At 37.5% G+C, this 64243-nt stretch overlaps 1 long non-coding RNA gene and 1 pseudogene across 1 annotated transcript; both read right to left on the bottom strand.

Moving 5' to 3' along the window:
- Positions 1 to 22895: 22895 nt before the first annotated feature.
- LOC147525462 (uncharacterized) lies at positions 22896 to 23676 on the bottom strand. The gene is made up of 2 exons (XR_015198172.1): positions 23630 to 23676; positions 22896 to 23541 (listed from the first exon to the last, which is right to left on the bottom strand). It is a non-coding gene; the product is annotated as an uncharacterized LOC147525462 (long non-coding RNA).
- Positions 23677 to 30257: 6581 nt separating this feature from the next.
- Positions 30258 to 48648, bottom strand: LOC147525461 (mitogen-activated protein kinase homolog NTF3-like; annotated as a pseudogene).
- Positions 48649 to 64243: the final 15595 nt, after the last annotated feature.

Below are 64243 nucleotides of genomic sequence, written 5' to 3'. Positions count from 1 at the left end.
CTAAAACTTTCTTATGAGCCTATGTTTATCAAAGTTTCTACTCTCAATTCTATCGAAATAAAGTGGAGTAACAAATTCGTTCCACTCCTAGTTCTCTAGCATGGAATGTTTTATAGTCTAATTTGTCGGTTTTAAGTCTAATGAGAGCTTTACAAAAGGTGTTATACTACGATACCTATATGAAATTGATTATGTTGAATTTAACTACGAATGCTATGGAAATATGATTGTTTTTTAATCTAGATAAAGGATTAGAGGGGAATTGAATCCACCTCGAATCCAACTTAATAACCTAGCATAGATTCTTGTATCGCGATTCTTATGTTCTTACAGCAAGAAATTCGAGTTCTAATCCCTAGTGTTCATGGCATTTCTACCGAATACTAACTAGCATGTGAGGTCGTCCACCCATTCTCATGGCAAATCACGACCTTCTAGAGTAGAATAGATTCTACAATGCTTTTACACTATACCACTAAGTTTTCATCAAGGCTTCATCAACCCCTCTAATAGAGGTTTTAGCCTTGAGTCATCAAACCATCATTTTCCATTGAATTATAACTACTCATCATATTAAAATTCTAACTTAACTAAATTAACTAACAATGTTTCAATCTACTTAAACTACGAAATGATAATCAACAAGAATTAAAACTAGATCTATAAATTGAGATGACAAAAATCGAAATTGACAAAATAACTATTTTATTTATCTAATCAATCAAGAAAAATGATTCAAAGACTTAATCTAAAACAAGAATTGAAAATGGAACTAAAACTTAATTAATCTACTGAAAACTAGATCTAGAATTATCTATATTTTTTAGGTCTAACTAGCTACCATTAACAAAGAGCTAAGCTTTTGTTTTTATATGTCCAGATCCAAAAATCGTGCATGGGCTTGGAGCCATGTTTTGGGCTAGAGAATCAGGCCCAAAACCCAATTCTTTCAGTCCAAAAAGGCTTCTTCAGTTGCAGTTGGCTTCAATAGACTTTTCGTCTACTTCTGCTCCTCTGATTGGATCAAGGCTTAGACCATTGGAAAGCTCTTTCTGAGCCGGTCGTTTTGACATAAGGTAGGCCCCATTTCGAGGTCTGAGTCCAAAGATACGGCCTTTAGAAGTTCTGCTAACTTGTGTGCTGTTTCAGCCCGCGTCGACTTTTCAGCTTTTGACCGGGCTTTAGAAAGGCTTTGTCTTCTTGAATCTTGACCTTTAATCACGGAACTCCTTAGTAACCGACCTTAGCTCCTTTATCTCACTAAAGTCGCACATTTCTGCACATAATGGACTTTGAAACCTGAAATACATAAAAACACGTGTCGGTGTTAACTTTTAATTATTACTCACATAATTGCTCTAAAAGTATGCCATTACGAGGGTTAAAACTACATTTTGGGCTCTTATCAAACCACCCCAAACAGCATTTTGCTTGTCCTCAAGCAAAGATGAGAAATTAGAATAAGTGACCAAAAATGGAGTTCTAACTACTCTCGTTTATTTGAGTCGCGATTGCATTGACCATATGCAACAAGGCTTTAAACCACTAGGAATTCCCTAGTGGGACGAGTTATAACCTCGTGAGAGTTTTCGATGAAGGTACTCACAAACTTCAACTATATTACAACGACTAAGAAATAAAACTATTGTTTCCTCATTTATGTCCCAACTATCTATATATCTCACTAGCAAATGAATAAGAATAACCAAGTCAAAAACCTAAGCTAATGTATGCATAATAATCAATCATTTATGATACGAATATAAATACTATGAGTAATACTATGAAATGCCTAGCAGGTTCGTTTCTGAAAACTCGGAATAACGTCCTTAAGTAGGTCCTCACATAAATGTCAAGACGAAAACCACTATGATTTTTCCGCTCAAGTTTTATTTACTCCGGTGTGCGGTGGGCACACTTTACCTTAATCTCTCAATGACAACAAAGGAAGCCGAGTCGATCAAACACATCGCCACTTACTATCACACTAACCTATTCCTAATTGAGCTAGAGGTCTTTATTAGGTGTTGCGGGGATTAGGAGATGGTTTAAGAAGGAAAGAAATGGATATTCAAAAGGACAAGTCTGAGATAGTAGAGTCTTCATATTATGTAACTTAGAGAAAACCTTGTTATTTACTTTTGCTTCTACACTTTGTTTCCATCCTTAGCCATTTTTTTTTCTTTTTCTTTGGCTTTTAACTCCTTTTATTCTATTTTTTGGAGTTTTATTTTATTTCTATTTTTATTTTTCTTTTCTTTGGATGGAAACTTCTTTTCTTATTTTCTCAAGCAATTAACTAACTTTTGTTTACACATGTTTTCTCTTCTTCTTTCTTCCTCATTCTATTCTCAGACTTATTCTAGATTGGGTAGGTTGATTTTATTTTTATTTTGTTTTGTTTTTGTAACAGGGTAAAGGATTTGTGGGTTATGAAATGCTAAAGAAAGGCTCAGAAGGGCGACTAGCGGAAAATAATTCATAGGTTTGAATTTCTGGCTATATCGATCCAAAGAGGGCCTAAATTCTCGCTTAGGATATGGCATTGTGATCAAGCAAGTGGACGTGTGATTTCTCTATCCGGATTTTACTTCTCCCTTGTGTCATTTCTCAAATGTTTCGCTCATATAAGGCTTTAGGCTATATTCTCACAGGATTTGTAGAATAAGTACTCTAGCCTAGCTTTGAAACTTCATTGCTAACAATCATAGATACTCATGTAATATATTTATAGATAGATGCAAAGATTATTACCTACATATTAACCTAAGTTTCTAACAATTATTCTGATGCAAAAGCTACATTGAGACTTCTAGATTGTTAAGAGCATAGAGAAAGAAAACAATACCAATATTCCTAAGTGTATAACATAAACTTATTTATTTATGTTTTGAAATTTTTAACTTGAAAACAAATGCATATTATACATTTCTATATCCTAACGGATGCCTTAATTACACGTGTTTCTATGCCCCCAAACAAGAAACATGCTTTGTCCTCAAAACATTTAAATAAAGAGGGTAGAAAAATACCATGGAAACGCGTGAAATTCTGGGACATCGCAAAACAAGGTTAGAACATACTAATATAGGAAATAAAAATCGACGTATGACTCTATAAGAGTTCCACCCATTATGGGGTTAGCAATTAAATTTGCTTGGGACATAAGCGGACAATAACAAAACTAAAACTTACCTTATCTCGCTTTAAGCATCCTCCTCCTCCTTAAAGAGATGAGGTTCCTTCAAGATCCTACCCGATCCATTATAACTTGCCATGCTTTGCCGCCATTTATCATCTACTAATGCTAACTTTGTTAAGTGTTATTATAATACGATGGGATGTGCAGGCGACCAAATGAGGTCGCACTGCCATCCGGCCAAGTCATTATTAGCAATGAGCGAACCACCCCCATGACTTCAACCCTTTTCCAATCTATGAATTTTTCATAGAATACAGGTAAACAACTACGCATGATGCGGCTTACTAAAACAGGCATAAGAAGATACTTACGCCTTATGCTTTGGGCTCTCTTAAGACTAGCGACTAAAACTCGGGGAATGTCATATCGGTGACGTCCCTCAGCTAAAGCGAGGAAAATGTCACCTGCGGTATTGTTTGCAGAAATGAAGCGCCATTCCCCAAAATATTCATCGGGATGAATAACATGGTGGTGCCTCACGTTTAGGAAAAAGGCTACCAAGGGCAATGCTATATAAGCCCACGGTCCATTACTCGAAATCGCCTCCCCATAATACTCATGGAAATATGTATAATCATAAAGGTATGCATTACCGGTCATATATGCCCATGTGTGAGCAGGATCGGTATTGGTAATCCACGAAACTAAAAGCGACCACATTTTTATTGAATTGATGTGTCGTGTCATCGACTACTGACGGAGAATTCTTGTTCTCCATCCCGATTACAATAGAATTTAGCGTGGTCGTAGAAATAAGCGAAGCTGTGGTGAATATGAATCGTCATCACTTACCCGGTAGATGGCGCCATCCTAACTGCGAGGATCCTTGGCCGGAACTAATGTCCATAGGTCACCGGTGCCCAACACATCTTGAAAGACTGTTCGGGTATGACAATAGGAGATGTCATCTCAACTACTCTTTGAGCAGTTCAAAAAAAAAAGTCACGGAATGATCCTCGAAAATTTGAATTTTCCGCGTTCCCGCGAAGGTAGAGGCGCGGGTGCGCTCGCTTAGAGTCGGCGGCTCGTGGTTTTTGCAATAACAGTGTTTGAAGCGAAGGAATTAGATCCAGCAAAGGCGTCTAATAAGTCGCTCGAGTAAACTTTCTCGAAAGTGTAATGCGAGGCAGTGGCTTCGTAAGAATCTTTGAAACGAAGTTTGGAGGAAAAAGAAGGAAAAACTTGGAGTGAAAGGTGAGGGATGATGGTGGGGTGTAGTGTGGTTTGTTAGTGTAGAATGAAGGGGGTTTAAATAGGTTCGTGCTTCTAAAAGCGAATCGGCAAGTTGCCAAATTGTTTTAAAGGCAATTTCGGAAATAGAAAGATTCCAAACCCGAAAGCGGAAACAACCCATCTTCTTGATTTTCTAAAATCCTAGTATCTTTTATCTTTGGATTTAGAATAGTAACTTCTAAACTCTCCTAGATTTCATGCTACCACCACACAAATCATAGATATGCCGATATCGGCCAAATTCTCAACCTTTCCTCCAAAGACAACTTTACGAGATGATCATATAACGAATTATGCTCGGTATAAATATTACCACCCCCAAACAAAGTCGGGAAGGTGGGATTAATGATAAAATAAAAGCGATTACTTTCGAAATTAACCAATTATATTAAAAATAAAATTTAAATCCAAACAACATAAAACAAACACATTAATATTTAAATTTAACTACTTAATTAAAATCCAACTAATAAAACAATCAAAACCATGAAATAACAACGAACACAACTGATGGTGAACACCTAGTTATGTGATGAAGATGGACCCTGAGATGGAGATTGGCTTGAACCATTTGTTCTTCGGCGATGGCGCTCATTACTGGGACTCGAATTTGAAACAGAGTCCTCCACGGGTGGCATGCGTCGTAGTATCTCTATTCGAACAAAGTATTGTTCTTCCATCTCAGTCCACCGACACTGCATCTTGGGCTTGTTGATCTTTGGTGGATAGTCTCCATGTTAGACAAGATATTGTCCACGAACCCCCTCGAGCATTTCAAATCTCATCTGAAGGTTCGTTTGCTTCTTTCGAACTACAATCTGTCTATCTCGGATATCTTCACAAATACCATAAGCTAACGCTAAGGCAGTTTGCAACACTTGCATGCGTTCTAAATTAGAACTACATTTATATAATGCATCGTCATCGGACATGTCATATCCTCCCTTTCATCCTCCATTTCAACCATTTTTTTTGACAACGGCCAAGAGTCTTGGATGCCGATAAGAGCCCAAAACTGTAGTTTTAACCCCCTTAATAATCATCTTTGTTAGACCAATTATGTGAATAATAAGTAAGAGTTAACGATGACGCGTTTTATGCATTTCGGGTTTCAAAGTCCATTATGTGCGAGAAATGTACCACTTTTAGCGAGATAAAGGAGCAAAAGTCAGCAGAACTTCCGAAAGCCGTATCTTTGGACTCAGACCTCGGAATTGGGCATACCTTATGTCAAAACGACCGGCTCGGAAAGAGCTTTGCAATGGTCCAAGCCTTGACCCAATCAGAGGAGCAGAAGTGGACGAAAAGTCTGTGGAAGTCAACTGCAGCTGAAGAGGCCTTTTTGGACTGAAAGAATTGGGTTTTGGGCCTGATTCTCTGGCCCAACCCATGGCTCCAAGCCCATGCACGAATTTTGGATCTGGATGTATAAAAACAAAAGCTTAAGTCTTTGTTAATGGTAGATAGATAATGGTAGCCAGTAGTTAGAAAATAATAGTTAGCTTAGAATAGAAAGTAGCCATTAAAATAGCTTCTAGATCTAGTTTTATTTAATTGTTTTTGATTAAGTATAGTTTCAATATCTAATTCATTTCATTAGATTAAACCTTGAATCTTGTTCTTCATTTGATTAGATCAATAAAGTAGTATTCTTTATCCATTTCGATTTTGTCAATTCCAATTCTAGATCTAATTTCAATTTATGTCCTTAGTTCAATTTAGTCATTAAATTAGATTTCATTATTGGTTAATTAAATAAATTTCAATGCTTTATATTATGTTTAGTTTTAATATAAATGGAAATGATTTGGAATGATTCAAGGCTAAACCTCCATTAGAGGGGTTGTGAAGCCTTGATGAAAGCTTGATTCGATTATCGTAAATTAAATCGTATTTTCTATTCCACTCTAGAAATGATTAGTTCACCATGAGAATGGGTTTAATTGTTCACATGCTAGTTATGAATTGGTAGAAATGCCATGTATAATTAGGGATTAGGAATAACCAATTGTTCTCTGAAGCGATTGATTCGATTCTGACGATTCGTCGTTAGTGGATTAAGTTGAGTTAAGGTGGAATCAATCCCCTCTAACTCCTTCCTTATCATAGAATCAGCGTAGCATTCCCTTAGTATTCGATAACCGACTAGTTGCATCTTGTGGGTAGTTGCATCGTAGTATAATTTCCGCCCGTAAAAAACTCATAGACTTAAAAGCGACTAGTTAGATTAGAAAACATCCATGCTAGAGCACTAGGAGTGGAGCGAACTCTATCTACTCCCCTATATCTCAATTGGTTGAGAGTAGAATAAATCTTTGATAAACTAGAGAGCATCAAGTAAAAGTTTAGTTTACTTACGTTGAGAATTCATCGTTCATTTACGTAGGTAGACTATTCATTTTCACGTTTATCAAATGGGCATTTGCCGTCTTAGTTGCACTTTATCATTGTTTTCATAATAGAATTAGTAATTTTTAAGTCCCATTTCACCCACCCACCCTTGTTTGATTCATCTGTGGTAGTTGCCGTTTCAGTTTTGGAAAAATTCGAGAGCGCCGAAGGCCAGCAAAGAAAGCGCGACAGCGCTATCTTCTTGGACTTCGTTTACACGAAGCCTTGGCGCGAAAGCGCGAAGCGCTATCGACTGGACTTTCGCTATCTTCTGGAGCTTCGACTTTGCCTTGGCCGACAGCAGCAAGCCAAGAAGCTGGCGCCAGCGCGCCTTCTCTGAATTTCGGGATTTCCCAGCGGTTTGATTTGAACCCGAGTTGTCAAGTTTTTCAGTGTTCTATTCTCTTATATACAGCGAACACGCGTAAACAAGGCGCTATTCATAAAGCGAAGCAAGGGCCTAATCGGTATTCCTTTCTTCCACACCTCGCATCTCTCTGTTAGAGGTTTATACTAGTATATCAGAATTGTTTGGAGTGTTGCATGTGTAGTTAAGCTCGACTTAGTCTTGCATGAGATTAAGGTGCAGTCGTACAAAAACACCAAGCGTAAATACACAACAACATCAACAATCAAGTCTATCTAGTATACCACACACTACACCTCTAGCTACTATTCCACACACACCACGATATAATGGGGAAAGAAAGAGACTCCTCTCGGACTTCTACAAAGCCTTGGCGATAGCCCCAAATCTTGCATCGTTCTAGCAAACCCGGTGAGGATTTGAGAATCCCTCAAATATTTTTAATTTGTTACCCGTTTTTCATGGTTTAGACCATGAAAAACCTTACCGGCTATCGTAGGATTGAACAAGTCCTAACAACATTCCACCATCCTACGGTTGGTTGAACAAATTAAATTAAGGGTATTCCCTTTCACCTTAGCCGATAAAGGCGTCTTGGTTAAGCTGCCCAAAGCGCCTAATTACGTGGACTTCGTGGGCTAAACTTGTTCATTTGTTTATGGAACATTTTACCCCCCTAAAACGGATGAGATGCTTTCTAAGATTCATTTCTTTCGACAAAATCCTCATGAAACATTTTTGAGGCTTGGAATCGTTTCACCGATCGCTTATAGAGTGTCCACATCATAACTTAGCGAAAGACCGTTAGTTCGTGCCTTTTCAAAGGACTTCAACATCACCATAAAGAAGTCCTTGACATAATGAAGCGGGGTAGTTTCTTAAACAAAGGAGCCTCGGAGGCTTATAAATTTTTAGAGGACCAAACTAAAGCGTAATAATAATTGGGGGTAGTGGCGATTACTCCGCTCCGCTAGTTCTTCTTCCCGCGATTAAAAGGCTACCCGGTATGTTTGAGGTTAAATCGGATCACGAGCTTAAAACTCTAATTGAATCCCTCACTAAAAAGGTAGATGCCATATACGTACAACAAAAGCCAATCCCGTTATGAATGTAAATTCAAATCCATGTAGTTTGTTGGAGTCACGACCATCGAGAATCCCGACATCCTATAGCCTATGAACGGGCTTGTTCCATTAATAGTGAACCTAGCCCCTTGGAGACAAAATCCCAACTTCGGTTGGAGAAATAACCAAAGCGTCACACCTCGAGGGTACAATCATCAATATGTTAGGCCAGCGAAGCTTTAACCAAGCCCCACCAAGACAAGGGGCGAGGGGTCGGGGTAATTTTAATAATTATAACAACCAAGTGCAACCTCGACAAGGTCAAGCACAAGGTCAAGGTAATTATAATAATTATAATGCTAATAGAGGTATCGTTAGGTAAATAATAACTATCAAAATCCACGATAAATAATTCACGGAAATAGTTCGGTAACACCACCCGTGACCACTACACCCACATGGTAGGATCGTCTTGACACCTTTATACAAGTGAGCCAAAACTTTTCCAAACCATGGCTCAATCCAACCACCGGCTTCTACAATCCGTAACTAATTTAACCCAACGGTTGGCTCAAGATAAAGCCCAAACCAAAGGTGTGTTTCGAGTGCGCCAATACCTAATCCTAAAACAACAAACCTGACCTTTGAGGTAGCGGATAATACTAGTAATGAATTTGAAAATGTAGGTGAGATAAATGCCATCACCACTCTCCCGTTACGGCAGAGTGGTTGATAACAAAAGTAACTATGCCTATAGTTACCCCACCGATACCCTACACCTGCTATATTACTAGATCTTGAAATAGAAACTGAAGAGCCTACCAGCTGTAGGGGTCCCGGTTACAACACAACCTAAAGAAACTAAAAGCCACGGTTAAACATCCGGGTGATACCATTGCTAAATATAGGCGAAACCACCGTTTCCACAAAAATTAGCCATGTTAACTAAGGATACAAATTATGAGGAGATTAGGGATGTTTTTAAGAATCTAACTATAAACCTTCCCTTCCTCGAAGCTATTAAAAGCTACCACATCATGCTAAGTTTCTTAGGAATTGTGTACTACTAGGCGTAAGACCAATATACCAAAAGGCTTTTTTAACGGAACAATTCCCAACCTTATCTGAACATAATGGAATTGTTAAGTACAAGGACCACAGTAGATCCTCTTTGTACAATGCACCTTAGGAGATTCCTATCGACGACGGCGTTATTAGACACGGGGGCTAGTGTTAACTTACTCCCATTTTATTTGTATAGACAAATAGGTCTAGACAAAATGCAACCCACTAAAATGACGTTGCAATTAGCTGATCGGTCTATTAAGTATCCTAAGGGTGTAGTCGAAAATGTGTTGGTAAAAGTTCGGGATTTCTACTATCCGGCTGATTTTGTAGTCCTCGATCTGAGGAAAGTAAAAGCGAACTGTCTGTCCGATCATTTTAAGGCGTCCTTTCTTGGCGCTTTGCCAATCGCTCATTAATTGCCGTGATGGTTCAATGTCCATGTCTTTTGGCCATCTTCTTTGTTGAAGTCAATGTTTTTAAAACAAGGACCGCGATTACCCGATCGATCTATGGATGGAGAGGTTAGCATGATCGAGAGCTTTGCTTTCGACATTATTTCAACAACCCGTTCCACGATAGTCATATGCCCAAAATTCTTTCCTTTGGAAAGTCGGACTCAACATTTTCATTCCTACACTAGTCGATACACATGTTATTGATGAGGATGGGATAGATGACTTTCTCAAAGGCGTAGAGGACTACCATAGTAATGTGGATATGACCAATCTAGATGAGGAATTTGATGAGTTTCTTGAGTAGGTGACAATTCACCCTATCAAGAACTAACTAGCACAACATCCACCTCGATTCCCCTCCTTCCACCCTTTCAAAGGAACCCGAGTTTACTTTTCGATCTGTTGTTTCTTACGTGCTCTATAATTTTTTAAATCCTCTAACAAAGCGGATACTTGAGGAAGGACAAACTTTGTGACACCTTCATTTTCAAAATTGAGGCGGTCCCTACACACATGAATGAATGAGTTCAGTGCTAAAACCAAATCCTCATATTGTACAGGCTGTCTTTCTAGAACTTATCCATACCTACCATATTCTCCACAACCATTCACTTTTCCACACTTATTTACTAGAACACCCACTCATTCAAAATGAAAAAGAAGGTGCATGATAGGTTACACAATAGGGTTACCCAACCCGTTTGGATTCCACTAGGCTGAGAAAGTAGGAAATCTTGGTGTTTCATTGTATTTGGATATGTTTGCTGTGATATTTATTTATGGAATGATCCACAACTATTTAGGTTGTTGATATATGATCAACTGCATGTTCATACATATGTTTTAGATAAAGTCTTGAGTATCGACTATAAGCGACTCAAATTCTGTGTTGGTGCATTTCCTTTCATTCCAATATATTGGTGAGTGCACCATTAAGGTAACCGGGCCCTCCCTATGGGTGTGTGGCTGTAAGTACGGATCTAAGTCCCGGTTCACATAGTTCCGTTTTTCCACTCTTGCATGTTTTTTCTCGGATTTTTTTGAGTCATGTTTCTCTATGGTGTGAATTATGTCTTTATTGCTTATTGTTTTTCCTTCTAAAACTAAAATAAAAAAAATAAAATAAACATAGTAATCTATGAAGTCTCGGGAATCGACTTTAAAAGACCATTTTGCTAAAAACAAATTTTCTAAAATTCGTTGTAAAAATTGTTTGGGGGTGGGGTGTTAAATGTTCGTACTAAATGTTTTATGTCCCACTAGAGTTGCTTAGGCGTTTTATTGTATTACGATTCGGATTGACATGATCTATTAATTTAGAGTTCATTCGTTAAGCATAACTTACGTCATGCACGCGCTTCGAGGCGTTTTCCACTATCTCATATGTCATCGAAGTCGGAATAGAGTGTTTTATGGATCATTGGATAGGAAATTCTCTCCTGATCATTTCCATATCTCATTCGCAAATATCGGACCCGATAGCGAAGCGGGAATTTTGATTTGAAATTAGCGAAAAAAAAAAAAAAAAATCGAAAATTTTGATTTTTGGGCTTGGGCCTGACTTCGTGCCCACCAGCCCATGGAAGCTGGCCTTTCGGCTCTTACATTCTCCACGACCAGTTCATCGTTTCATCTTCCATGCGCGCCATTACCAAGCTCCAAACCTAAAAAGAAAATCAAAATAAAAAGAAAATACAAACAACCCGCGCCAAAAATCAAATCCAAACCTCAAATCGACTTCAAAACACTAACCATCACAACCACCACCGATTTCTATTATCAAGACCACGAAATTTAAAATTTTTTTTTGGTGCTGCCCCACCGCCACCACCACCTTTTCTTTAGGGTCGGTCAAGTTAAACCACCACTACCACACCTCTACAAACCCCAAACCGTAATCAAACTCTAAATGGCTCAACGCCAGATTATTATCGGGCATGATTTTCACGCCGACCATTTCGCGCCGTTTTACGGTGTGAAATGGCTAGTAAGACTGGAATAGTCTCGGTACTTTCGACCGAAGACTTCTACCATGAAGACTTGGTGGGGCGGTTCTACAACACCGGGGAGTTGGAGGGAGTCGGATTTTGTTTTGGTGAAGAAGAAGAGGAGGAGTTGACTCACTGAGTTGTTGGCTGAGATTCTAGGCATTCGCCTAGAATCAATCTGAATGCCGTTTTCTGGGGAGCCCGGTTTGTGAGGGTTGAGCCGTTGATGGGCGTTCTTGTCATCAATGGGAGCTACAATCAAACTCCCATTGTAATGCGCCCGCGGGCTTCTCGAGGAGGACCGGTAGCTCTGACCCGGTGGATTGGTCGGAATATCTAAGCAAGGACAAGGTCGGTGACATCGGTCGACCTGCCTCCGTCTATGGATACTCGAGGGGCGGAATCACGATTTACGTATCACGGAGTTTTCTTGAACTTTATGTCGGGAGGAGGTCGGACGGTCGTTGGCACCTCTTCGTGCTTATCACTAAGATCATGTTGAAGATGAAGGCAACTCCGGCCGAGGAGGATTTACATTACCGCGGGAACCAGCGTATCTATAGGGAGTGTGTCCAACAAGTCACGGAAATTGCCCGGAGGATAGGAACGGTGAGGAGGAGGAGGCCGGAGGTAGATGAGGATGAGTCGGAGGAGGATGAGGAGGATGGCACCTGCTTTGATACGGATGCCTTCGGAGGTGTTGGTCGATCTTTGGCGCATGGCTATGCTTACATAGGGGCATCGTTCACTCAACTCTACGTGCAGACCTCGGACTCGGCGGGCCACCATTCACCACAACCGAGCTCGCGCCGGAAGGGAGGATGAGAGATGGGAAGCGGCCGAGGGCTGAGATGGAAGCCAGCGTCGGGTTTAGAGTAGAGATGCTATGCGCTTCCCACCTCATACGGACTCGCCTCACGAGGGACACGGACTACTAGGCATGGCGTCGTCGGCGAAGGGGCGGCTTCTTTGGACCTTACGGAGCTCGGGAGCCACCACCGAGATACGTGCCCTCCGCCACCGATGGCGAGGTGTTTAGAAGGATGGCGATGATAGTGGTAGTTATTTATGTTTTAGTAGTTGTTGTTTTATTTACTTTTGTTGTCTTTATTGTAATGTAATTTTTATTTGAGTAATTTGAATTTTGTAGTAATACTCGAATGAAATTATAATACAAGGGGTTATTTTCAGTTTGTGTGCTTGTTTCATATTAATCCCACCTTCAAACTTGTTTGGGGGTGGTTTGATCATTCCGCTTTATTTTTATAAAAAACCCTAGTGTTAGAATTTCTTGCGGAGTAAGGTGAAAATATGGCATTATAGGCATATCTATGATTGAGAATCATTGTAGGATGAAATCTAGATTAAATAGGTACATTCGGTCATAATATCCAAATAAGAATCTTGGGTTTGAATTAGAATCCGGGATATGAGTTGTTCCGTTTTTCGAGTTTGGAATTTTAGGATTTCGGAAGCTGCCGAAATTAGTTTTGGCAACTTTCCGATCCATTCTAGCAACTTTAAGCCTATTTAAACTTGATACAATCTATCCTCACAACTCACATTACACCTAAACTCCATCACTCACCCTTCAAACCAGCGATTCCCCGTTTCGACTTCATTTGAAAAGTGCGCAGCTTCGAATGGCGCCAGCGCCCTAGTTAGTGGCCTTTCAGCGCCCTAAAATTCTGTCGAGAAAAATTTGGTGATTGGCGCCAGCGCCCTAGTCCAAATACAAAGCGACCAGCTAAGTTCTTGGAATTCAAAAAACACAAAGCGCCTAAGTTAAGTGGCGCCAGCGCCACGACTTCTACGGACCAGAAATTTTCCGGTTTTGGCGTGTAGTATCGAATCATTTAGCTATTCCAAAGCGTAATTTTGAGATGACATCTCAATATTGATACGGAGCAGTCTTTCGAAGATTTGTTCCAAAGCACTACTTACGGTGCTTGGTTTTGTGAGTGATCACATATGTTGGTAGGAACCTCTTATGGTAAGACCGGGCTGAACTTTATTCTCGGCACTTGCATCTTATTTTTTATAATAACTGCATTTTCTTTGAGAGACCGGATGGAGAACAAGTGTTCTCCATCAACATTAACGATGAACGATGGAGATTACCGGGTTCTTGCTAGCCTTTGTTCTTGGACTTGCTATATGCATTTGAGATACAAGACCCATGGTGCTATTAGATTCGATAATATGCATGTCTACACCTATGAGTCTTTGCGCGAGGCTTATGGGGCAGGCATTTTCGTATTGAGGACCAAGGGGACTATAGCGTTGCCCTTGGTAGCTTTGTCCATGAACATAGGAACTGTTATGTTTTGGATAATGCTAAACATTTTAGGGGAATGGCGTTTTTCTTACGTGAATGGCGCCACTTGCAAATTTTTCCTTGCTTTAGCCAATGGGCGCCCGTTCTATGACCTTCAGGACTTTGATGTCTAGTTTAGCCGCGAGCCTATACTATGAGGCATAAGTACCTTCTTATGCCTGTTCTAATTTCCGTATTATGCTATGTTTCTTTCTTTTTTGTACCGTTTCCGCGGATTGGATTAAGGTAGACGCGGTCGCGACCCGCGATAGTATTATCGATCTTTCCGTGCAATGACTTGGCATGGGTGGCGGATACAACCTCACCGAGGTTGCACCCTACACCCCATCGGACCAAGTGGCACTTAATAGGTTAGCAACCATAGATGATAAATGGCGTGAAGCGGCAAATTATCATAGCATGGCAGGCCGAAGGAACCTCACTTCTTTATAGAAGTAGAGGATGGCGAAGATGCCCGAATAACAGCGGGAGTGGAGGTAAGTTTTAGTTTTGTTAGTGTAATGCGCTTATGTCCCAAGCAATTTAATTATGTTAACCCCATAATGGGTGGAACTCTTATAGAGTTGTGTCAGTTTTTATTTCCTATATTAGTACGTTCTAACATTGTTTTGCGGATGTTTACGAATTTCCATGGCGCTTGATGGTATTTTTCCTACCCTCTTTATTTACAATGCTTTGAGGGACAAAGCATGCTTCTTGTTTGGGGGCATAGAATCACGTGTAATTAAGACATCTGTTAGGATATAGATATATATAATATGCATTTGTTTTCGAGTTAAAATTTCAAAAATTTAAAAATATAAATAAATAAGTTTATGCTATACACTTAGGAATATTGGTATTGTTTTTCTTTCTCCATGCTCTTAACAATCTAGAAGTCTCACATAGTTGTTGCATCGAGAATAATTGTTAGAAACTTAGGTTAATCGTAGGTAATAATCTTTGCATCTATCTATAAATATATTATGTGAGTATCTATGATTGTTAGCGATAAGTTTGAAATCTAGGCTAGAGTACTTATTCACAAATCCTGTGAGAATATAGCCTAAAGCCTTATATGAAGCCGAAACATTTGAGAAATGACACAAGGGAGAAGTAAAATCGGATAGAGAAATCACCGTCCACTTGCTTGATCACTAAACCATATCCTAAGTGAGAATTTAGGCGCTCTTTGGATCGATATAGCCAGAAATTCAAACCTATGAATTATTTTCCGCTAGTCACCACTCACGAGCCTTTTCTTTAGCCTTCCATACACCACAATTCCTTTTACCCTGTTACAAAAACAAAAACAAAATAAAAAAAAAGAATAAATCAACCTACCCGATTTAGAATAAGTCCGAGAATAGAATGAGTGAAGAAAAAGAAGAGAAAAAACGTGTAAACAAAATTGTTACTTGCTTGAGGAAAATAAAAAAAGAAGTTTCCATCAAAGAAAAGAAAAATAGAAATAAAAAAAAAAAAAAAAAAACTCCAAAAAAAAAAGAAAAAAAAGTCAAAAGCCAAAGAAAAAGAAAAAAAAAAATGGCTAAGGATGGAAACAAAGTATAGAAGAAAAGAAAATAACAAGGTTTTCTCTAAGTTACATATCTGAAGACTCTATTATCTCGGACTTGTCCTTTTGAATATCCATTTCCTTCCTTCTTAAACCATCTCCTAATCCCTGTAACACCTAATAAAGACCTCTCAGCTCGATTAGGAATAGGTTAGTGTGATAGTAAATTGGCGGATGTGTTTGATTGACCCGGCTTCCTTGTTGTCATTGAGATTGTAAGGTAAAGTGTGCCCACTTGTACCTTTGGAGTAAAGCTTGAAACTTGAGTGCAAAATCAGTGTTGTTTCTTGACTATTATTGTGAGAACTACTTAAGGGCGCTATATTAGAGTTCTCGAGAAACAAACTGCTAAACATTTGATAGTACTACTCATTGTATATATGTTTATTGTAGATGATTGATTATTATGCATATATTAACTTAGGGTTTTATTTGGTTATTCTTATATAATTGCTAGAGATGTATAGATAGTTGAGCATGAATAAAGGAAACAATAGTTTTATTTTCTTAGTCGTTGTAGTATAGATGAAGTTTGTGAGTACCTTCACTTTGGAAAACTCTCGCGAGGGGCTATAACTTCGTCCACTAGGAATTCCTAGTGGTTTAAAGGCCTGTTGCATATGGTCAATGCAATGTCGCACTTTCAGTAAAGCGAGATTAGGTAGAACTCCATTTTGGTCACTTATTCTAATTTCTCATCTTTGCTTGAGGACAAGCAAAATCTTTGTTTGGGGTGGTTTGATAAGAGCCCAAAACTGTAGTTTTAACCCTTAATAATAATCATCTTGTTAGACCAATTATGTGAATAATAAGTAAGAGTTAACACCGATTCTGGCGTTTTTTATGCATTTCGGGTTTCAAAGTCCATTATGTGCGAGAAATGTACCACTTTAGCGAGATAAAGGAGCAAAAGTCGTGAGAACTTCGAAAGCCGTATCTTTGGACTCAGACCTGAATTGGGCATACCTTATGTCAAAACGACCGGCTCGGAAAAGAGCTTTGCAATGGTCCAAGCCTTGACCCAATCAGAGGAGCAGAAGTGGACGAAAAGTCTGTGGAAGTCAACTGCAGCTGAAGAGGCCTTTTGAATTTGAAAAAGAATTGGGTTTTGGGCACGATTCTGCCCAACCCATGGCTCCAAGCCCATGCACGAATTTTGGATCTGGATGTATAAAAACAAAAGCTTAAGTCTTTGTTAATGGTAGATAGATAATGGTAGCCGATGGTTAGAAAATAATAGTTAGCTTAGAATAGAAAGTAGCCATTAAAATAGCTTCTAGATCTAGTTTTATTTAATTGTTTTGATTAAGTATAGTTTCAATATCTAATTCATTTCATTAGATTAAACCTTGAATCTTGTTCTTCATTTGATTAGATCAATAAAGTAGTATTCTTTATCCATTTCGATTTTGTCAATTCCAATTCTAGATCTAATTTCAATTTATGTCCTTAGTTGATTTAGTCATTAAATTAGATTTCATTATTGGTTAATTAAATAAATTTCAATGCTTTATATTATGTTTTAGTTTTAATATAAATGGAAAGTTGGAAGACAAGTCTATCGCGATTACCATAAGATAAAACCATGAAGCGAACAAATGTTTTGCGATTCTTTGAGGGAGATTGATGGGTTGATGAAAGGAAAGCTTAGAATTTGAGCCGATGCTAAGCACGAAGTCTTTGCAACAATAAAAAGAAGAACCACTAGGGGTTATAAATATATGATTCTGAAGGTATAATACCTCGTAAAAAAGAAGATTGTAAGGGATAAAATAAAGGAGAATATCGAGCATCGAAAAAGTCCTCGAAGTGCGATGTTGAACTAATACCATTAAACCCTATCTTTGGTATTGGCAAGCATACACAGGGCAATCATGTTAGGTGCGACAATCTATCGAGTTAATGTTACCCATGAAAATGCTTTATTGATCATCTTGAGAATATCGAGTGCGATAATGCGAGAAAATTTTTAGTGGATTATGGGGGGCTCGATAAACATTTTGTTTTGGAAGCTTTACGGTATCGGTCTAGATGAAACTCATCTAAAAGCACTCTAGTTCAACTTGTATGGTTTTAATGGAAGCTCCACAAAATGGCGGGAGAAATTAAACTTACAAGTGAGATTTCCGGACCACAAATGGTGATGACCAAGTTCATGGTCATTAAACATCATTACGATTATAATGTAATACTAGGCTGAGAAAGTGGATTCACGATATGCGTCGCGAGTTCAAGTACTTTGATCAATCTAAAGCATAGGAGTGTAATTTTGTCACCTTGAAGGGGATGATGAAAGAAAAAAATGCAAGATCTTTGGGAAGTCGGTGAAAGCTCCAAATAGCAATTAAGAGAAACTTTTATTTGCTGGCGATACCGATATGAAGAATATGTAAGAAGCGGTTAAAAAAGTTCATAAAGAGTTAAAAGAAAAGATGAAGAAATGTTTGTGAGCTAGACAATAGAAGAAGTGGAAAAAATTAACATGTCGACAAAGGGGAGGAAGTATATCACACATTCATTGGTATCGAGATGGATGTGCACATATAAGAGAAGAGTGATTGTTTTCCTACAAGAGAATAAATATGTGTTTGCTTTGTCGATGTCGGATCTCATAGGTATTGATTGACATATGTTCGCCAAGTTAAATATGGAAGAAAATGTGAATCATATTCATCAAAAACATCGAAGGATAAGACCGATGTATGAGGGAAGCAGTTCAAAGATGAAATTAAGAAGATGCAAGATAATGGGATTATCAAGGAAGTGGAGCATTGAGAATGGGTTGCTAACATTGTGGTGGTACCAAAAAGAATGAGAAAGTCACGAGTCTATGTGGATTTTACCGATGTCAATAAAAAATGCCCCAAGGACCATTATCGATGGCAAGGCCCGATGAGTTGGTGGATCAAAGCTTGGTGGTTTCGATTTGCTAAGCTTTTGTGATGGATATTCGGGTATTTCCAAATCCTAATGGCCATCATAAATCAACTAAAAATAGTGTTAAGTGATGAATGGAGGTATATACTGTTTTCTTTGGATGCCTTTTGGGTTGAAAAATCACGGGAGCAACTTATCCAAATGTTGGTGAAAAGATGTTTAAAAAGTTGATAAAAGGATGGATGAATTTTTACATCGATGATATGGTTGTAAAGTCCAAAACATATAACCATATAAAAGGATCTCGATACCATTTTTTAGAATATTGAAAGAGTTTAAAATGAAACTAAATCCAGAGAAATATGCGTACATTTGGGTAAGTTCTAGAAAAAATTCTTGTGGTATATAGTTACCAAAAGTCGTATCGATGCTAATCCAAAATGGGATCACGGACAACTTGACGACAAATCTTTATCACCAACAACAAGGAAGCGGATACAATGGTTAACTAGATGAATCAGCACCGAGGTTCATCTCAAGAACATCAGATTGATGTAAGCCACTTTTTAAGTTGTTTAAAAAGAATATCAAATTATGTTAGATTTGAAACATGTGAGGAAGCATTTGTTGGTGAAAAAATTTTACAAAGAGATCTTGACATTAACTAAACCAGATTAAGGTGAGAGTTTACTCCTATATGTGGCGGTATTGGATTTTGCTATAAGCTCGGTGTTGGTAAAGGTGGAAAATGGAGTTGAAATACCCGATTATATTTTCAAAGCAAAAGCGATGCTTGATGTTGAAACGCGATATTGACACTTGAAAAATATGTTTTAGCTTCTCTATTCTAAACTTAAAGGTTGAAACCATATTTTCAGTCCCATTAGGTGGCCGTTATGACAAATCTCCCATTAAAGTAGACACTAGCAAAAACTACGAAGTCCGCGAAGGATGGTGAAATGGTGCGTGTTAATTAATGGGGTATCACATATCAAACCCGAGTCTCGGGAGAAAAGTCAAGTGCTAGCGATTTTATGGAAGATTTTCCATGTGAGGAGGCAAATTAGACGCGGAAGAAGAAGAATTTTCAAAATTACAAGAGCATCGCGATATCATTGATGAAGATGATCTATGGGATGGACCAAGTAGGTGACAACTTTTTGTCGATGGATCACAGGAAATAAGGGTTGCGGTATCGGAGTAGTATTGGTAACTCCGGATAATCAAAGACTCTAAACAACATTCACTTTGGTTTTCCATGCTTGAACAATGAAACAGAATATGAGGCACTCATAGCAAAATTTGGAAATAGCTAAATCTCTCAAGGTGAAAGAGTTATTCGTTTTAGTGATTCCAAGCTTGTGGTTGATCAAATCAATGAAGGGTATCTTTTGCAAAATATGACAACATGATGGATTATTTAAGTTTCATAAGGTTAAAGCTCAAAGACTTTAATAAGATAAAGCTTGACATCTCAACATAGGACAAAACGATATGTTGATGCTCCGGCATGTGGCGACAATGTTAGAAAATATCGAAGGGCGCATTATTGCACACAGGGGGTTCAAACAAAAGCCAAACATCAAAATCGAGGAAGCGAGAAGTTATGAAGATTGATACGTTGGGGGGCGTCATATGGATGGAAGCATTCATATCGTTTCTATCCGGACACAATTACGAGGATAAAATGAAGCAATAAGAGTTAAGTCGAGAGCACAAAGATATGTCCTACTCGATAATGACCTCTATCAAAAATCTAGGAGGTCTACATCTGAAGTGTGTGTCTTCCCAAGGCGCACAACTAATCATTGAGAACACTCCATGAAGGAGAATATGGAAATCATTTAGTTGGAAGGTCATTGGCAAACTAAATAGCAAGGCAAGGATATTTTTTTGGCCTCAAATCTTGAAGAGATTGTCTTCGATATGCTAAAAAGATCGTTCAATGTCAAATACATGGGAAAGTTATATATGTTCAACAAAAAGAATTGTATTAGCGATCGAATCCGTGGCCATTCGCACTATGGGGAATGGATATTATTGTTAGTTCTCTAGTCCCTGGAAGAGGCAAAAGAAGGTTTATGCTAGTAGTAACAGATTACTTCACCAAATGGGTGGAAGCTATAACACTACAGCATGTTAAAGAAAGCAAGATGTGATAAATTTTCTTTTTCGAGAGAGTTATCTGCCGATATGGTTTACCACATGCAATAATATCATATAATGGCCCATAATTTGAAGGAGGAAAGTGAAAGCTTTCTGGAATAATCATACATAATAAAGCATTTTACATCCGCACCATATTATGCTTCAAGAAAATGGGCAAGGTAGAAGCAACAAACAAAACAATCATGGATAATATTAAAAAGAACATGGAAGATAAGTCTATGGGTCGATGAAATTTGAATAGTGTTCTATATGCTTATAGAACGACGCCCGAAACTGCTCTTGGAGAATCTCCTTTCACTTTAGCATATGGTATGGAAGCGGTGACACCGGTGAGAATGGTTGTAGCTACCTCGTAACTACTCTCATGGTGAGGGGCCAAAATGAGGAAGTCATGGTAGCTGAAATACTCAAGCAAGACCAAGCTTGACACATATCATTAGCAACCGGAAAAGCTTTCAACGAGGATAGTACACCGAAACAATGATTTCATGAAGGTGATTTGGTCTTGAAGATGGTAACTCAAGCAACAAAAGAAAAGGGGAAGAAAAGCTAGCAATAAGTTGGGAAGGTCACTATATCATTCATTAAGTAGGAATAAATGGAGCTTACTACTTGAAAACTTCTTGAAGGAGAAATTTTACCAAAGCCCTGTAAGTAATTTGAAATTATTTTATCAATAAAGAATATATTGAATATCATAATGTACTTTGATTTCTTCATTCAATAAAAAAGATTTCAAGTGTCCAATTACAATATTCGTGCCAATATCGAAATATCCGGTATCTTTAGAATTTTCTCGTCTGAGATAAAAGACAAAAAATCCTGGTATTTGTAACATTGAGACTCGATACCATGTCAAAGGCAAAAAATCCTGGTATATGTAGCATCGAGACTTGATACCAGGTCAAAGGCAAAAAAACTCCAGGTATCTGTAGCGCCGAGGCTCGATACTAGGTCAAAGGCAAAAAATCTTGGTATATGTAGGACTGAGACTCGATACCAAGTCAAAGACAAAAAACTCTTGGTATCTGTAGCGCCGAGGCTCGATGCCAGGTCAAAGACACAAATCCTGGTATCTGTAGCATCGAGACTCGATACCATGTAAAAACAAATCCTGGTATTTGTAGCGCCGAGGCTCAATAGCAGGTACAAGGAAAAAGTCTTGGTATTTGTAGCGTCGAGGATTGATACCAGGTAAAATAAATAAATAAACCTAGTATCTATAGCACCGAGGCTCGATACCAGTTACAAGGCAAAAATCCTGGTATATGTAGCGACGAGGCTCCATACTAGGTAAAAGATAAAATCCTGGTATCTGAAGTGTCGAGGCTCGATACCAGGTCCATATCCACATCCATTACGAAGAAATATCAAAGGTATGAATGTTAAGGTATGATTCATAGTGTAATTAAGCACCACTTGATACTTTTTTTTTTTTTTTGTTGGGGTAGCATCGAAATAAAAATTTCTCTTCAATAAAATAAAATATTTTTAAGTACCAATTGATACTATTTTGTTTGTTATGGTAGTATAAAATCAAAAATTTCTCTTCAATAAGATAAAATATTTTAAGTACCAATTGACACTATATTTTTGTTGGCGTGAGTATCAAAATAAAAATTTCTCTTCAATAAGATAAATTATTTTAAAGTACCAATTGATACTATTTTTTCTGTTGGGGTAGTATCGAAAAAAAAAATCTCTTCAATAAGATAAAATATTTTAAGTACCAATTGATACTATTTGTTTGTTATGGTAGTATCGAAATAAAAATTTCTCTTCAATAAGATAAAATATTTAAAGTACCAATTTATATTATTTTTTAAATGGGGTAGTATCAAAATAAAAAATTTCTCTTCAATAAGATAAAATATGCTAAGTACCAATTGATACTATTTGTATGTTATGGTAGTATCGAAATCAAAAATTGTTTTCAATAAGATACAATATGCTAAGTACCAATTGATACTATTTGTTGGTAGTATTGAAATTAAAATTTATTTTTTCCATAGATTCAAATATTCTAAGTACCAATTGTTACTTTTTTTTTCTATTGGGATAGTATCAGAATCAAAACTTTCTCTTCAATAAGCCAACATATTCTAAGTACTAATTGAGAATATTTGTCTAGTAGAGTAGTATCGAACTCGGCAAAATAAGTTCTAAAAAGCTAAACAGCAAAAGGATGTCGGCATAAATTCATACTTCAGAAGTGAATAACAAATTGTTTAAGAATAACATGACAACTGTACCAATATTACATCTTTTCAACAAAAACTTAATCTTTAGATTGGTGTTCAAGTACTTCATCGACATTTTGAAGATCAAATTCAGCTTGGATTACATCTTGATCCACTACCATGGTCGAAGGAGCAGCCGATTAAGGGATAACGGTATTGGTAGGAGGTGCGACTTCAGTAACCTCATCATCATTGTCGTCATCCCTGGCTTAAGAACCAGCAGCGTCACCACCATCATTAAGGTTATACTTGTCGATAAGCTCTTGAGGAAGATATGGTTTAAAGCTTTTCATTACTGACAGGCAATACTCCATGTCGGCATTTGCTTGGGCCTGATCCGTATCGGCATCGGCTTTCATCTTCGCTTTCTCCATTTCATAATCATCCTCCATGTTCCTCAAAGCTGTTTCTTTTTCTTTAATTCTCTCTTCTCTCTCTTTTTTCTTGTGTGCCAATTCTTCAGTCAAAGCTGTTTAGGAGAGCTGCAATTTTTCTCTATTTAATTAGCTCTTTCTTCAAATCCTCATTCTCCCGGCGGAAGTGACCAGATAGAGCCATATCGGTCTCAAACTGGGTAACCGCAGCAACTTTCATCTGACACCAATAAACCAATTATATGAGTAGACAAATTTCACAAGGAATGATGACTAATACCAAAGAAAAAAAAGATACGACAACACACCTTTTCAAAATAGTCGCACATAATATTAAAGCGATCATGAGCAGAAAAGTTTGCTAATGGCAGATCTATCCTTAGGGAGAATGGTATTGGTAACAATGGTGGAACCGAGACAAGGTATTGGCTTTTCAGCAAAGAAAGAGGCAGATATGGGGAGTCTGTGGGTTTTGTCAAAGAAAAATTTCGGCTCAAATAATTCCTCCGATGCAGTTTGTGGGTGAGAAGAGGAGGCTGCCATAGTTTTCGATGTTGTCATTATTGAGTTATGTGGAGCTGGGGCAGTGGTCTCACCCTCGGTTTCAGATGGCATCTTTCTTTTTCTTCGGACCAACTCGGCCTCGACATGAGTTTCTTTGTCCTGGGCTGGAGCTTTTTGAAGACTCACCTCCAGTTGGCCCTTTGGTAGCCAAGAAACCTTGTAAACTAGAGTTTTTCCCAAATCTAGAAAACATATATATGTATATAATAAGGAGTGGTGATCAAATACATCTTGCAAAAGGGCATAGTTATAGAAATCAGAAACCTATTGTTTAATATTAGGGGAAAAGGTCTTCCGTCATTACTAAATCATTATTTACATAACCAAAATAACATTGTGGAACATAACGAGGTAGTTCCAAAGAAAAAGAATTTTGAAAATGCGGGAAGAACAAGGTTGTAGGGAACCTTGGGCAATGGTTGGTGGTCTATGGTCTCGACAGCCTCGGGTTGAGCCATATTAAGAACACTACTTTTAAGAACATATATAAAGGTGGAAGATAATTCTTAATATCTTCCAATACAACAGAGTTGGATTTCCATAGACATCAACTCCAGTTCTTTCGCCACGGCTATTGCGGTACCATTGAAGCTCAAGAACTCTATTTGAATTCCCGCGAATCTTAGCCGCCAGGCCGAGGTCGATCTGAACTAACCACAAAACAACGTAAAAATTGTAATCGGTGAAGAACCCGATATGACATATCAAAAATAAGGATTTGATAAGTTAACATACTTGGAAGGTTGAAGACTCGCGGTGTCGTGGTGGCGTTGCCGGTATCGGAGACTCCCGTTGGTTTAATCGATGATGGGATGAGAGGCCATTGCCTATCACTATCTTGATTTTCTCTTATAATGCCTACTATTCCTTCCGTGTTTTGTTTTTGGGACCCTTCACTTTTTCATGGTACCCTCAACAAAGTATAGTGGTTAAGGATATCGAACATCCTAATCCTTTGGGTTCTATGCATATCGGGGAAAGATGAGCATTATAATAATTGCATATATACATTAACCTCCAAAAGTTGCCCATGTCTAGATGGTTCAAAGTTTTTGCGGTTGAGATCCGTCAAGGGAAATCTTAAACCTACTACAAGTTGGCCAACAGTGATAATGATTGGTCCAACAACACCACTTTGACATCTTGTGCCCCTCCTACACCCAAAGATAATGTCGGGTTCAACGTTGTTCGGTATCGATAAGCGGCCAGCGTATAAGGCTAGGGTTTGGTCTCTTGGGGAAGTAGGGATTAAGACCACCATGCCACTAGCTAGTATCTTCAATAATGTCACGCTTAGACTCAGAGCTCAGGATGTCGAAAGGATGGCAAGGCAAGCCCTCCACAATATGGTTAAGTTCCCAGGTTTGTTCATTTTAAACGCACCTTTCTGATGTCAATGCTGAAGAGGAGGTATGGGCTCTTACATTAGACTCGATATATCTTCACTAGATATTTTGAATTCACTAGAAACAATAAATTTAGAATTATCATGATATTTCCTATCAGTATTGGTACAACTATCACTATATTCAATACGATCATATAATATGTTTTTTTTTTTTTAAAAAATCTCTGTTATGGCTCACCCTAACCTGCATTAAGTTCTTAAATATATCATTTCACTCATGTCCTCCTTAACAATTGATTGAAGAGTAGAACATAGAGGTGGTACAAAACATTTACATTCATGACTAGTTGGAAGACTAGCCAAGTAGTCTCCGCCTCTATTTTCTTTCTATAAATTAAGCATGAGAATAAGATACTAAGAAAAATCTTTTAGCTATGTCCCGATCAATTGTTGCCTTGATGTTAAAGCAATTACTATAGCTCTCTCTTTATCCATTTAGAATCGGATAGCTCCTGTGGAATCCGAAACATGCACTTTCTTTTTCTTTGTAACAAGTAACAACCTTCAAGTCCAATCAAAATAGCCTTGAGCTCTTAAAATATGGTTGATTTAGTCCCACTAGCACAAAATTATAGGCAAGTAGAACCTCTCGTCGTGGGTTTTAAAGACCACCTATTCTTCAACCATCAACAGATACAAAACCATCATTGTTCAACTTTACTATATCATTATCCGGTTTTGTCCATATGCATTAGATTGGATGCTTAGTTTTGAAGTTGACTAGCACACCCTTGGGTTCATAATGCTTCGGCTTCTACATAATCTTGTATTTCCTTGATCTGGCCTTGTAAGTAAAGTTTCATGTCCTCTTGCAGTTTATCTCTAACAACTCCCCAAGGCTTTGAGATGTTTATAAATCGTCGAAAATTCCTCTCAAATCCAAATATATGAGACAATAGCACATATGTAAACTTTAAGGATTTCTAACACAGTAGTTGATAAGTGCTCAAAAAGTGCTATTTAACCCTCGATTATACCTCTTGTTTAGCCATCTTAGTGGACTAAAAGTGTTTGTAAGTTATGTTTTATGATTCTACAGGTGAAAGAGAGAGTTTTGTGGAATATTAGAAAAAAAGGGGTAAAACGGAGCAATTCGGAGCATTAAGGATCACATGGGAAGCCCGTGGACAATCATGAATAAGGCCAAGGAATTGGAGCTATTAAAGATGCGACTTGGACCTATTTTAAAGCCTATTTGGAAGCCCAAGGCCAAAAATTCTTTGCTTGGACCAAAACCCGCAAAAGATGATAGAAGGATAGAGCAGAAGAGACAAAATAGGCTTACGCGTCTGGGACGCATGGATCGAGGGTCCAGACGCATTGATCGTGTCTGAGATGCATGAATAGTGTGTCCAGACGCATGGATCATTTCTTGTAGCCAATTTCTTTTCAGTTTTGGAGGCTAAGTTGGACTATGAAAAAGTATATATTTGTATTAGGAAACAAATGACGGTTTGGAATGCTTCTAGAGCTCATTGTAACCTCTATAAATAGAGGACCTAAGTGCCTCATGTAATTTGCCAATTCACTTATATTCTTGTCTCCAGAACTTGAGGTAGAGAGAGATTAATAATAAAAGATCGGTTTTAACTAGTTGAGTCTTAATAAATTAGTCCTTCTAGTCTTATGTTCTTCGACTCTTCTTTTCTCGTTCTTAGGTGTTCTTCTTTCTTTATGGAAGGCTAATCTTCTCCTTCAAGAGGAAATGAAGCCAGTTAAGGTTTAATGATTCTTCGGTTTATGGTGCTCTTCAATCAGGTTAGTTCTTTATGTTTTTAGTTATTAGTTCCATTGCCCACACCAGGGGATGGAAGTATAGAATAGGGTTTATGTTTTGCAATATTAATATTATGCTAGTGTTCTTTACTTTTCTTCTAGTAATATAGTTCTTTAGAGTTAGGGAAGTATTCTTTGTGTTGCCTTAGAAGGGGTAGCTCAGGGAGTGGCTGCCTAGGGGAAGTATTCTTTGTGTTTGCCTTAAGTGGTGATTCATTGAATGGCCGCCCTATTAGGAAGTACTCCTTGATGTTGCTCTCAGTAATACATTGAATGGCTGCCCGAGCTAACATAAAAGGAAAGATGATATTAATAGTATAAACATAGGAACAACCTTAAGTAGAGTTAATTGTTAACGATGTTTCGTCCAAGAGGGCATCGGCACTCGCTCGATTACCTAATTGTAGTCTGCTTGTTAGGAAGTACTCCTTGATGTTGCTCTCGGTAATACATTGAATGGCTACCTGAGCTAACATAAAAGGAAAGATGATATTAATAGTATAAACATAGGAACAACCTTAAGTAGAGTTAATTGTTAACGATGTTTTAGATAAAGAGAGGCATCGGCACTTCATTTCGATTACCTAATTGTAGTCGCTTGTAAGAACAACCATGAAGCGAGGAAGGTCATAGATTAAAAGTATTGGTGGATTCTAATATATTGAATTTCCTCTCTTATAAATTCTCAATAGTTTAGTTAATTTAGTTTAGTTTAGCATTAGAATCTAAAATCTCTACAGTCATAGTTTTTAATCCCTTTAAACCCCTTTCGGTCTGTCCTTTACATAACATACACTTAAAAGTGGAACGATATCCTACTCATCCTTTACTTATTGAGGGATAATTAGGTTTTGATACGCTTCTGTTTTGTTCAACAACCATACACCATCTACATACACAAAAGAGGCAAGGTCAAATTACGCCATTTTAAGTTGTTTATGTTTAACATTTTCTTTCAATATTAGAATCTTGGATCTTGAGGTAATTTTAGCTGCATCATCCATCCTTTTAAGAAAGAAAGAAGCTTGAAGGACATCTCGAAGACAAGATCTACCATCCAGGTTAGTCGAATCATCATTTTTTATTTTTCTTAGTATAGTTGCATCGTTAGTTTAGTTTTATTGCTTTCTTAGTATAGTTGCATCATAGTTTAGTTTTATTGGTTTCTAGTATAATTGCATTTAGGACCTTTTCAACAATTGAAGTTGTAAGCCAACACGTGAAACATCAAACTCTAGTGTTTCTTGTTGCGAATCTTGACAAGCGGACTATCATCGTGGGCAGTGGTACTTAAGCAATCCAAGTGATTCACCATAACCCTAGAAGAGATAGCTTTAGACAACGGGCGAGATACTAGCTGCAAAGCCCAACCCAGTTGAAGGAAAGTAGTTTTACATTTTAGTATAACTTAGAATAATTGCATACTATTCAAGCATTGTAGGATAGTTTTTCGTCATTTTCATAGCATTTTCTGGTGTATGCCCCGTCGTCCATATCATCGTCCAGTAAGAACACAACAGTGGACAAGGTTTAACAACTGACTCACAAGAATACTAAACGAGATTGATACAATGGCCGCACGCAATGATGGAGGTGTTTTGGACACCAATAATCCTGAAGCTATCCTACCCATGCAAGCACAACAGAGGAAGAAGCTGAGTGATATCTATTCACCAATCATTGGAGACCCACCAAGCAGTATTATTTTTCCAAAGACAAAAGCTAACCAGTTTGAACTTATAGCATCAATAATCTCTATGCTTCCAAAGTTCAATGGTTCGCATTAATGTTCAACTTTATGTTCACATGAACAAATTTCTATCGATCCCTCGAACTTTCAAGAAACAAAATATCGGCGATGAGAGTATCAAGTTAATTCTTTTCCCTCTCACTTTCGAATGAAAAGCATCGAATGGTTAAGCGCACAACCGATCAATTCAATCAACCCAATTTGGGAGAAGTTGAGAACAAAGTTTATGAACAAGTTCTACCCAAAAAGACAGATGCCATGCGACAAGCCATCAACAATTTCAAAGGGAAGGTGGTGAAGAATATCATCAAAGCTGGGAGAAATTCAATAATCTGCTAGTCTCATGTCCATATCATAGTTATGATAAAGAATAACACCGCTCATTTTTTCTTTCGAGGACTTTCTACTATGAACAAGCGGATGATCTGATCAATGCATCAAGGTAAGTTTACATCATTGGATAGAGGAAGCCTACAACTTTCTCGAGAATTTAGTGAAGACACTTTCAACAATGGAGTACTAGTAGCGAGGGCGTAGCTAGAGTGGAGGGTGCGGAAAGCAATTTGGCAACCAAATTCAAAAGATCCAAATCAGCGATGATATCAATTATGGCAAAGCCTATCAGCCGGGACTTGAAACTCTGAACAAGAAGTTTGATCAGTTCTCTATGAATCCTCCAAAAGCAAACAATTTTCAAGCTAAACCTTAGCCAACCAAGCCTTGTTATGCCATTTGTGAGCTATGTTCTGATGAAGGCCACACCACTGAAGAGTGTTTGTACTATCTGGATACTAATGCAGAGGCATGTAGTATCAACTCTTTAGGAAGAAATAACCAATTCAATCAGCGACAAAATTATTGGAAGCCACAAAATACAAATCAGAGGAATTTCCCTCCAAGATTCCAAAATCAGTCAAATCAGTACTAGAATAACCAGTATCAATTCCAAAACCGCCAACAACCATACAGAAATTAACAGTCATACCATAACCAGCAATACCAAGCCAACACAAACAGAGAGTTAGTACCAGATCTTATGAGTGGATATATTGCCCCTATACCTCGGTCGAGCAAAGCGGTTATCCCGCGGAAGAAGCTATCACCACCATTGTCAATGGTGAAACATACAAATCAAAGAACCCAAAAGTTGGAGAGTAACTTTAGTGTCATTCAAGGCGGATAGGACAAATCGCTGCCACCTTTGATCGAAAGATCGAAAAAGGAGCATTACCAAACCCGGAGCCAAATCCGAAAGGAAGAGGTGTCCTGCAGGTGGATAACCTGGAGATTACTCATGCCCAAGTTAATGTTGTCACCACTCTGAGGTCAGGCAAGAAAGTTGATAACAAGATTGTCTATGAACCAGGAAAAGATTCTGCGGAGCCTGAGGTAACTTATGTTCCCATCATCCCACCCAGTTCTAACATTCTAGATATATCTAGTGTTGTACCACCCACTGAAGTAACTGTTGAGAGAGAAGCTGAAGGAACTATTGTGGAAGTAAGTAAGAAGAAGCCATCACGAGTAACTCCACCTGTCACTCCACTATCTGTTACCAAGCCAATCGAAGCCGAAAGAAGAGAACCGATATTGAAGAATCCATGACACCATTTCCTTCGAAACTAGTGAATACCAGGAATGATGACCAGTATAAGGAGATTTGTGATGTATTTCAAAATTTGGGTGCCAGTGTGAATATTCTACCATATTTCATCTACGAGAAGTTGGGCTTGAAGGATCTAAAACCGACTAATGTTACTTTACAGTTTGCAGATAGATCAGTAAAGATACCTAAAGGAATCATTGAAGACGTTATAGTCAAGATCGAAGATCTCTATTATCCATTTGATTTCATAGTACTCGACACAACACCTACATCTGGTAGGCAGATACCAATCATTCTAGGTAGACCATTCTTGGCCACTGCAAATGCACTCATCAACTGTCAAAATGGTAATATGACGTTATCCTTTGGTAATATGAGAGTCGAAACCAATATTTTCCATCGTTCAAAGAACCACGGGAGGTGTGTGTTTTGACGCAGGTATGCATGATTGAAGCGTTAGCACAAGATTATCGACTCATTCATATCCTGCTGACGAGTTGTTGAAAGCTCAGACAGACTTAGACTATGAGGAACTTAGTGTCGAGGAAATCAATGCAATTTTGGATTCATCACCTATCACAGATGACAGCAAGTTCAAAGAAAAGTTTGAATCGCCTATGTCTGATGGACCATCTAACGAGCTTAAGAAGGAGCCGCCTAATCTAGAATTGAAACCTTTGCCATCTACACTCAAGTATGTTTTCTTGGGAGATTTGGGAACCTACCCGGTAGTCATTGCATCGATTTGGTGAGGGCGAGGAATCGGGTTAGTAGCACTTTTAAAGGAACAAAAGTCATCTATAAGTTGGACAATTGATGATATCAAGGGGATCAACCCTATGATAGTTCAACATAGGATTCATTTGGAAGAGGATTCCAAGACTTCTAAGCAAGAGGTCGTCAAACTCTTTGACGCCGGCATTATCTACCCTATTTCTAATAGTCAATGGGTTAGTCCAGTTCAAGTTGTGCCAAAGAAGTTTGGAACCACAGTAATCGAGAATGAGAACAATGAGTTGATTCCAACCAGGATTCAGACTGGATGGAGAGTTTGCATCGATTACAGGAAGTTGAATAGCGCATCGAGGAAAGATCATTTTCCATTGCCTTTCATCGATCAGATGTTAGAAAGATTTGCTGGACAAGCTTACTACTGCTTTCTTGATGGTTACTCAGGATATTTTCAGATCCAAATTCACCCTGAGGACCAAGAGAAGACCACATTCACATGTCCTTTTGAGGATTGTCTGCACCATCTCTCCTTAGTCCTTAAACGCTGTTGCAATACCAACTTAGTTCTGAACTGAGAAAAGTGTCACTTCATGGCAAAGGAAGGGATAGTGCTGGGTCACCAAGTTTCAAAGGAAGGAATTCTAGTAGATCGAGCGAAAATGTCTATAGGAAGTAAGCATGTTGTCGAAAGATTAGTTTTGAGATGGAAACCTAAGTATTCCCCACCTGTTAGTTTATGGGATTTACTCCCTGTTGACCTTCAAAGGAAGATTATTTCTATGGCTCGTGTAGGGTTCGGTAAAAGTCCATTTGCACATAAGAGGAGAGTCGCATGTAAGCTAAGTTCTTTAAAGAATTGTCATTTTGAAACTTGTCTGGGTTCTGACCATTAAAGAGAAAATTGTTGGTACAAGGTATACTTTTGTCAATCACATCTTTGAGAGATCGAAGAATTCCTACAAAGTGGAACCTAGTGGGTGGGAATACTAGTCTTGAGGATCTGACTATAAAGGAATCAAAAGTCTTGAGAATCTGACTTTAAAAGACTCACATTACGTCTTGGGGATCTGACATAAAAAGACCTAAAAATTTGTTTCTTGAACTAATTCTGATATTCGGCATCAATGGTAATATCCTATTTTTTCTCATCCATTTCATTGACTTCTTTATACATTCACTACTAAAAGAAGGGCTTTTTACTTTTTAAGTGACACAAGAAGTCACTTGTGTCACTTTTGAAACTAATTCTAAAGTGACCTATAAGCCCCCGACACATATAGTTCTACCAAAAGTGACACAAAAGCCTTATTAAATGTGTCACTTTTTGTTAATAAAAGTGACACTTAAGAATAGCCTCTTGTGTCACTTTTAAGAAAGAGTGTCACAGTGCTTGTCAAAAGTGACACATTAAGTATACTAGTTATGTCAGTTTTGGACCAGAGTGAGACATAAGTACGTCAAAAGTGACACATTAAGTATACTTGTTGTGTCACTTTTAGACCAAAGTGAGACATAACTACGTCAAAAGTGACACATTAAGTATACTAGTTGTGTCACTTTTGGACCAGAGTGAGACATAAGTACGTCAAAAGTGACACATTAAGTGTACTAGTTGTGTCACTTGTGGACCAGAGTGAGACACAAGTAAGTCAAAAGAAACACAAAAGTCCTTTACTTTTTGTGTTACTTTTGGGAATCAACTCCATGTAACTCGTATGAAAAAGAAAGTGACACATAAGAGTGGTCAGTTGAGTCACTTTTAACAGATATTATGTCGCTTTTCCCAAAAGCGACACTAATGTACATTTGTTTGTTTTTTTTAAAAAAAAAAATTCATTTTTATTCGATCATATACATTCATTTATCAACCTGCATCCTGTACGTCATAACCAAAATCTCATTAACCTGTTTTATGACATAAACAACATCCACATTATCAAAACATCACAACCAAAATCACATTAACCTGCTTTATGATGGAAACATCCACTCGGGAAAAAAAAGACAACATTCAAAGTAATTAACTTTTATTGATTTCATCGATCAAACCAAGTATTTATCATCTAGTTTGACTCCCCAACAAAATAAGTCATTCCAATACAAAAAATCACAATAAAACAAACAAAAGAAAATTACATGGTTGAACGCTATCCTAGCTATATCTTAACTTGTTGTGCGACTTCCAACACCAAAAACCTAGTTGCCATCTATTCATCGTTAATCGAACCATGCATCTGCAAGATCGAATTCCTCATTCCACTATGACTATACAAAATTAAAGAGCAAAGTGAATCAAGAAAAGTATGGTATATTGCACAAGTAAGAAAAAATCTATAAGAGCGATTATACATTAACAAGAGAGTCCAATTAGTAAGTAAGTGCGGTTCTATCATATCTTATCCGTTAGCAAAGGATGTTACCCATGACCTTAGTGAAATGTATTAGAAGAAAGATATATACACGAGAAAGTCAAAACAGATACACACTTTTTAGATACCACCTCATGTTCAATAAATTTGTCTGATCAAACAAGAACAAAACAAAAAGACCTTTCTAGTTCTAAACTTTGTTTTCCTACATCGTACCACCTGATTCTTAAATCAAAGTTCAAATTTTCCAATCAAACCACCAACTCAAACTTCACGTAAAGTTAAGAGGAAAAATAAAAAAAAAAGAGGCTTTTTACCGATGAGCTAAATGAAAAAGCGAGGACCAAGGTTAATTGATCCGAGTCTCTGGAAGATTGAAGAAAGTTAGTAATTAGTGAATACAACTTTAATAAGCTCAAACCAACTCTGCCTATATTAGTGTAGAATAGATTACCCTAGAGCCAAATAACCAAAAGTTCCTACAACTCTTGTTGCAGAAGCTTCTCCTTCACATCTGGTTTTTCCAACAAATTTATAAAGCCCCAAAATCAGTGACCTACATACAAATAGAAGGGTCAATAAAACTTAATGAAATAATCATTAAAGTTAAACAAGAAACTGTTATTGTTGTGTCAAACCTTTCCCCTGAAGGCGCTATCAATTAAGATATTGCTTGTTTTGATGTCTCGATGGACATAATGAATTTTGGTGTGCTCATGAATGCATTCCGGACCACATGCAGGTGTCAAGTGCAATTTGAACCCTCACAATCCACGAAAAGGGATGTATTGCCTAAACATCCAACAGTCACAAAATCAAGTAATGTAAATCGTGGCGGCTAACATACATGAATCGGACATATGTTCGACTTTCCCCAAACCGATAAACCCCGGTTATATTTTAAAAACATTCAGATTTTTAAAAGTTCTGACTGGTACCGAAGAAGTGCATAATATCTGAGAACCATATGTCTCATGTCCAAGAAGATTTGAATCAGCTGAAACTATCGGTCGAAAAAATAATTTTCGTCATAGGTGAACCACAACGGGGCTTCTCCATGTCAAAGACTTGATCCCCATACCTACAAGAAAATAAAGGCGTATATATAGTTGAGTAACCGAACCTTGATGAAATAAAAGGAAAAGAAGAAAGAATATATCACTTATTACATAAATAATCCACATGAATTTATCGAAGTACAAAGAAAACACTTCCTACACAACAATGGCAAGAATCTGAATCCCCGGCATGTCAAGCATTTACACAAGAATGAGCGAAGTGTTAACACGGTGACATTGTGAAAGAGATAAAAGTACTATTCAAGTGTGTGGACATCAGGACATGTGACTAACAGATATATAACATCCCTGATCGTATCCTCTCCCAAGTCCTCATCTATGTCAAGATCAATTGGAACTTGTGCAGGTGGATCGGAGTTTGGGTTAAATAAAGAGGGCATGAAAGGGTGTTGGAGTGCTGCAGTGACACTAATTCGCTTTGAAGGATCAAAGATGAGCATTCTCTGCAACAAGTAAATTGCTAATGGACTGGCACTCGGATATAGACGGGAAAGTGGGGCCCTAGGGGAATATGGAAGTGATTTAATGTACTTCCTGGCTTTCGGATTGTCAATGAACTCAAGATCAGACTCGCTTTGGCTCCCAAGAACGTTAATGATCAGTTTGAGCTGATTGAGGCACTCAGTACCAGAGAAGATGGGTTTCTGATAAAACATAAAATGAATAGTTTACCTACGAAATGAACGATGAACTCAAAACGTAAGTAAACTAAAACTTTCTTATGAGCCTATGTTTATCAAAGTTTCTACTCTCAATTCTATCGAAATAAAGTGGAGTAACAAATTCGTTCCACTCCTAGTTCTCTAGCATGGAATGTTTTATAGTCTAATTTGTCGGTTTTAAGTCTAATGAGAGCTTTACGAAGGGTGTTATACTACGATACCTATATGAAATTGATTATGTTGAATTTAACTACGAATGCTATGCAAAAATGATTGTTTTTGAATCTAGATAAAGGATTAGAGGGGAATTGAATCCACCTCGAATCCAACTTAATAACCTAGCATAGATTCTTGTATCTCGATTCTTATGTTCTTACAGCAAGAAATTCGAGTTCTAATCCCTAGTGTTCATGGCATTTCTACCGAATACTAACTAGCATGTGAGGTCGTCCACCCATTCTCATGACGAATCACGACCTTCTAGAGTAGAATAGATTCTACAATGCTTTTACACTATACCACTAAGTTTTCATCAAGGCTTCATCAACCCCTCTAATGGAGGTTTTAGCCTTGAGTCATCAAACCATCATTTCCCATTGAATTATAACTACTCATCATATTAAAATTCTAACTTAACTAAATTAACTAACAATGTTTCAATCTACTTAAACTACGAAATGATAATCAACAAGAATTAAAACTAGATCTATAAATTGAGATGACAAAAATCGAAATTGACAAAATAACTATTTTATTTATCTAATCAATCAAGAACAATGATTCAAAGACTTAATCTAAAACAAGAATTGAAAATGGAACTAAAACTTAATTAATCTACTGAAAACTAGATCTAGAATTATCTATATTTTTTAGGTCTAACTAGCTACCATTAACAAAGAGCTAAGCTTTTGTTTTATATGTCCAGATCCAAAATCGTGCATGGGCTTGGAGCCATGTTTTGGGCCAGAGAATCAGGCCCAAAACCCAATTCTTTCAGTCCAAAAAGGCTTCTTCAGTTGCAGTTGGCTTCAATAGACTTTTCATCCGCTTCTGCTCCTCTGATTGGATCAAGGCTTAGACCATTGGAAAGCTCTTTTCTGAGCGGTCGTTTTGACATAAGGTAGGCCCCATTTCGAGGTCTGAGTCCAAAGATACTGGACGCCTTGAAGTTCTGGCGACTTGTGTCTTTGTTTTGCCGCGTCGACTTTTCAGCTTTTGGCCGGGCTTTAGAAAGGCTTTGTCTTCTTGAATCTTGACCTTTAATCACGGAACTCCTTAGTAACCGACCTTAGCTCCTTTATCTCACTAAAAGTGGCACATTTGCACATAATGGACTTTGAAACACGAAATGCATAAAAACACGTGTCGGTGTTAACTTTTAATTATTACTCACATAATTGCTCTAAAAGTATGCATTACGAGGGGTTAAAACTACAGATTTTGGGCTCTTATCAAACCACCCCCCAAACAGCATTTTCCTTGTCCTCAAGCAAAGATGAGAAATTAGAATAAGTGACCAAAAATGGAGTTCTAACTACTCTCGTTTTTGACGAGTCGCGATTGCATTGACCATATATGACAAGGGCCTTAAACCACTAGGAATTCCCAGTGGGCCGAGTTAGCCCTCGTGAGAGTTTTCGAGTGAAGGTACTCACAAACTTCAACTATATTACAACGACTAAGAAATAAAACTATTGTTTCCTCATTTATGTCCCAACTATCTATATATCTCACTAGCAAATGAATAAGAATAACCAAGTCAAAACCTAAGCTAATGTATGCATAATAATCAATCATTTATGATACGAATATAAATACTATGAGTAATACTATGAAATGCCTAGCGAGGTTAAGTTTATGAAAACTTCGGAATAAGCGTCCTTAAGTAGGTCCTCACATAAATGTCAAGATGAAAACCACTATGATTTTTCCGCTCAAGTTTAAGCTACTCCGGTGTGCGATTGGGCACACTTTACCTTAATCTCAATGACAACAAAGGAAGTTCGAGTCGATCAAACACATCTGCCACTTACTATCACACTAACCTATTCCTAATTGAGCTAGAGGTCTTTATTAGGTGTTGGGATTAGGAGATGGTTTAAGAAGGAAAAGAAATGGATATTCAAAAAGGACAAGTCCGAGATAGTAGAGTCTTCATATTATGTAACTTAGAGAAAACCTTGTTATTTACTTTTGCTTCTACACTTTGTTTCCATCCTTAGCCATATTTTTTTTTCTTTTTTTCTTTGGCTTTTAACTCCTTTTATTCTATTTTTTTCGAGTTTTATTTTATTTCTATTTTTATTTTTCTTTTCTTTGGATGGAAACTTCTTTTCTTTATTTTCTGAAGCAATTAACTAACTTTTGTTTACACATGTTTTTCTCTTCTTCTTTCTTCCTCATTCTATTCTCAGACTTATTCTAGATTGGGTAGGTTGATTTTATTTTTATTTTGTTTTGTTTTTGTAACAGGGTAAAGGATTTGTGGGTTATGAAATGCTAAAGAAAGGCTCAGAAGGGCGACTAGCGGAAAATAATTCATAGGTTTGAATTTCTGGCTATATCGATCCAAAGAAGGCCTAAATTTTTTTAGGATATGGCATAGTGATCAAGCAAGTGGGCGTGTGATTTCTCTATCCGATTTTACTTCTCCCTTGTGTCATTTCTCAAATGTTTCGCTCATATAAGGCTTTAAGCTATATTCTCACAGGATTTGTAGAATAAGTACTCTAGCCTAGCTTTGAAACTTATCGCTAACAATCATAGATACTCATGTAATATATTTATAGATAGATGCAAAGATTATTACCTACATATTAACCTAAGTTTCTAACAATTATTCCGATGCAAAAGCTCATTGAGACTTCTAGATTGTTAAGAGCATATGAGAAAGAAAACAATACCAATATTCCTAAGTGTATAGCATAAACTTATTTATTTATGTTTTTGAAATTTTTAACTTGAAAACAAATGCATATTATACATTTCTATATCCTAACAGATCCCTTAATTACCGTGTTTCTATGCCCCCCAAACAAGAAACATGCTTTGTCCTCAAAGCATTTAAATAAAGAGGGTAGAAAAATACCATGGAAACGCGTGAAATTGCGGGACATCTGCAAAAACAAGGTTAGAACATACTAATATAGGAAATAAAAAATCGACGCTAACTCTATAAGAGTTCCACCCATTATGGGGTTAACAGAATTAAATTTGCTTGGGACATAAGCGGAGACAATAACAAAACTAAAACTTACCTTATCTCCCCGCTTTTAAGCATCCTCCTCCTCCTTAAAGAGATGAGGTTCCTTAGCATCCTACCAGTCCATTATAACTTGCCAAGCTTGCCGCCATTTATCATCTACTAATGCTAACTTTGTTAAGTGTTATTATATACGATGGGATGTACAGGCGACCAAATGAGCTGCACCTGCCATCCCGGCCAAGTCATTATTCGCATGAATGGCGAACCACCCAATTAGTGGGTCTCATGACTTCAACCCTTTTCCAATCTATGAATTTTTCACGAATCTGAGGGTAAACAACTCACATGATGCGGCTTACTAAAACAGGCATAAGAAGATACTTACGCCTTATGCTTTGGGCTCTCTTAAGACTAGCGACTAAAACTTCGGGGAATGTCATATCGGTGGCGTCCCCAAAGCGAGGAAAATGTCACACTGCGGTATTGTTTGCGAGAAATGAAGCGCCATTCCCCAAAATATTCATCGGGATGAATAACATGGTGGTGCCTACGTTTAGGAAAAGGCTACCAAGGGCAATGCTATATCGCCCCTGGTCCATTACTCGAAATCGCCTCCCCATAATACTCATGGAAATATGTATAATCATAAAGGTATGCATTACGGTCATATATGCCCATGTGTGAGCGGATCGGTATTGGTAATCCTCAAACTAAAGCGACCACATTTTTATTGAATTGATGTGTCGTGTCATCGACTCTGACGGAGAATTCTTGTTCTCCATCCCGATTACAATAGAATTTAGCATTGGTCGTAGAAATAAGCGATAGCTGTGGTGAATATGAATCGTCATCACTTACCGGTAGATGGCGCCATCCTAATCGAGGATCCCGTGCCGGAACTAATGTCCATAGGTCGGTGCCCAACACATCTTCGAAAGACTGTTCAGGTATGACTATAGGAGATGTCATCTCAACTACTCTTTGAACAGTTCCAAAAAAAATTCTGGAATGATCCTCTGAAAATTTGAATTTTCCGCGTTCACAGAAGGCGGTAGTGCTTCGCTTAGAAGCGTGGTCGGCTCGTGGGTTTTGCAATAACAGTGTTTGAAGCGAATGCGCCGGGCAGGGCGTGGGTCGCTCTAAGTAAACTTTCGGAAGTATCTGGCGCAGTGCGCTCGACGAAAGCCTTGGCAGCGCTTGTAAGAATCTTTGAAAACGAAGTTTGGAGGAAAAAGAAGGAAAAACTTGGAGTGAAAGGTGAGGGATGATGGTGGGGTGTAGTGTGGTTTGTTAGTGTAGAATGAAGGGGGTTTAAATAGGTTCTGTGCTTCTAAAACTAATCGGCAAGTTGCCAAATTGTTTAAAGGCAATTTCGAGGAAATAGAAAGATTCCAAACCCAAAACGGAAACAACCCATCTTCTTGATTTTCTAAAATCCTAGTATCTTTTATCTTTGGATTTAGAATAGTAACTTCTAAACTCTCCTAGATTTCATGCTACCACCACACAAATCATAGATATGCGATATCGGCCAAATTCTCAACCTTTCCTCCAAGACAACTTTACATGAGATGATCATATAGCTAATTATGCTCGGTATAAATATTACCACCCCAAACAAATTCGGGAAGGTGGGATTAATGATAAAAATAAGCAAGCTTCGAAATTAACCAATTATATTAAAAATAAAATTTACATCCAAACAACATAAAACAAACACATTAATATTTAAATTTAACTACTTAATTAAAATCCAACTAATAAAACAATCAAAACCATGAAATAACAACGAACACAACTGATGGTGAACACCTAGTTATGTGATGAAGATGGACCCTGAGATGGAGATTGGCTTGAACCATCTGTTCTTCGGCGATGACGCTCATGCCTGTCGGACTCGGTGAAACAGAGTCCTCCACGGGTGGCATGCGTCGTAGTATCTCTATTCGGAACAAGCTATTTGTTCTTCCATCTCTTCCGACATCGTGATAATCTTGGGCTTGTTGATCTTTGGTGGATAGTCTCCATGTTAGACAAGATATTGTCCTGAACCCCCTCGAGCATTTCAAATCTCGTCTGAAGGTTCGTTTGCTTCTTTCGAACTACAATCTGTCTATCTCGGATATCTTCACAAATACCATAAACGCAACGCAAGGCAGTTTGCAACACTTGCATGCGTTCTAAATTAGAACTACATTTATATAATGCATCGTCATCCAGACATGTCATATCCTCCCTTTCATCCTCCGACTCAACCATTTTTTCTTCAGACAACGGCCAAGTCTCTTGGATGCAATCCAGATAGATACTTGCATTAGAATGCAATTTGATCTTAATAGGAGCAGATCTTTGCGATGACTCTAAAGGAGAGCATGATCTTAGTGATCAATACGGGAAGAAGCGCCAAGCTCTTCCCCACTCCTCGAATCACATTAAACATTAAATCGAGGATGCAGAAATTATACTTATTTGTTTGCAAAATCCAGAGAACGCAGGACATTGCGGGCCGATATCAGCGACTTTGTCTTTCCGAGGAGGGCGTTCCTACCAATCCACCGAGCTCTGACCCGATTAATTGGTTCTCGGGGTGATTGGGGGCCTTGAATGAGATGTCGGATTGTATTCACCTTCCACGACAGTATCCTTCATCAAAGCAGGAACTCCAGTATACTGGGATTCCTGAATTGTCCTTACCAGGTTGCTTTCAAGTGTAATTCCTAACAGTTCAGCCAACAACTGTCTCGTTACTTCCCTCCTCGTTCCTACTACCTTTATGAAAATCTTATCCCCTTCCAATTCTCACTTCTTATAAAACTGTTCTACCAAATCATAGTGATAGAACTCCTCAGTCGAGTACCACAGTCCGTTCCAATGCCTCCTAATCATCTCCGCATCGTAAAATGGCCTAAGAAATTTGTCGGAAGCAAACCGTGCTCGGCAAAATTCTTCGTCAGCGCCATTGAAGTTCTGAGACAACTAATGGTTTTGTAGACCGTGGGGAGGCGAAGTTTGAAGAAAAACTACTAAAAACAACGGTGGTGGCGGTGGTTACTTGAATTGGTGGCTGTTTTTCAGAGTTAGGTTGGTGGTGGTAATGGTTTGGAGAAGATTTTAGTTGGATTTGAATTTCTTGGCGTGGGTGTAGTTAGGTTTCCTTTTCTCTATTTTTTTTTTTTTTTTTTTTATTTTTTTTTTTTTTTTATTTTGGTGTTTAAGGTTTGTTTTAAACCTTGGTAACCGGCGGGTTGAAAAGGAAAGAAGTGTGCGTTTTGGGAAGGAAGGAGAGGACGCGAGGGCGTCGTCCCGTTTTGGGCCCAAGCCCAATTTGAATTCGAATTTTTTCGGAGTTTTCGCGCAATTTCAAATTGAATTTGCCGCTTCGTTACTGGCCCGATTTTGGCGAATGAGTTATGGAAATGATCAGTAGAGAATTTCCAATCCAATGATCCATAAAACACTCAATTTCAGCCATGGGTGACATATAAGAAGGTGGAAAAATGCCTCGAAGTGCGTGTGTGACGTAAGTTATGCGAACGAAGGAAATCTAAGTTTTAGATTACGTCAACCCAATTGAACTATAAGTAATGGGCCTAAGCAACACAAATGGAAAGTTCGAGCAATCCAGATGGAAAGACCGATTGCCCACCCCCAAACAAATTTTTAAACACAAAATTTGTTCTAACGTGGGTCGTTTAAAGTCAGATTCCCAAGACTTGTTGGATTGCTATTTCTATGATTAAGAATTTTTATTATTATTATTATTATTATTATATATATATATATATATATATATATTAGTTTATTATAAGAAAAACGAAAACAATAAATACATAATTCACCCCATAGAGGAACATGACTCAAAAACCGAGAAAACATGCAAAAGTGGAAAACGTGAATTATGTTAACTGTGGACTTAGGATCCGGTACTTACAGCCACACACTCCATAGGGAGGGCCCGGTTACCTGAATGGTGCACTTACCACTATATGGAAGTGAAAGGAAGTACACCAATGACAAAGGTCAATCCTCATAGACAGGGTCCTGTAAAAGGACTTCCTCTACATCACCCGGATTAAACGTGTCTCTTCATTCTTAGATAATAGAGAAGATATAATTACCGGATGACTACCATCCGGATCAAGTTGAATATATTTTAATTCTAGGGGAAGAGGTTTAAGCACTGGGGTGGAAGGAAAATCAATAGATGTTTCGTCGGGGTCTTCATTTTGCATAATGAATACTTGCTTAGGTAGCAAGTCTTCATACTCAATATGTGGAGCAACCGAAGGGTCTACAATTGGTGTGGACTCAAGGATGGTGTTGACTTCCTCTAAGTAGGAGTCATTTACAAAATCTGAAGTTCCAAAAGAAAGGAATTTGTACATATTGTTTTCAAGAAACGTGTTGTTAAAATAATCTTGAGCTAAGCTCTCGATCATGCTAACCTCCCTATCTATAGACGAATCTGGTAATTGTTTCATCATTTTAAAAATATTTACCTCAACTGTAAGATGGCCAAAAGATAAGGACATCTTACCATGTAACAATTTATAAGTCGTTGGCGGTTGCTAAGAAGGGGCGCCCTAAGATGATTGGTACAGAGTCGTTAGCGACTTCTGTATCGAGGATAACAAAATCAGCAGGATAGTAGAAATCATGAACCTTAACAAGCACGTTTTCCACTACACCCTTAGGATACTTAATTGACACATCCGCTAATTGCAAGCGTTATTTTTGTAGGTTGCATTTCGTAGACCTATTTGTTTATACAAATAATATGGGAGTAAGTTAACACTCGCCCCCGTGTCTAATAACGCCGATGCGTCGTGTGGGAATCTCCTAAGGTGCATTTTACTGATGGGGCGACCGGGGTCCTTGTACTTAACAATTCCATTATTTTCGGATAAAGTTGGGAATTGTTGGTTAGAAAAGCGTCTTTAGGTATGTTGGTCTTACACCTAGTAGTGTACAACTCTTTAAGAAACTTAGCGTGATTAGGTAGCTTTTAATAGCCGAGAAAAGGAAGGTTTATCGTTAGATTTTTAAAAACGTTCCTAATCTCCTCAAAGTTGGTATCCCCGGTTAGCATGGCTAATTTTTTTGAGGCGGTGGTTTAAGCTCTATATTTAGCGTATGGCTCGACTTGATGTGTAACCTTGACTTTCTGTTTCTTAGGTTGTGGTTTAACCGGTACCTCTCGGTGGTAGGCTCTTGAGTTTCTATTTGATTATCTAGTTCGATATCCGGTGTAGGGAGTACTGATGGGGTAACTATAGGCATAGTTACTTTGTTATCAACCACTCTTCCAGAACGGAGGGTGGTGATGGCATTTAGATCACCTACGATTGTAGTTTCCGTGCTAGTATTACCGTTTACCTCAAAGGCTGTGTTTGCTGTTTTAGGGTTTGGTATAGCTTGTCCTGGAAACACGCCTTTTTGTTGGGCTTTCTCTTAGGCTAACTGTTGTATGCCCTGGTTTATGGATTGTAAGATCTGTTGGTTTGATTGAGTCATTGATTGGAAAAGTTGTTGGATAACCTGTATAAAGGCGTCTATACGATCCGGATGTGATTGTGTAGTAGTCACAGGTGGTGCGACTACTGGAACTATCTCACGTTGATTATTTATGGGTGGGTTGTGATAGTTACTATTGTTAACCGGAACGATACCTCTATTGGTATTATAACTATTATAATTACCCTGACCTTGTACTAAACCTTGTCGTGGTTGCGCTTGGTTGTTATAATTATTATAATTTCCACGACTTTTCCCTGTCCTTGCCTAGGTGGAGCTTGATTATAGTTGTTCGCTTGCCTAACATTTTGGTTATTAACCCTTGGAGGTGAAACTTGTTGGTTGTTTCGCCAACTAAAGTTGGGATGTTGTCTCCATGGGGCATTAGGAATAGGATAGCTATTAATGGAGCAAACATTGTCTTGCTCTAATTGTTGTTGTTCATAGGCGAGAGGACAATAGGATTCAGGGTGCTCATGACTCAAACAGACATTACATGGGTTGGAGTTAACATTCATGACGGGGATAGGCTTTTGTTGCACAGAAATAGCCTCAACCTTTTTAGTTAGAGATTCGATTAAATTTTTTAGTTCTAGATCGGGTTTCATCTCAAACATACCGGCGGCCTTAACTGTTGAAGAAGAACTAACAGCGCGGGGGATATCATCACTACCCCCCCAATTGTTATTACGTTTAGTTTGATCTTCTAAAAATTTGTAAGCCTCCGAGGCTCCTTTACTTAGGAAACTACCCCCATTCATTATGTCAAGGACTTCTTTATGGTGATGTTGAAGTCCTTTGAAAAAGGCGATACTAACGTGTCTTTTGCTAGGTTATGGTGTGGACACTCTATAAGCGGTCGGTGAAACGATTCCAAGCCTCGAAAATGATTCATGAGGATTTTGTCGGAAAAAATGAATCTTGGAAAGCATCTCATCCATCTTTAGGGGTGGGTAAAATGTTCCATAAACAATTTGAACATGTTTAGCCCACGAGTCCACAGAGAGTTAGGCTTTGGGCGAGTTAACCAAGGCATTTGCCTTTATCGGCTAAGGTGAAGGGAAATACCCTCGGTTTAATTTGTTCCATACAAATCGTAGGATGATGGAATGTTGTAAGGACTTGTTCAATCCCTACGATGTGTTGATAAAGGTTTTCATGGTCTAAACCATGGAAAAGCGGGTAACAAATTAAATATGTTTGGGGAAATTCGAAAATCCCCCACTGGGTCTACTAGAACGATGCAAAATTTAGGGCTATCGCTCAAGGCTTTGTAAAAGTCGGAGAGAGGAGTCTCTCTTTCTTCAGCCATTATGTCCGGTGTGGTTGGTGGAATAGTAGCTAGAGATGTAGTGATTGGTATACTCGATAGATTTGTTTGTTGACGCTGACGGTTAATTACGTTCGGTGTTTTTCTCCGACCAGACCTTAATCTCATGCAAGTCTAAGTCTAAACACGACAACACTCAAACAATCTTGATATTTTAGTATAAACCTCTAACTGGAGATGCGAGGTATGGAAGAAAGGAATACCGATAGCGTCCTTGCTTCGCTTTATGAATAGCGTCTTGTTCTGGCGTGTTGAGTGTAAATAACAAGTTAGAACACTGAAAAACTTAAAAATCGAGGTTCGAAACAAACCTGTAGAAATCCGGAAAATTTGGCTTAGGGCGCGGTCGCGCTCCGTGTTCCAGTAACTTAGCGCGGGTCGCGCTCGGTATGGGGGCGGGTCGCGCTCGTGTTCCAGGCTATAGGGCGCAGGTGCGCTCCTTATAGGAGCGATCGCGCTCAGTGTAATTTTGTCGCGGAATTTTTCAACGCTGAAATGGATAACCACAGTACGAATCAAACAAGGGTGGGTGGGTTTAATGGGACTTAAAAATGACTTATTCTACTATGAAAACAATGCTAAAGTGCAACTAAGACGGCAGCGGCGCCATTTGATAAAACATAAAATGAATAGTTTACCTACGAAATGAACGATGAACTCAAAACGTAAGTAAACTAAAACTTTCTTATGAGCCTATGTTTATCAAAGTTTCTACTCTCAATTCTATCGAAATAAAGTGGAGTAACAAATTTGTTCCACTCCTAGTTCTCTAGCATGGAATGTTTTATAGTCTAATTTGTCGGTCTTAAGTCTAATGAGAGCTTTACGAAGGGTGTTATACTACGATACCTATATGAAATTGATTATATTGAATTTAACTACGAATGCTATGGAAATATGATTGTTTTTTAATCTAGATAAAGGATTAGAGCGGAATTGAATCCACCTCGAATCCAACTTAATAACCTAGCATAGATTCTTGTATCTCGATTCTTACGTTCTTACGGCAAGAAATTCGAGTTCTAATCCCTAGTGTTCATGGCATTTCTACCGAATACTAATAGCATGTGAGGTCGTCCACCCATTCTCATGGCGAATCATGACCTTCTAGAGTAGAATAGATTCTACAATGCTTCTACACTATACCACTAAGTTTTCATCAAGGCTTCATCAACCCCTCTAATGGAGGTTTTAGCCTTGAGTCATCAAACCATCATTTCCCATTGAATTATAACTACTCATCATATTAAAATTCTAACTTAACTAAATTAACTAACAATGTTTCAATCTACTTAAACTACGAAATGATAATCAACAAGAATTAAAACTAGATCTATAAATTGAGATGACAAAAATCGAAATTGACAAAATAACTATTTTATTTATCTAATCAATCAAGAACAATGATTCAAAGACTTAATCTAAAACAAGAATTGAAAATGGAACTAAAACTTAATTAATCTACTGAAAACTAGATCTAGAATTATCTATATTTTTTAGGTCTAACTAGCTACCATTAACAAAGAGCTAAGCTTTTGTTTTTATATGTCCAGATCCAAAAATCGTGCATGGGCTTGGAGCCATGTTTTGGGCCAGAGAATCAGACCCAAAACCTAATTCTTTCAGTCCAAAAAGGCTTCTTCAGTAGCAGTTGGCTTCAACAGACTTTTCGTCCACTTCTGCTCCTCTGATTGGATCAAGGCTTAGACCATTGGAAAGCTCTTTCCGAGCCGGTCGTTTTGACATAAGGTAGGCCCCATTCCGAGGTCTGAGTCCAAAGATACGGCCTTCAGAATTTCTGCTGACTTGTGTGTTGTATCAGCCCGCGTCAACTTTTCAGCTTTTGACCGGGCTTTAGAAAGACTTTGTCTTCTTGAATCTTGGCCTTTAATCACGGAACTCCTTAGTAACCGACCTTAGCTCCTTTATCTCGCTAAAGTGGCACATTTCTGCACATAATGGACTTTGAAACCTGAAATGCATAAAAACACGTAATCAGTGTTAACTCTTAATTATTACTCACATAATTGGTTTAAAAGTATGCCTGTTACAGGGTTAAAACTACAGTTTTGGGCTCTTATCAGTTTCCGACCAAGTAATTCAACAAAGATGCACCCGACAGACCAGACGTCAATGGAGGTATCATATTTGTCACAGCAGAGCAGGAGTTCATGGGCCCTATACCAGCGTGTGACAACATATTCAGTCATGAACTGCTATTTGCCACTGCTGGTATGTGCCAGCCCAAAGTCACATATCTTCAGGTTGCAGTTGGCATTGACGAGAAGATTACCAGGATTGAGATCCCGGTGAAGGATATTTGCAGAGTGGAGATACTTCAGCCCCTGCAACAACTAAAGTCAAGTGTCAAAACATTTTAGTTTACTGGATAAAATGCTTCCCAGATGTACTTATGAGTTATGACATACTTCCTCAAATATTTCTTCCATGTAAGAAATAGGCCAGCATAGGGTGGATTCAGTGCAAAATATTGATGACTTTATGTAATGTATCTTGATTCTTTGTTGCAAAACGGGTAAAGTAGAGCTTAAGAAAAAAGGGAACCATAATATCGGCACAAGTAGCGTAGATTGTTGGTTTACCATGCAGTATTACCATCTTGATAACATTTTAACAAGCAATATATATTTGTAGACTAACAAGGATTAAGATAGCAGATGATTTATCATTCAAACATGCACCCAGTAATGTGGATTAACTTCATCCTTATAGTAAGGTAAAATAAACTGCATTTTTTGGATGATTAATTAGTAAATGGAGAAAGAAAGAAATGCATGATGGACAACTTGATTATCTGATGGAAACACCCTTAGGTATAACGTAAGTACCACTAGCATTTAAAGTGAAAATAAAATAAAATGCATACCTGAAATAGAAAATACGGCAATGGTCATTAGAAAGTGCCACGAGAAGACTTGATTATCGATGCAAGTCGTATCCATCAACTTGTAAACCGGATACACATCCTTGAAACTCCTCCTCTCAGACGGCACCATAACATCCTTCAACGCTATCACATTCTCATGTCGAAGATGCCGAAGAAGCTTCAATTCCCATAAAGTTCTGAGTGAATCAATGCGATTGTCAAACACATTATTAATTCTCTTAATCGCAACCGTCTCATTCGTTTCTTGATTAATGGAGGAGGGAACTATACCATAAGCTCCTCTACCAATCACCTTGATTGGAACATATTTCGTGTCGATCTCAAACAACGTTTGCCACATTGAGAAATAATGTTTTCCTCTAGACCAAACTCCATTCGGTGGATCCACATAATTTGCCATATCTCACCAAAATCACTTGAATTATTAGACAAATCACTTGCCATATTGGAAAGTTGACATATATTCGTGCCGTTAAACACAAATCTTTTCCTTGGTGTACAAAACTACACCACCCTACATCTAAACTCATTTCCTTCACTTGGATGAAATATTTCATCGTGATGAGAGAGAGAGTGAGAGAATGGGGGAGTGAAACACTATAACTTAATTTCGACTAACCCTAACAATTTAAGTTTAAAAAAAAAAGAAAAAAAAAATACCTTAAACTTCTTGCGCGCAAGAAAGAGAGGGTTGGGAGGGAGAACGAGGGAAGGAGATAGCTCTTCCAGGGAGAAAGACAGCTGCCGCCGGTGAGAAAAGTGACTAGAGTTAGTTGGGAGGGCGAACACCGGTTAGGTCTTTTTTTCTCTCTCTAACCCTAAGTCTAAATCCAGCAGGCTTTGATCAGTTTATTTCTTTTTCTTTTCTTTTTATTTTTTTTTTATCTTTCTTCAGTTTGTTGTTATTTTGGAGGGCCGCCCAAATCACTTTGAGTTAAAATTGCCATTCAAAAAAACAAAAACAAATACAAAAAACAAAAAATCACTTTGAGTTTGAGTAGTACTTGTGTTTTGTAGGTCCAGTTGTGTTGTGTTTTGTAGGCCCAATTGTGCTGTTTTTTTAAATTTGATCATAGTTTTATTTTGTTTTTGTTTTCTCTTAGTAAAAAGTGACATAACAAGGGAAACCACTAGTGTCACTTTCAAATAATGTGATACAAAAAATTAAGTTAGTTGTGTCACTTTTCCTAGAAGCAACACGTCAACCCTCATTCCATAAAAAAGTGACACATCAAATTTCTGTGTGTCACTTTTTTATAGAAAGTGACACGAGGCCTAAAAAAAAGTGACACAAAAAGCCCTTTTTTTAGTAGTGATTAAGGTCAATGCATGCATAAGTAGGGGGAGAGTGTACTTGATAAATGAATTTCGAAAATTAGTTTTCAAAAACAAAAATATTTTTGTTTCTATATCAGTAGCATGAGAAAAATGAATTTTAATGATGAGTCTGGGATATATATTCTATACTACTTAGTGTTGAGTTTGATAGATAGTTAATATTATTGATTTCATTACCACTTAGACTATTTATTATGCTCGGACATAGTTCTTGTTGATAGAATTCTTTATCAAGGCACCACCATAATACTTGGTCAGTTTTGTGTACTTTTGCTAGAAGAGAGATTTAAACCCCTAGTAAACTAGAAGTAGAATTTTTTGACTTAGCCCGTTAGACTTGAGCTTTATACCCATTCTTTGGAGAGTTCTTACGAAAAATCCGAGTCTTAGTGACTCAACATCTTTCAGTTCTTTATGTCGTTGTAATATAGTCTCATTATTTGTTGATTTGGTTAATCACGAAGTGACATCAACTTGGGAGATAGCCATTAGGTCTTGTAGTCTATTCGAAACAGAGTATTATACTGATAAGTCAAGTAGTGAATCTATTCAGTCTTTATCCCACCTAGTAGGACCATCATGTTAAACCCTTTTGAACCTTACAATAAGCCATTTTCTTTCATAAAACCCTTTACCCAACTCCAGACAAGGAGTATAGCCAAAATCTTTATCAGCCATACCCATATGTTTTTGAGAATAGGAGGGGCACAAAGAGGAAGAAATAGCACAAAAGGAAGATTACAAGGAAATACCATAGAGATACAATGAAGACCATCATTCTGTTCTAAGTGAAAGAAGCTAGTGGAAAACAAGCATATCCAGTACTAATCAAGGATATACCACTGAAAAAAAAAAAAAAAAAAAAAAAAAGTTGAACAAAATGGATGGAAAAGCTAAGACAAAGGAAGAACTTTCTCTGCAATACAGAATTTGAAGAAATCTTCCAAAGAATGAAGAAAAACCCTTAGTGTTTTCAGAAACAACCTTAGAATCTTTTTTACCTTTCCTTCCTAACCAATACCCAAGCCAAGTTATAACCTATGACTTATCACTACAGTATGGTACAAAGTCTAGAATAGGTGAGAGGATGCTAAAGTGAAGGACCTGATACTTCATATGTGATTGACATTCTTTCTATGAGACTACTTTTATTCAGAAGTCTGTTTTTCAAGGTAGTATGTGGGATGTTCGTATGCATTATTCTTTTCCCCACATACATGAGGTAAAATAGTAGACCATCTTCTGAGAGATTCTTTTCTGAGAGTATGACCGGTGAAGATTGAAAGTCGAGATTATCTACTTATGGTAAACTAGGGATTCTGTTTCTTGGATAGGAGAGTATAGGAGATTGACTAAGTACACACATAAGCCTTGATTGAGAATTTTGTCAATTTTTACTATCTCCCATCATAATCTATTAGTCTTTGCAGCAATGTAGTTAGCAATGGAGACCGTCAGTTGGAGTAAGCACTAAGTGGGTAAGGAATTTCTCTCTCTAAAAAATACTATCATTCTTGAACATGTTATTGATTGATTTTGTGGGTATATCACCTGAAAACCCTCATGAGACTATAACTCGTCCTTTTTGGGGAACTTAAAGGTTTAAAGCCTTGTTGCATATGGTATATGCAATTGCGATGCTTGTGAAAATGAGTTAGGATTTTATTTTTGTTATTAGGATGTGATTTTGATCACTTATCTATTTTTTATCTTATTTGCTAAGAGACTAGCAAAAGGCTAGTTGGGAGTTGTGATAAGTGCTCAAAAAGTGCTATTTAACCCTCGATTATGCCTCTTGTTTAGCCATCTTAGTGGACTAATAGTATTTGTAAGTTATGTTTTATGATTCTACAGGTGAAAGAGAGAGTTTTGTGGAATATTAGAGAAAAAGGGGTAAAACGGAGCAATTCGGAGCATTAAGGATCACATGGGAAGCCCGTGGACAATCATGGAGAAGGCCAAGGAATTGGAGCTATTAAAGATGCGACTTGGACCTATTTTAAAGCATATTTGGAAGCCTAAGGCCAAATGATTCATTGCTTGGACCAAAGCCTGCAAAAGAGGATAGAATGATAGAGCAGAAGAGACAAAATAGGCTTACGCGTCTGGGACGCATGGATCGAGCGTCCAGACGCATTTATCGCATCTGAGATGCATGAATAGTGCATCCAGACGTATGGATCAACATTGTAGCCAATTTCTTTTTAGTTTTGGAGATGAAGTTGGACTCTGAAAGAAGTCTATTTGTATTAGGAAACAAATGACGGTTTGGAATGCTTCTAGAGCTCATTGTAACCTCTATAAATAGAGGACCTAAGTGCCTCATGTAATTTGCCAATTCACTTATATTCTTGTCTCTAGAACTTGAGGCAGAGAGAGATTAATAATAAAATATCGGTTTTAACTAGTTGAGTCTTAATAAATTAGTCTTTCTAGTCTTATATTCTTCGACTCTTTTTCTTCTCGTTCTTCGTGTTTTTCCTTCTTTATGGTAGGCTAATCTTCTCCTCAAGGGAGGAGATGAAGCCAGTGCTTAAGGTTTAATGATTCTTCTGGTTCATGGTGTTCTTCAATCAAGTTAGTTTTTTATGGTTTTAGTTATTAGTTCCATTGCCCACACCAGGGCAATGGAACTAATAAGGTTTATGTTTTGCAATATTAATATCATGTTAGTGTTCTTTACTTTTCTTCTAGTAGTATAATTCTTTAGAGTTAGGAAAGTATTCTTTGTGTTGCCTTAGAAGGGGTAGCTCAGGGAGTGGCTGCCTAGGGGAAGTATTATTTGTGTTTGCCTTAAGTGGTGATTCATTGAATGGCCGCCCTATTAGAAAATACTCCTTGATGTTGCTCTCGGTAATACATTGAATGGCTGCCCGAGCTTAGATAAAAGGAAATAAGATATTAATAGCATAAACATAGGAACGACCTTAAGTAGAGTTAATTGTTAACGATGTTTTGTCCAAGAGGGCATCGACACTCGCTCGATTATCTAATTGTAGTCTACTTGTAAGAACAACCATGAAGCAGAAGGTCATAGATTAAAAGTATTGGTGGATTCTAATCTCTTGAATTCCCTCTCTTATAAATTCTCAATAGTTTAGTTAATTTAGTTTAGTTTAGCATTAGAATCTAAAATCTCTACAGTCATAGTTTTTAATCCCTTAAACCCCCTTTCTAGTCCTGTCCTTCACATAACATACACTTAAAAGTGGAACGATATCCTACTCATCCTTTACTTATTGAGTGATAATTAGGTTTTGATACGCTTCTGTTTTGTTCAACGACCATACACCATCTACATACACAAAAAGAGGCAAGGTCAGTAGTGCTCTTACTAGTAAACATTAGTAGGTGCATCCATTCTCTGTTAGAGTTTGAATGCTGGAAATTGATACCCAAGTTGCTTTTCACACTATTCCAAATTGTTTTGCTATATGAGCAATCAAAGAAAAGGTGCTTTGAGTTCTCGCTGGCATTGTTGCAGAGGCAACATTTTGAGGCATGCAACACTTTTCTCTTGATCAATCTATCCTGGGTAGGGAGCGAACCTAAGAATAGCTACCATGATGTAAAAGAATGCTTGGGGATGACTAGCTTTCCCCACACTAGATTAAACCATCTAACCTTTTCTCTTGGATATCGCAGAGCATTATAGGTTGACTTGGAGGAGAACTCTCCGTGCGGGTCAGGGGTCCAATAGACTTTGTCATGAGACATGAAGTTGTTAATTTTTGTCTTGAGAATACTCTCTTTGAGCTGTGAGTTTGGAAGAGAGTGCACAATCCCATTCCAGTTTCCGTTGGGGATAAGGAAGTTGACCTTAGCGTCAGGTGGGGCTTGTATAAGATTCCTAGCCATTAGATCGTCAAAGAGAGGGGTTGTATTGCACCACAAATCATACCACACTACCACAGTGATGTTGTGTCTCCATTTGCAATGTTGTATTTGATAAATCTTTTAGCTTAAGCTCTAGTGTTAAGAATATGCCGCCATACCCAAGAACAATCCTTTTGTATAGGCATAGACTAGAAACTCTTGCCCTTAATGTTCTGGTTCCAAACCCATTGTACCCAGATACTCGGTTCTTTAGAGGCAATTTTAAAAACAAGACCACAGGATGAGGCTGTGTTCCAGGTTTTCAAGTCTAAGATACCCAAGCCTCTTTCCCTCTTGCCGAGAGTGGTGATGTCCTTGCTGGCATGATGCATTTTAACTTCCATTTCTGGGCCACTCCGCAAGAATCTATGACATATCTTCAAAACTTGTTCTAAGACAGTTATGGGTAGGGGTGTAATGTGGGGCGGGTCGGGTCAACCGTGGGTCAAATAGTGATGGGTCGGGGCGGGACGAGTCTAGGGGATACAAATCCAGTGGTCCCCGATGGGGTGGGGTGGGGCGGGTTGAAGTGCCGTGTCTTAGTACCACCACCCGGCCTGTTGGGTCAGCTTACAGGGCGGGTTTCTGGCGGGTCATCCGGGTCGGGTGGAAATTGTCATTTTAACCTAATTTTACACACAAAAAAATCCTAATTCTGCAAGTAATATCTTTCCAATTCACAACGTAGAGAAAATTAATGGAATCAATCAATGAAAAATAAACAAAAATGAAAAACTATAACTTGAACCCAAAACCATATGTATTTGAAAATTTGAAACTTCTTTATCGTGATTTACCATTTGTAAATTGATTATCTTCCATAGCAAGATAAAATGAAGATGGGAGGGTCTATGGTACAAAACAATAAAATATAAACTAAAAAATTTAAAATTAATACAAAGATGAATGATTCATCTTCTCCAAAATTCGAAAGTTGAATTTGAACTCTTGATATTTGCCCAATGTTCAAACTTGAACATTTGAAATTAATGTTGAACTCATAAGTTTGTGTTCATATCTCTCAAATTTCTACAAAACTTAAAAGAAAATATAAACAAAATACAAAAATATTGGAGTTAGAGTCTTGAAACGGGGTTGGGTCAACAGCTTATGCCACGGTGTGGGTCGGGCGGCTCAACCGGTCGGGTTTGAGCATAAACCCTACACCCATAGCCCGACCACGTAGAAATGGTGGCGGGGTGGGTCTATTTTTGGGTTGGTGCGGATTTGGGTTGCGGGTGAAGACCGGTGCCCTACCGGGTGATGGGTCAACGGTTTTTTTTACACTCCTAGTTATGGGTAAGACGAATGTCTTTGACTAGTACACATGGAAGCTAGATAGAACTAATGTAATGAGCTGAAGTCTTCCTGCGTGTGATAGTAACTTAGATTTCCAATTTAAAATTCTAGTAGTTACCTTCTCCACTAAAGGTTGGTACTCTTTAATACCCATCCGAGCTAAGATTAATGGTAGGCCAAGATAAGTAACAGGTGGAGTAACCAATTTGATATCCATTGAGTCTACGAGCGCTTGGCTTTCATCAATAGTGAGGCCACCGGTGAGCAGTGTAGTCTTGATTGTTGATTTTCAGACCTGAAACACTTGTAAATATGTCAAGAATACTCTTTATTGCTTGCAAAGAGCCTTATCCCCTTTAAAGAAGAGTAAAAGGCCGTCTGCAAAGTAGAGATTCACAATCCTTGATTTTTTGCACTTCGGGTGGGCTTTGATATGGCCCGTATTAAAAACATTCTTGAAAAGGGAGCTCAAAATTTCCATCACCATCACAAAGAGATACAGTGAGAGAGCCACTCCTTGCATGAGCCCTCACTTACCTTGAAAGTAGTTCACAGGTGAACCATTTACAAGAATTAAGTAAAAGGTGGTGGAGTAGCATAGTTTTATCTATTGAATCATATGAAGAGGGATAGAAAATTTGATGAGCAACGGTTCTATCACCTCCCAGCTGGCTATGTCATAGGCCTTACTTGTGTCTACCTTCAAAGTGCATGTAGGAGACACACCCCTTCTTGTATACTTGCGCAAAAGCTTATGTGAGAGTAGTAAGTTGTCATGAATATCTCTTCCTGGAAGAAAAGCCGATTGGTTCGGAGCTATCAAATTGGATAAGAAAGGCTTTAGTCTGTTTGAGATAACTTTGGCAAAACACTTATAGGTAGTGTTGTAGCAGGCAATCGGTCTGTAGTCTGTAGCTCTTGATAGGTTTGGAACTTTAGGGACCAAGCATATGGAAGTAGAGTTGAGACAACCTCTAGTCATTGTATTGGTTACAAAAGCATATTTAATAGCTTTAACAAAGTCAGACCCAACTATGGACCAACAAGACTTGAAAAAGTATGTATTATAACTATCAAGTCCTGGAGATTTATAGTTTTCCATACTAAAAAATCCACAATCTCCTTTTCATTGATATCAGAACTCAAGAAAACATCATCATGTAAAGTGTCCCTAACATTGATATTTGCAAAGAAGTCATCAGCAAAGTTGGAATTTGAAGGTTCCCCCAATAATTCCTCATAGTGAGTGGTAATCATAGAGACAACTTCAATTTGATCAATACATACCTGCCCATTTGAATCCTCAAGTGACCAGATTTTATTATTTCCCTTTCTTTCTTTAACCATTCCATGCAAATAAGCATTGTTCCTATCTCCAAGTATAAGCCAAGTACAACCTGATCTATGTTTGATTTCCTCATATTCCATATTGAGCAGGTCACAATATTGAGCCAAGTACAACGATCATATAATATGTTGTTTATGATACACGTATCGAAATGTCGAGGTGGTGGAGAAGGTGTTCTTAGAGCTGAGGTGGAATCCGAAGTCCCATCATGCGACCTCGGATTTGAAGCCAGAAATGCATGGAGGTGGTTCGCCTAAATTTACCAAATGTTTTTCTTCTAGTCATAACTGAAACAAAATACAACCATATATTCAAAAGATCTAGTAACTAGTATCGTATTGGAAAGCATAAACACTTCAAAATAAAGCATGAATTTTAAAACCCTAACCCTAGCAGTTTGAATATAATTTTCTCAAAATAGAACCAAATAGATCAAGCACAAACAAACTGAGATAAGTTTTCAAGCATAAAAATTGTTTTCTTACCTTGGTTTTGAAGATTGACGAGGAGTAATAAGCAATAGGGAATTTCCTTTTCACTAAGTTCAACTAGATCTTCGTGAAGTCGATGGTTTTTGTTTTAGAAATGAGAACATGAAGAGAGAGAAACCAATAATAGGGTTTTTATACTTATGAGTTGGGCCAAACTTTTGGGCTCCAATTATAACCGCTTCTTCTCAAAAATTCAAATTTTAAAATATTTTGAAATTTGAAGATTTCAAGAGGGCGGTGTCATTGGCAAATATCGTTAGCTGATATTTTAGCCCATATGTTTTGATTAATATCGAGATAACGATATAAGGGTCAATATCTCTCTATAAGTTGAATGTTGGAGGTATGAGCGGGAAGAAAATTGGAGAAGAAGAGGATGGACACATGTCAGCACTTGATTGGAGGAGAGCTAAATTGAAGGACTATATAAACACCAAAACAGAGAGAGAGAGAGAGAGATATCTTCTTCCCACCAAAAACTTGTAAACGAGAGAGAGAAATCAGAAAGAGAGAGTTGTAACCACCATTAATGAAATAAAACTATTTCCTTTAAGCTTTCATCTCAAACTTCAATCCATCGCAAATCTTTAACGAATCTCCTTTATCACTACAATAATATTTATATAAGTACACGTGCTTCATATATTACACGTGTATGCATGTATATATATGATAATGAATGCGTGCAATGCTAACAATTGTAGTACATGCACTTATTCTACATGTTAAAATTTAGTGTGTGATATATATCTCTACTAGTAGCATATCCTATAATGATCCTAACCTCTTAAATTCATCCGAGCTTTTTTCCTGATGGATAATGTCCCTGAATAAATAATTAAACCAAAACACCCAAATACCATTTACAAGGATAATTTGGTCTTTTTCTGCTTTTGTAAATATATAGTACCCATATTGTCTTTAAATGAAACTATTGGTTAGTACTTTAATTAGGAGTAATTGGTCATTTCATCTGATAACGAATTAAAAAATCAAATCCATGCCTCTCATTTGAATTGTTCGCACCATAAATGTCATTTAATTAGGTAATTAATTAGACGTTAAAAAAAAAGGGATATTTAGACTTTGGTCCTAACAATAGTAGGTTTATTAGGGTTTGGTCTAGAAAAGCTTGAATATTAGAGTTTAGTCCTAGTTCTGGTGGTTGACTGTTAGTCAACTGAGTTGACTGTGGTAAATTTGCTTTGTATTTTTGAAATGACAATAATACCCCTTAGACTTTAGTTACACCTTCCTCAATATTTACACTGTTTAAATGACGATTCTTCTTTTAGCTGAGTTGTTTGCAACGGCATTACCAGAAGACGAAGAAAGATATGAGTGTTTACCACTAGCTGTTACTATACAACAACTTCATTCTTGCTCGCCATTAATGAAGTCAACAGCTGCTACAAAATAAATCAATGATAAAACTAACATCAAACAGAGAGGGTTTTTGAAGAAATCAATGATAAACCGGTATGATTTTCTTCTCTAAGCTCTGCGTCAAGATGATTTTATCCCTTGAAATGAATTTGGCAAGGTCAACAATGACAGAACTTACTCTGGTTTTGGAATTTTTTGGATGAAGAAAGAGCTTTCTCTTGAGATGATGAGAGCTAAGATACAAATAATAAACTATACAATGAAGAAGCTTTCATGTGCGGGGTTGCATGAAATGGGTTTGATGAGATATGGGGTTTTGAGCAATACAAAATTGTGAAAATACCGTAGTTGATTCTTGGATAAGAGCCTCATTGGTTAAACGAAACCAAACTTTGATAAATTATTGATTTCCAGATCAACACAATTATAATCATTGATTTTCAATTCATTAAAAAAAAATTCAAATTCTTTTTGTGAAATGGAACTGGGTATGGTGTTTATTTTTCAGGAGACTGTTGGTATTAAAGATTGAGATCTAAATGCAAACTGGGTTTTTTCTCTAGGCTATTGAAAAGACTAGAAATTGGGCTATGGACACTTTCTTTAGTGTGCTTTTTGTCTAAAGAAAGACCAATATTATCTTTTGATTTTACTCCAATTTTAACAACACGTCATTTTTTAGGTGTATTAACTGTTTTTAAAACTTCTTATTTCTCCTTTTTACCCTTTTATTTGTAACTGCTAATTTCTTCTACAAATAAATAATACAAAAATCTAATGTGTGCAGCTGTACGTGTGTGTGTTAGCCACTCATCAAGCAAGGGTGCGTGTGTATTGTTCCAAGATGTACTGCAATTAAATAATATAATTGTCTTATAAAAAAAAACTATTTGTCGTTTCACAATTTCACAATTTGAATTACATCAAGCTTAAACATGTTATTCAAAATTATCAGAGATGCATTTTAAATTGTTAAAGCTGTATTGAAATTAGTTGTAATTAACATACATTTTTTCCGTTTTTAAAGTTTTTTCCACCTTGTTTTGGTCTCTCCAGAAATTCATCTCACTTTTAATTAGAATTTTGTAGATTTCGGATGAATTTTAGTTATTTTGATTAACCGACTACCTTTTTGGTAACTAATTTAGTAGGTAGTTTTATTTTTGTTGGTAGTTGGCTTCTTTAGTTGGGACTGATAAAAGAGGTCAAAATTGTAAAAGTCAGTCTGAAATTTGAGACAGATGTCAAATTTCAGTTTTTATGGAAGAAAAACAAAAAAAAAGTTTGATATTTCCTATGAACTTAAAAAATTTGTGTCTGTGTACCTATACCCAATTTCCTAATTGAAAAGAGGTTGAAGATCCCAAACTCTTTTATTTGCAGGTAAATAACAGGTGGTAGTTTTTGTGTTTTATGGGGTGGTGTTGATTGGAATTAGAAGAGAAGGAAAATTATTGGTTGAATAATCGATTGAAGATTGATTTGGTTAGTGAATCATTGAAGTTGTTGGAATTTTCCATGATGATGAAATGAAAATGAATGATGAATTGGAAGTCAATTTCATTTTTCTTTTTATTTGTTCAGTTTTTTGGTGAAGAGATAGTGAAAAAGATTAATAGTACGGTTGACAAGTAGGACTAAACTCTAATTTGTCAAATAATAGTAGAGACCAAGTCCTAGAAGATAACCTTATTTCTTGTATCAAAGTCTAACTTATATATTCACGTGATGTTGCATGCGAGGGGTATTATTGCCATTTCAAAAATACAAGCAGATTGACCACAGACACTCAACAACCAAAACTAGGACTAAACCGTAATATTCAAGTTTTTCTGGACCAAACGCTAATAAACCAACTATTGTTAGGACCAAAGTCTAAAAAACCCTAAAAAATATGAAAAGACTGGAGAGAGAGCACACTTCTTCATCTTCCCCTCAATTTGGGTTGCACCTATATATGGTCTAATTATTGTGAGTTCAAGACACAACACACTTACGTACACACTCCCATAAATATTTTTTGTGTGCTTTCTCTCAAAATTTGCTGCTTCCAAAAACCCCAATTTGAAAATTAATAAAAAAATGGCGAAGAAGAAGACTTGGTGTTTTACGGAACCCCAATTGAGCATGAAGAAGATATAACAAGTTGAAAGAAGAAATCAATTGCTGAAGCTGTTGGTCAATTACGTGCCATTGTACCCTGGCAACAAGAGGTATTTTTTTTTTCTCTTCAAATTCGATTTAATTGTATGAACAGTTCTTTATGATGTGTTTTTTTTAAGAAATTTGGCTGAAGATTGGAACTCTGTTCAGCAAGGATGAAGTCATATTGATCAACCATATACTAATTGCAACATCAGAAACTACTAAAAACACTGGCGGAATATACTAATCAGGTGGTATTGAGCTTCTAATAATGATTATTTTCTGTTCATTTGTTGTTTTTCAGGACAAAAACGTTGTCATTTTTGGTCTCCCTGTAAGTTTTTATCCTCATTTTTAGTTATTTCATGTTTGCTTTTTGTGTTTGTGTGATTAGTTTAGTTTTGTCTTCAATTGGATATGATAATTTAGTCTTAAAGCAATGAGTGCCCTTGAGATGTATAGCAGTACAATCTTAGGGTCTTCCTAGTGGGAGTGTTGTTGGGTGGATGCTCTGACAATGTCGGCGAGGCAATAGGTTTGTGTTATTGGGATTTTGACAAAGATCTCGCAATGACCAGAAGGTTTTCAGTTCGTTTTGACTTTGTTTCATTACGTGCATCTTCGACTTACGCAGCTTTCTTGAAGCAACACGAGGGTATGTTTCAATCAGATGCTTCACTTTTAACTGAAGAAGGACCAGCCGGTATTGTTGATGAGATGCTTGAGAGGTGGAGATGTCCCAACACTTATATCCCTTTCGAAGATGTCCTTTAGAACACTAACACATCCGAAGTATTTGATTTTTAGTACTGATGTACAAGGGATGGAAGAAGAGCTGGTGTTTGCCTATAACTCCATTGAGCTGGAAGTAAGCTTTAAAGTCAGTTTAGTTCAAGTGTTGCAAGGTCAAGCCGTCATGTTTCAGAGGTAAAAATTCCCACCTTCTTCCTTAGCTTATCCCTTAATAGGGCTTCTAATAATATTAATTTTGAAACTGGGGGTTAACGAGTTGTTCATAATTGGAAAGAGGTTATATATTTTTGGTGTTAAATCACGCACTAGGCCAAGACAGGGGAGAAAATATTATTTTGCCAACTGGCCGTGAAATTCGTATAAAAAATGAACCCACAGTCTAAATGGATATGGAAGCTATGGTGTTTAATTAGTTGTTTAAGTATGTGATTGGCAGCAACTTCCAATCTTTTTAGTGGCTTCCAAGAATTTTAGAGTGCTTTGGATACTTAAAGTTCAAAGCATTCTACAGGTATTTTTCCACCAAATTGTTTTTGGTTTACTTTAAATTATGCACTTGCATTTGGGGGTTAGTTATTAGGCTATTAGTGAGAGAGAAGTCAAATAACGATTGGGTTAATAATGTTTGGGATTTAAAAACTTGTAATTAAATCCCCTAAAAAATATGAACATACGGTCTTATTTTTAATTTTTCGGTTTCATTTCATTAATAAAACCCCGCGAACTTCCATATAAGACTCTCTCTCTCTTATTCCACCTCACTTCCTTTTCACCTTCTAGAACCCACAGAACACCAAACACTCTCCCTCTCCATTTTGATTGATCATCATCTTCTTCATCATGATCTCAGGTACGATTTATTTTGGTCATTTCTTAGGATTTCTTTGGTTGTCTCCCCATCTAACTGATTCTTATTTGTAGTCCACATTAGCGCCCTTTCTTTAGTTGCAACAATATGCAATTGTGATTAATATGGATTACAATTTGTAAATGACAGAATGTGAGCATCTATCTTAATGCTTCTACTGGATGTTTGCTTATAGTGTGGTTTTCCCTTCCCTATTCCATTTTTTAACAGGTGCCTATAATTTGTTATTCTACTGTTTGAATGTGTTTTTGGATTCCAGGTTGGTTGCTTCCCTAATCAATGAAGTGCCAAGATGAATATAGATGTGTTTTCGAGTTCCATGCTTGGATCTCTAATACAGCAACGTTTCACGCATTAACTTTCATGGGGGTTATCCTCACTTATGTTTAAAATAAATTTCGGGACTCATAAATTTTTCACATTAATGAGTTACGTTATTAATCCCATCGTTCTCAATCCTTCAACTTCTTCTCCTCCAGAACAGAATGGTCGTTTCATAAATGGGCTACAAAAGTCTCGCATAACCGCCCATATTTTCATTAGTTTGCCACCCAATTATTTTGGAATGCGCTTCAGAGCCTCCTCCTCTTCTTACATTTTAAACCCTCAATAACCCTTCGCACACATACCTTTCTGGCTTTCCTCCTCCATTATGTCGATCCGAGAAGACATTTTGTAGTTTTAAAAGAAAACAAAGAAACTTTTCAGAAGCTCACTTTCCAACGATATTGTTCGCGATTTCTACCAGGTACATCATATTGACATTTTCCTATATTATTTTGATTGCTTTCTCTGGGAAAATAAGAAAAATCGTGTCCGTTTTTTCTCGCCATGCCATTGCTCTATTATGTGATTTTTACTTTGTTATTGGTGGTAATTCTAACTGGAGTATATTTTCTGAAATCAACAGGAGCTCCTAAAGGTCTCAAACTCTTTAGCAATGGGTTACATAAAGACGTTAAAAAACATGTCTATGACCGTACTACTAATGGTAAACATATTATTTTGACATACTTGATGTTTGAGTAAGATGACGATGGCCTTAACATGGTTGTTGTTCTTTTTAAGGTACTTAACTAGATAGAGATAGAGGGGTTCAAAACAAGCACCTTTAGTATGGCTTCCTCACTAATGGTCACAATATCAAACTAATCATTCATCTTTTGCATGTATGTGTTATTTGCCGTGTTGTTAGCTGTTCTTAGACAAACATTTTATTTCAACTTGGACAAACATTTCATTTCAACTTGGTCTTGGAGTTTTCCATGTATATATGATCTTAGTTTTTTCATGTATATGTCCTGGACTCATCTCAGTCAAGGAATGGCTGAGATTTTCAAGTATTGGTTTAGGAGATCAAAAACCATATAGATGGAAAACAAACAGTGGAGGTACTATTAGAATTTTGTTAGTCACATGCATATAAATTTACGTTAGTTGCTGACAGATTGTTCTTTTAGCTAAGTTATATACTGTGATTCTGACATGAGTAACCACAAAATCAGGTGTCATGAATTGCTCTTTTATCACATGTTTGTTTGCAAATTTTCTTATTTTGCGGAGTCGAAATAATTTTGGATTTTAGTTTATTCGGTTAAGTCGAGAACCGAACATTTAGGGGGAAGGCTAATGGTTGTGGGCCAAGTTACTGGTTACACGAACATATCCTTCTAAGACACGTTAGAAAAGTTTTACTGTAATAGTAGAAAAGAAAAGGTTAGGAAAGAATTGTTGACTATTTTTAAGGGAACAATGAGATATTTATATTTGGTTGGTCTACATGGATTGTGTTGGGTGATTGTTGTTATGTTGGATGGCTTTGATATGAACTAATGAGGATATTGAAGTTATTTTTCTCTATAAGGATATGCACCCCATGAGCGAGAATGGTTCTAAAATACACCTGCTTGATTAAGGTACTAAAGATTTAGAGCTTTGAAGCGTGTTGTTGGTTTCTGTTTTTCCATAAAGAGAAATGTAATGAAGTTAGAAACACATGTATTTCTTGGTGATACAAAGTTAGCTCAGTACTTGAAGTGGGGGTTGGGAGACTTTAAGTGGTTTATTTTTATACATATCTTTTATAGTTCATGAAGTAGGAGCTTAAACTCTGACTAATTCGACATGACGGAACTCACTACATGCCCTGTCAACCCAAGTTGTTGTTATCCATCTTTCAGTTTGTAAAACTGGTTCAGATTTTGGTGTTGAGAATATATATTTCTTAGAACATTTTGATATCATTTTCAAGAAAGGGTGATTTTCATATGTTTTTGGTTGAGTTTGGAAGGAGGCCTCTGAAAGCACGTTAATGGCTTAAAGTCTGATTGTATACTATTGTTATCAACTATAGTTTCTTCAATGTACGCAAACTTTTTTAGTTTTAAGTCCCCAACCTAGAAAAGCTATGGGAGACGCCCCTCCTTCAAAACTTTCTTGAGTTGTTGTTTTACTGAGCTGTTTCGTTTTCTTCGTTGTTATTTACTTTTCTTAGAATTAGGTAATTTAAAGATTG

Source organism: Coptis chinensis, chromosome 1, assembly GCF_015680905.1.
Source record: "Coptis chinensis isolate HL-2020 chromosome 1, ASM1568090v1, whole genome shotgun sequence".
Lineage (NCBI taxonomy): Eukaryota > Viridiplantae > Streptophyta > Magnoliopsida > Ranunculales > Ranunculaceae > Coptis > Coptis chinensis.
The sequence above is the reverse complement of the archived record's forward strand: the minus strand, read 5'-3'. Positions and strand labels throughout refer to the sequence as shown.